Here is a 60,702-nt window from a genome sequence, read left to right on the forward strand (position 1 = left end):
CATAAAGTTGTGGGCTTAATGGGCCTTTTATCCCTGCATGTCCCTAAAGCTGTGTTGCCTCTGGATTAGGACTACACAATGGGGCCCCTTGTGCAGAGGGATCCGGGCCAGAGAGAGCGAGAGAGAGAGGAGAGAAGGCAAGGAAAAGAAATGAGACAGAAGGACACAGACAAGGGAGAAAAGAGGGCAAGAAGAAAGAGAGAAGGATGGAGAGAAAAAAGAGGGGGAATTATACAGCTTTTAGAGGAAACTGACAGGTTGAAAACTTTTAGAGGAGGGATTTGCAGAGGAGATCCTGAGATCTTGTCACCAATCGAAGGGATTTCAGGAGGATTCAGAGGCGTGGTGCTGACAATAAAGCAAAAAAACTGTTGCTGTCTTTTTAAATTCATTTATCTCACTGTTTTTTTTTAAAAATAAATAGGAAAGCGGGTCTTACTGTTGAAGTGCTGCTAATAACGTGTCTAAGAAGTGGCTTCTGGCAAATTGCTTTGTTATTCTTGTCAAAAAAGGTCTCCGCAAGAAGTCGATTTTAAACTACACATCAAAATGATTAATTGCCCTGGGATGAACAGATGCTGAAATACCCTTGAATGGTGCCAGGGAGGCTGAGGCTTGCTGGATTGCAGACCTAATGTATTCATGAAGTTGCAGAAATATCATTAAGAGTATTAATTAGCTATTAGTGAGCAGAATTCACCGGCATTAAAGATGGTTTTGGTTTTCATACATCTATCAAATACAGGCTGAGACAAGAGGAGAAAGTACACTTATCTGTATGAATTATTCAATATAGGTAAGAAAATGATTTCTAAAGGGTTAAACCTGACATGAGATCAATGCAGAAACAACAGAGATATATCCTGGACCAGACGTGTTAAGGCTTTACTCACTTTTCTGATGTTAAAAGATCCCAACAACTCAAGTTCCTTTGTCAAATTAACATTTTTCTCTTTTTTTTTAATTTAGGGTTGTTCGTCAACTGGAGGTCATTGTTTACCCACCTTATATTCAGCAGTGCATGGCTGGGTACAGGGGTAAGGGGAGCTGTTTTTTGGCGTTTAAGCCCTTCAGATGCGCTGGACAGCTCTAGTCGCACTAAGGAGCTTTAGGTGGAGAGGCGCTGAGAAGAAACTCTTTCTCGCTTTAATTGCTTTAGAGACGGTCCTCACAAAGAGACAGTGGCCAGATTTACCTCCCGTTTAAGTTCTTATTTCCATTGGTTCACAAGTTAATCCTCTTTCTTTCTCAGACCTCGGAGAAAAACCGAGTGAGCCTACCAAGGCGACAGAAACCAGAGAGGCACACGAGTTTTTCCAGACGATGGGAAAAGACTTTGAAGCACACATGAAAAAAGTTTGATGTGGTTAAAAACAAACAGATTTAGAAGGAAAGACGCACCAGGGAGATGATATTTCGATACATCAATTACACCAGGCAGTTCGGCCTAATAACAATAATAATAATAATAATAATAATAATGAAAATAATAATTATATTAATATTGTGTCACAATAAACCTACTTATTTTTTATGGCCCCCAAAAAAGTAAACAAACCCTATATATCACCACAGTTAAAAAAATATATTGTTATATTTGTGTAACGTTGGAGCAAATAAACATCGAATAATCCGTTTAGACTGTGATAACAGCGAAAGTCTCACGTTGTTGTTTGGTGGTTTCGTATCAAGAATGTACCGCAAGAGTGACAATAATGTTCATTTCCTTCTCTTCGTTTATTTCGTTAGCGTTTTGTATCTAATCAATGTAACGTAATAATTTAAACTACAATATTTGAGTGGTGTTAACTTGGATATTATATGAAATATAATATATATATTTTAAATAAAACAAAACAACACCTCTCCCCCCCACACACACACCTTCTTTCTCTCTCTCTCTCACAAACACAAACACAAACACAAACACACACACACACACACACACACACACACACACACACACACACACACACACACACACACACACACACACACACACATCCACACATATAACATTTAATGTCCACAAACCCCTGATTGTCTTTAAACAATGCGTCTGGGTGGAGTTTTAATGCGTAAAAACGCATGGACATAAATATTCTGTATTCCATGAAATCTTTTGTCTTCTGTTCAAATGTGTTCACAGGGAGAAACATGGTCAGAGATAAAACTGCGTTATAGGCCAAGCACTTTCCCAAAGAATCTCCCCCAAAAATATGCAAGCTTTACATTAAAAGGCTACTTTGCGCTGCCCTTAATTCCCTACCTAAACGGTTTTGCTCCGGGAGAAGAAATCGTCTCTAAAAACCCTTCAAGAAGAGAAGGGCATTATTGCCCTAATCCTCTTACCCGCAGTCATTTTAAGACAGGGGTTTTTGGAGGCTGAGATGGCGTCTTGTCTTCCCGATCCCATCCCAAATCCTTCCAGGCCGGGGGAGAGTCTAAAGGCAGCGCCCTGGCATCTATTAGCCATCTCTCTAAAGTCTCTCTCTCCTCCAGTGGCATGGAGCAAAAAGCCGAAAAGCAAACAAACTTAAGATTGGTCGCTTTTTCTCACAAAAACTAAGGATAGGCAATCGGATTCATGATACAAGTGCATACAAGCAGTTTGTAGTAGATTTGAAAAAAACAAAAATATATAAAATAATGTTATACACCTCATAGTTGTCAATGTTTAAAATGTGTTTTTCATTAGCTTATATTATAAAATCATTTAGAAACGCGTGCAGAACCAATTCCCCCACTTGTTTAAAGTTTGTATAACCTATAACATAATTCACAAAGTTGCGATTCGTAAAGAAATAAAATCAATCCTACATCATATCGATCCCATATCAATAGGCCTATATATGTTTTGCAAAAACGGAGCCATTAAAAAGCGTCAATCTTCACATATACAGGCGATGTTTATCGATGTCAATAAAAAAACATGTGGACAGACTCGGAGGGATTTAGCGGACATAATGTGCTTAAATTGATCATGTTTGAAAATAACACCAGAAGTCTGCCGCTGAACGATCCGCGATCTTATTTACTCGACTGACAGCACGGAGAGCCAATAGAAAGCCAGCATGACCCCCGCGAAGCTCTCCTTAAAGTCCCTCCACCGGGCTCTCGCACCAGCAGATGGCGGCTTCCCACTTCTGCGCGAGACGGGAGAATTCACAACTAGAGGAGCAGGTGGAGCGCGAGCGGACGGACTTGTAGTGAAGCAACAAACTGGATGACTTGTGTATCTTACTGTTGGACAAAAGGACGGGAAAAGTGGGCATTATAAAAAACAAAACAGCACAAGGCAGCAAGCAAGAGCAGAAGAGAAACCTGAAAGTTGAGGATTGTCTGCGTACGAAGTGACGGAAAAGACTACGGTCTCTACAAGAGGTAAACATTTTTGTCTATCTATTTATTCGATTAAACGCCTTTTTCACATGTTGCGTTAAAACCTGTGTTAAAAAATGCTTTAATGTTCATGTTGAACTATTTAGCATCTGTATCAGCCAGTCTCGGAAGTAAGTGCAGTGCCACTGAACCAGAATGACGTGTATTGTGTGTGTGTGTGTGTAAGTGGAAAAGAAATACAGTAGCCTGTATCCAATAGAGATGTTTAAAGATTAGCTTTTTACTTCGTTTCAGCGGAGATGATAGCAGTTCCGCCGGTGGAAATGTAGAAATATATGTATGATAAATCTGGTATTTTAAAGTTTCAGTACGCAACCCAAAATGTAACCTTGCGTGAGAACTACAATTCACAACGGACACACTGTTTATGATCCTCTTCTTTGGAGTTTACTATTTAAAAAAAATCTGAACTACCCTAAAGTGCTACACATTTACAGAAGCACACCCGAGGAATGTACTAACGATTTATTGAACCGGGAAGTCCGAATCTTTGGATATCTTTCCAACTTTACCTAACCAAGGAGTGTGAGGTTTTTCTCCTTTTTCCTCAAATGTTTCCGGTTATGTCTTGTATGCAGTCTTGTTACAGAATAAATATAATGTCGCAGTAACATTTGGATTTTAAAATGCTTTAACAGACAATTAAATGATATATATCGAATACCTTTAAATTTCAACCAGGCTTCTGCATAGCAAATATCCTCCAGCTCAGAGGAAATCAAAGACACGTCCCTCGCCCTCTGACAGTTTACACTGTGACACAGCAAAGAGCAGATTGTCAGGTCGGCTCATGCCCCTGAGGGCTGTTAGCAAATAACATTTTTCCTAATTTAGTCGGATCAAAGAGTTGCACTGTACACGCCAATTTACATAATGACGGTTTGATAATCGAAGCATTGCGCAGGGCTGCCAGGAGGGCCCAGTGCCTGGAGCAGAGAGAGGCTTATGAATGACAATAACAGCACTGACAGGCTCACAGCGATGAGCTATTGTGCTGAATTTGATATGGCCAGTAGGATACTATAACCAGAGGTGTAGTGGTAAATAGAAAAGGTGGGTAAAGCTTGTAATCACGAGCAGCAGGCATTAAAGCTAAAAAGTGTATACTTGCAGGCCAAACAGCCTAAAACAATGTTGCTGAGATCGAGATGTTTTTATTTGCAGATTATGGCATTTTGCAAAAAGTGAGACTCAAATCGATGGGAAACGATTTAGTCCCTTAAACGTTCTAGTATTTCCATCAAGGAAACTAATACAATTCTGTAGCTTTTGAGGAATGTTTGTGAAAACAGATATGCTGCATTTATTTCCCGTATACATGTTGTGTGATTTCAGGTGTAATCCAATTTGCATGGACACCTTCATTTTCAGAGAAAACAGAAATGGAAAAAAACTATTGAGAACACGCGCATACACACTTGCCCACGCGGGCACGCAAACGCACACGCGCAAACTCCAACCCAGAGCTAACCACCCAGTCCCGCTGTACGTCCGTCCGTGTCAGCGTTGATGATAAATGGAGGGCCTCACAGTCGAAACCTATTTGCACTTCCATTAGACGGGGAGCCAAATGGGGATCAACATGCATATTTTTACCCGCGGAGAGGCCATACATCTCAGCCAAAACGTTGCCCCGGGGCGATGGGATAAGAGGCCGCCAGAGAGGGGAAGGGGAGGGGGCGCGGAGGCGGGGAGGGGGGCCCATTCAACTCAAATACTTGGGGGAGTAAAGTAAATGTTTAGCGAAGCACCTTCTGTCCCGACGAATTAAACTATTCCCCACTGCCCTCTGATCACATTCATCAGCCGCCGCGGCCGCGGCCACTTAATAGGCTGGGAATGGGCACTGCGGGCATCACTCACGCACAGACACACGCACGCACAAGTGCACACACTCGCTCTCTCTCTGAAAAGACGAGAGATGGATACAAAATAATGGCTTTTCCAAAAATGACCATGCACCCGCGTCTTTTCTGTCTTATAAAATACGTTTACAACGGCTTAATTTGCCTATATACATTATTATAATTTCCAAAGTATTATTATTATTATTATTATTATTATTATTATTATTATCGACAGCATTGGTATTAGTAGTAGCATTAGTTATTATTAATGTATCATAATGTAGTGATTTATACTGGAATTTGCTTAAAATTGACATTTGATTGAATGAATTATCAAGTAGTCAAAAGATGTTAACTAATGAGGTTACGTAAAAGAGTATGACCTTGGTCAAATTAACATCAATTAAGTTTCAAATTACAACGAATATCCTGCATATTTTCAGATAATGGAGCAATCTAAACGTTCTTAAATATAAATATACGGACATTACAATTGTTGACATTTACTGCATAGACCTACACGACGAATGTGAATTAGTCCAATTAAATGGGCTAAAACAAAAACGAAATTAGGAAAATGATAACCTGGAAATTCAAAAGAATTGAGAGGCAGCCGGCCTAAACATAAGTTCAAGAACTTCAGCATTTCCCTGGATACCGTACCTGTCATATGGAGAAAGATTTATATCTTTTCCCTGTGGTCTCTCTGTAATAGTTATAATAACTGGTTGGGCCTCAGAGATATTCCCTTCTGTCAGCCTCCTCCGTACTAATACATATCTAATCGTGTCCTGAAGCGCTTCATCTAAATCTCGGTCGTGAAGGAGAACTACAAAATAGAGTTTGGGAAATAGCTGCCACGTGAAAGACTCTGATATGGATGTTTTACCTGAAGGAATGAATCTGTTAATATCAAAAGCTGCAAGTTTCTAGACTTAAATATAAATGATAAATAACATCAAATTACACAACATGATTTGCAAAGTTCAGAGTTAAATGTTGCAGGAAAGCTGAAAGTGAAAAAACCTGTCACTAAAACTGAACAGCACTTGAATAGCATTTCCGTAATAATGGCTATTAAAAAATAATCCTGCTTTCCAGTTTCAGGTTCTGCCACCGAGACCCGAAACAAATCTCTTTATTTCATTTTCCAACACATTTCATCAACGCCTTGATCTGTCAGTTTCCACTGGGGATTTGGCTTCTCCGGGATCACATGAGACGACGTGAATAAATTCACGACTAAGGCGTCCGTCACGGTTCATTATGGGCACGAGCGATAATTACCCCAATTAAAAGTCTTTTGTATAATTAATGGATTGAACACAGCGATAATTGGATGTTAATAGATAACACTTTTGTCTGAGTGCGCACATTAAAATCTATTGGCCCTCTAGCGCTCGGACCTGTCATTCGGGCTACAAAAAAAAAAAAAAAAGCCCGTGTGTGTCACAGCCTCTCAGTGCCTAAATATGTCATTTTGCTTCTCTTATCAAAACGGTGGCTTGGTTTGAGATCACATGTTCAGCGTGTCCATCAGCAGCCACGCGCCCGTAACGGCAACATGCTCTTGAGTGAAGTCCCCTTCCTTCTATTTGAAAATCACAACCTTTCTTCATTTCCGCAGGTAGCGACCTCTCACCATGCAGCACTACGGGGTGAACGGCTACTCTCTGCACGCCATGAACTCCCTCAGCGCCATGTACAACCTGCACCAGCAGGCAGCGCAACAGGCGCAGCACGCGCCCGACTACCGGCCGTCCGTGCACGCGCTCACACTGGCAGAGAGACTAGCTGGTAATTAAGTGCACGCTCACACACGTTTCTCTTTGGCTCTTATAATTAATAATGCATGAAGGTGTTATAGCAGCTGACATTCATGCAAATGAAGTGAGGTGTCATAGTCCCATCATGCACAGTTAAATAAACTTGCCGTGTGTGTGTTTCCTTTCCAACGGCTGCGCATTTCAAGACATCATCCTGGAGGCTCGCTACGGCTCTCAGCACCGCAAACAGCGCCGGAGTCGCACGGCCTTCACCGCACAGCAGCTGGAAGCGCTGGAGAAGACTTTCCAGAAGACCCACTACCCGGATGTGGTGATGAGGGAGCGGCTGGCCATGTGCACCAACCTGCCCGAGGCCCGTGTGCAGGTTTGTCTATAACTCAAGGAAAAACACTGTGAAGTGTACAAAACACCTACTGATGGACAAAAGTTGTATATGTAGTGTTTGTCCAGTATCAACCTAAATATGTGGGGGTGGACTAGCCCGTTATTTTGGGGAGGCAACTATTTTGTTGGATGTAAAGAATATAAAAGATAATCAGAATTTAAAAAAGAAAGACAGGCCTATAAATTATTGATTAATTAATCAAAACACACAGCTTGACTGTACATTATCATCAATACAGGAAAACATGAAAAGATATTTCTAGGGTTGAGCCTGGCTCACAGTGAAACTTTTCACTTATGCCTGCACAAAAAAAAAAAATACAATATATGCTAAAATACAGTGTCAATTAAACTACTATTGTTGAAACTGATTTAAATGTTAACTTGTTATTGCTGTTACTTATTGACTTTTTGGGAGTTTCATTTGCCGCTCAATCATTTGATGCTGACTGAAATTAATCATTTAGTGCGTGTTGGAGTCCAGCTTACATCCACTGTTGTACATCCCTTCTGCTTGTTCTCCATCTAACTTGTTCTCTTCTACCCCTCTGCCATCAGGTTTGGTTCAAAAACCGCAGGGCCAAATTCCGCAAGAAGCAGCGCAGCCTCCAGAAGGAGCAGCTTCAGAAGCAGAAGGAGGCTTCCGGGGAAGGAGGAAGCGAGAAGGAGGATGCACCTCCCTCCACAACAATCCTTACCGACACCCAGCTCCCTCCTTCATCGTCGTCCTCCACCTCTTCGTCTCTGGAGACAGAGGGTCCAGTAGTCCGTCCTGTGCCGCTGGACATGGAGCTGAACGTTACGTCAGCAGAACACTCTGGTAGCGAGTCGGCGACGGAGGACAATGCCACAGATAAGGAGGATGAGAGTAAACCTCAGAGAGAGGAGAGAAAGTGTGAGAGAGCAGTGACTCCTGAGGACATCTCTCCAGCTTGCAAAAGACTCAGCCCTAAACCAGGTAAGGACATGATCTCTCGTCTGGCAAGGTGCTTTATTCCTGTCTTTATCCTTCACAAACTTGTTTCATGGCATCTCTCTCCTGACTGAAATCATCAGCTGACTGTCCTAATTTAACTTTGTTATTCCCCTCTTCTCTCTGTCCAGACTCTCCCCTGGTATCTCCGTCCGTGACCCCCTCCTCCTCCAGCAGCGGCCTGGCCGGCAGTGGTCCTCTCTCTCAGAGCCATTCTTATTCTTCCTCCCCTCTCAGCCTGTTTCGTCTGCAGGAGCAGTTCCGCCAGCACATGGCCGCCACCAACAACCTGGTGCACTACCCTGCCTTTGACCTCTCGGCCCCATCTTCACTCCCCTACCTGGGGATGAATGTTAACATGCCCCCCGCGCCGCTGGGCTCTCTGCCCTGCCAATCCTACTACCAGTCCCTGTCCCATCACGCTCAGCAGGTGTGGAGCAGCCCGCTGCTGCAGGCGTCGGCTGCAGGCGGCCTCACCAGCCACAACAGCAAGACCACAAGCATCGAGAACCTCCGTCTGAGGGCCAAACAGCATGCCGCCTCGCTGGGACTGGACACAATGTCTAACTGAGAATCAGATTGTATGGACGACAATGTAAACTAGGCCAGAGCCTCGGCCTACACATCACCCCATCCCACTGCGTGTCTGTGATAGTTCTTTAGGAGTCGTATAGTGACCCCTTCACGAGTACATGGGCACAGGACATGCAGAGATGTCCAAAAATAAAACATGCCATCATGCACTGGACCTACAGAACGACATTTAACAGCTTTTTAAAGCCGACACACACTTCAACAGCTGGTTTGACTCCTCATAGCTTCAGTTGCAGCTCAAGGTCCAAAAGTATAACCCCGGGAAAAGAGAATCCATAAGATATAGAACAATGCTAGAACAATGAAATGGATCAAATTAATTTCCCAACTCAGAGGACAGTTAAAGTATTCCTGACTCTTATGATGATGTTTCAAACAGACACACAATGCTGCACCTTCTTAACATCAAAACAAAATTAAAACAATAATCACTGAAAATGATTTACACAGCTGATGATGGATGCACTCGGTTTGAAAGACAATGCAAATAATGTTTACAAGAGTAATGTGAATAAATGAGGCACTTTTGAAGGAATTGGAGAAAAAAAACCCGCCTGTGAAACAAAGAGACCATTTCTGTCACAGGACCCCCTGACATTTCAATTAAGCAACATGGTTATGTACATAGCATGTACTACATAGCAGCACATAAATAAAAAATAAACTTCAAGTCATGTTGTCCTCAACAGCATAATTAAATGTGACTAATTTACCAGTTTAATGGCCAGTAATATGCCACTTTGTACAGAAGGCTGGCTTGATAATGAGAAAATGATTTCAGTGACTAAATTCTCAAAGCCTTTAATTACATCTTGCCCTGGGCTGGGGGAGCTGGGGCAAATGCAATTATGAACATGCATACCATTTAAGACCACCGAAACAGCCAATTAAGGCAGCAACATGATTCACTTTACCATGAGTTGATCAATTTCATATGAAAACAAAATATGTTAAACAGATTTGGACGTTTGGATAAATGTCTGGACCCATATTTTGTCAGCATTTATTCTCGCCTTAATATTCTCTTGGGGAAACATGCAGCTTTTCACTGAAAGTCAGACTGGCTGATAGCACTTGATGACGAGAATCACACACGTCTCTGATGTTTTCTGTTAATGTGTTTTGGAAGCTAATGTCTTCACATGAAAAAAATGCACATTATTTTAATATGTAAAAAAACAAAAAAAGTCTATCTATTAATGTTTACTGGTAAGGTAATTGTAAAGTTCCTATTATGTTGTATAATTGATAACGGACTGTCTCAGATACAATTCCTTTAGCTGTCAAAATGTAAGATTGTATTTGCTGAGCTCACCGGCAGCCCCGTCTACCCCTCCTCCCTTGGTTGTCTGTGTAACGATCCTGGGTTAATTCAAATTTTAAATGTGTTCAGTTTCTGCACTTGCGAGAAAGAAACAATTGAGCAAATTTGGATTTCCGGTAATCTGTCACCTCCTGTCTGTTGCAATCCAGACAGAAAGTCAAAGAAAGTGAACAGATTTCAGTGAATTGACCTGAGTCCTCTGTGTACTGCTGTCTTGACTCTATTTGAGTTCTGTTGTTGCTATTACTCTAATGATGCCCCCCCCCCCCCCTCACTGTCTCTGTCAAACTACTTGGTCCAGTGATAGATAGATTTATAATGGTTGAGGAGAGAGTGAGTGGACCATCAGCAGTGTTGTTTCCTTTACCTCTCCCTAACGATGTAGACTTGAACTAGTGTTGTTGTAAAATAATCGCAAATAAAAACATTGCTTGGAGATCTTTATAATGAAGACTATCTGTGCTGCATATTTACACAGTGTGCGGGTGTTAATGGGCAAATACTGACATGGGTGGTGTGCTACATATCTGAAATAAAATGTAAAAACAACAGCATGAATTTAGAAATAGAAGTAACTATAAGCTTTAGGATCGTATGTTTCCATAAGTACACACACTGTGAAACCTACTGCTGGAGTGCAGGAACAAATTTCTACTTTGGCAAACGTAAAGTATACCTAAAAGCAAATCAAATATAGTTCAGGTTTTATATTGCAGGTTAAAAAATAGTATGAGTACGGGAGAGAAAAAAGAAGCAGCAACAAGAAGAAAAGCATCAAGACAAAAAGAGGGAAATTAGGAGACAAATAAAAAAAGAATACAGATAAAATGTATGAGATTTGCAGGGAGACAAAGTGTACGCGAGCAAAAGAGACCAAAAAAGAACAACGTAAACTGAAAAATAAAAACGCTGCATGGAGACATAAGCCATCCCCAATGAATAAGCAGGCCATTATCCTGAAGAATGACGGCCTGGGGCGGTGATTATGCTGCTATTATATCTTTAACAGCATGGTTTGTCAAAACGCACGGACCCCCACCCCAACCTTGCTCCTACACACACTCAAACACACACTCAAACACATGCGGGGCAATCAGGCTTCTCACATTCAAAAACTGTGCCCTTGCTCTTCCCACGGTAAACTTTACGTGGCTGTGTGACATTGCTCTGCTGTTAATTGAATCAGCCTTCAACATATATTTCCCCCCTCGGCGTGTGTAAATAACAAATGCACCTTTCCTGCTGCATTGAGCAATTTCTCAGACCGTTATGAACGTCCAACAAGCGGATAGATAGAGGATAATGATCTCGCCAGATTAGCAGCGTTAATGTGGATGTAACACCTCACCCTAACCTTTGTGTGTTTTATTACACCACACACATGTGTGTCCTCAGCCAAGGGCATCCTGGTCGTGTGACTGATAAGATTGTGGTGTGGTGCAGCAGAAGTGAATGTCCTTGTTATCCAGGCGTAGGAATCTGTTCAGGTACACGGCAGGATTTCCTCCCATGGGGCTCTGGAGCAGAGAAAATAACACAATTCTCTTGTTCCAAATGTTCTCTCTTTTCTTAACACCCAACCCCCAATCACACACACACACACACGCGCACACACACACGCCCTGGGGGTTGAACAGGGATTGCTAGATTGTACCGCTGCAGGGTCAAGTGTGTTGAGCCCTTGATGCTGGATCAGGTGCTTCCATCTCTAACACTCAGGGCTGTATATTCACCACTTCACCCCCATAACCACCTACTTATAGGCACAAACGTATCTCCATCTACTTTCCTTTAAGCAAGTGATGACATGTGTGTGAGTGTGTGAGGTCTGAAAAGAATTTGCCCAATACATTGTGGCAGCAATATGAAGATATCAACCCAATACTTTAATCATGTCAGACAGTTCTACTTTAAGATTTTATTTGTCCTAACTTCTCAAAAAATGATTTCATGAAAGTATACATGGTAATATTGCACACATTTGTGTTAGTGCCATAGAGTAAAGACTGCAGAAAGTTTTTACATAGTTTGAAACAAGAAAGGTCTGCATCTGATTTAAATAGGCCCACCAGTTTGCTGTATCTCCTGCTTTGACTCGCTTTCTCTCTCTCTCTCACACACACACACACACACACACACACACACACACACACACACACACACACACACACACACACACACACACACACACACACACACACACACACACACACACACACACACACACACACACACACACACACACACACACACACACACACACACACACACACACACACACACACACAGCCCCCTGGAGCAAGTCCCCCACACAGAAATCACAGTGTACCATTCAATCAGTGCTTTTTTTTCTCCCTCCTCTCCATGGTTCTCTTAAAGGTTTTAACCATGGAGAGAATGAAAAGTGCCAGCATTAGAAACCTCGGCCCATTCAGGAGGTGACAGGGTCTGCCAGAATATGATCCTAATCCTGTTTCCAGCATTCTTTTAGCCTACTGGCATTGCCATTTCGCTGCATATTCTCTAAGCTGTCAGGTCCAGGGAAATCCCTCTAATAGTGCATTACCCAGATACACATCAAAGCCCTCCTGGAAACCACCAGCAGCAACTTAAGGGAGAGGGAACCACAGTACAATGAGGCTCACAGCTGCATATTTACACGCAAAAAAAAAAAAAAGAAGAGCAACAACTTGCTTGAGAACTTAATGCTTAAATAAATAAAAATCATACATGATGCTTGAGGGTGAAATGCAAACAAGCCTGAGTTTTTTTACCTTTTAAACTTTGACATTAATTGTAATATGTTTAGTAATGGATAGGGCAGGACACAGAGATAGACGGCTATAAAGATAGAAACAACAAGAGGAGTTATATCAAGCGTCAGACAACAGGTGGCTAAACGGTGTATCCTGGGCCACCCTCCTTTAGTTCCACTTCATCTTCCATTTTCTTCTTGTCCTTTTTTTCTTAAACACTCTTACTGCCATCTCGCCCCTCCCTGGGTAATCTTCTTAGAGAGAAGAAAACCCCCATTCTCTTCTCTTCTTAATCTGACTGCTGCCTAAACCTATGGTTGCATTTCCAATGCGGGCTTCACTGAGCCAAACAGGAGTGCTCTCAGCCAGTTCATGGAGTACGGAGGCTATCGGAGAATGCTTAGATCACATATTGAGTTTTTGGCTCATATTCAAAGCTTGTTTAAAGTACCTTAAAGGACAGTCTGAAGTTATGAGAGGGCACTTTGAGCTATTGACTGCAGCCAAAAGTGTGAAAATATCTCACGTGAGATCATCAAATGTTACATAAAAGCAAGACTAGGCTACAATATGTGACGCACTGTATCTTCTCAGGCCGGTGTCCCCAGATTGTACTCTCCAGAACAGATTTGTAGTTAAAATTATAAAATAAAACACACAATCGGTAGGTAATATCATATCTCCATATCGATATGTAGCCACATAGACAGACAGGTAGACAAGCAAGTAGGTCGTCCGATCGTTACATTCAGGCTATTTCTTGTCAGAGATTCATTGATTGCTGTCGGGATGTAATGAGAATATCAGTAAATATAACAAAACATTTTTTGAAGAACATTGACATCCCTTGCTTTGCTACAAAAATCATATGAAGATCCATTATTCCAAAAAATAGTGCCTCCTGATTGATTTGCAACATTGTCCACAATTGCTTTAAACAAAGATGTGTAATGGTAAAAGATATGCTTATGTGCGTATAACGTTTAAACGTACAATGTAATCAGCTAGGCCCGTATAACAGAGTAAAGGAATGTTCGTGTGCTTAACATGAACTCACCATGACTTGTCCTTTCTAAGAAACATGACTCATCAGAAACATAACAGTTTGCAGAAGGCAAAAACGGAACCAGCGCCTTGTAGAAACAACACCTCGGTAAAACAAGAAATAACACCTTTGAGATGGAAGGTACCGAGATGCAGCGAAACGAGCTGGACATGGTCTCTAAGTGTATAAATACTCTGTACGTGAAACTGTTCTTTGAAATCACTTCCACAGACTCTGCAATACGTATCTGTGAAACTGTTCTCCGCTTGCGCAAGCTAATAAATTGACTCTTACTACTTTGAGTATTCATCAGACTCTGTTTATTGAACCAACTCTTATCCCGCATCTGCATAGAAATATTCCACAACAGATGTTAAAAAAGATTGTTGCCTCGATATGAATGCTACAGAAAAGTCTTGAGACATTAAACAAATTATATATGATTGTATAGCCAACCACATTATGTACAAAAGTACCGGAGTGATCATGACAGACTGTAAATGTATAGTATGAGATCCTGTAAGTCTGCAAATCTATTTATGTCGAGGTAGTAGATCTACTGCTTTAGTGCAGTTTCCTGAAAAAAATAAATAAAAGTAAACTGAATAGAATGAAGGGGAAGGGAAGACATCAACCTCTGCATGTCACCTGCACCTCCTCAGTCTTTCGACATACTGCAATAGTTTCAGTTAAATGTCATTCAAGTAATCTTTTCACTAAAAGACAACTGGATGCCTGTAAAAGGTAACTAGAAATTCAGAAATTGAAAAAAGATAAACAACTGTTATCTGAAAAATAAAAAGAAGACTAGACAGCATTTTCTATCTGCCCTGTGGCTGAGAGCAGGAGGGTCCTGCTGGGCTCAGTCTACTCAGTGCATCCGCGACAAAGACCCCCACCGGTGAAATCCCCTCTCCCACCGCCAACTGGGACACACGTCTGATCTTCACCTCTGGGCTGGAAAACACCACAGCAGGCCCAGCAGCATCTGCTTCAAATAGACAGACTACAACTGCCTCACAGAGGGTATCCTTAGTAAACAAAGACTCAATATTCACCTCTACATTGGCTGTGCTGAGGCCACTAAACTGAATCCTTAATTTCAGTTGTGGCAGGTAATCAACCCGTTTAGACAAAACAAAGATTAGTTTAGTTTATAGGTTAAAGTTTCAGTCGCTCTACTGTGCTGCTGTCATTTAACAACGTACTGTAGGTGCTTAGTTTGAATATATGGAGGTCATTACTAATGGGTAGATCATTCATTCAGTAGAAGCTTGTGTGGCATGATGTGAATATATAACACTATTACAGTGTTTTGCATGTCTATTACCAAAAAAAAGCAATGTTGAAATTGTATTTGAAAACACGAAAGCAGCATGGTTGTGTAGTTAAATCCATAATATTCATCTTTTTAATACACATAACACAGGCTTACACACAGGGACACAAATGCACAGCGGTTCATTGGCTAATTCAATAATAAAGCAGACAGCCAGTCGAGTCTATAGACAGGCAGAATAGAGAGTAACTCATCTCTAACAGTCGGCCGTCTCCCGAGTGTTAAAACATGTAAATTTATGTAAGAGCCCATAGGAAACACATATTTACAATACGTTTAGGTAATCACAAGATGTGCGAAGAGGCATTCAAGGCCCTGGAGACGAAAGCAGTCAACACAAAAAGAGTTTTTATGTGTCATTAATTCCCTCTGCATTCCCAGATACATCCCCCTTTTACCGCAGTAATACAGTAATCACTCACAATCGCACCGAAAATTATCTGCACTCATCTGTGGAACAAAAAAAGCGGAGGGGCAAAACAGGGCGAGATGTCCCATTTTAGCTCTCTGCTGCCTCTTTAATGTTCATCTGGGAGCCGCATGGCTGCCGTCCATCTCTGCACGGGGATGGGAGTCGGCTCCTGCACTTGGAGCAGCTTAATGACGGTGGGGTGTGGATGGTGGACTCGTTAGACACACACACACACACACACACACACACACACACACACACACACACACACCTTTTTCACGCTACATTGCCTGGCCAGGACAACATAAAGGGTCATCGGCGGTGTGATGGAAAAAGAGGCACCTCTCTGCTCACATCAGGCAGCGATAAGAGGAAACTCTCAGTGATGTCAATGCAAAACAGAGTCAATCCAGATATAATAATGAAAGTTTTACAGATTCAGATGTGACAAACCAAATGGTCAAAAAAGTCATTACCTGCGTGTTCATTATGCCCTCCTTCCATATACCCACATATCGCATTATTAGGCAAAGCCATCAAACCTGATGAATAACCACGGCACAAGCCAACCCCATTTTCATTTGAGGCTTAAAGAGAGCAGGTAATTCTGAGGGAAATGTGTGTTTGGGTAATGTGAACTCTAAGGATATGCATTCTGGATCTCCTGTCAACATATAACCTTAACAGACATATCCTTGGGGTCTCTAGTGGGCACGGGATACTTTTAATCTTGAGCTACTGTTGCCCCCTACAGGTAAAAGAGTAACACTACAATTAAAAAGAGACATTTCAAAGCTGGTTCACTCTGTTGTCAAATCAGAGTTTTAACTGACTCTAAAAAACAAAACAGGAATTCCGCAAATTTAATTTGTCTTTGCTGTTGGTTGAGTGAAGAAGTCTCCACAAAAGAAACTGCAGTTCAATGCTGTACACAATAATAATGTCCAGGTCCAACTGTAGTCCAGTGCTTCAACAGTCCACCACCATGATGAATAGTTCTCCTTCAACGGTGCTCCAACAGCCACAGTTTATACAGAAAGACGAGTCAAGAGGATCACCTCATTAGTCCACAAGCTTTTAGGCAAAGCGGTCAGCGGTCTATGTGAGCCTCCTTAGCTTGCACATGTAGATGGGGCCAAAGTTAGCAGCTACGTGTGGGATGACCATCTCACCCAGGTGGAGGTCGGGAGCGAAGTGAAAGGTTTTCCTAAACATGTGTGTGAGGGGTCGCAGATCAACAACCTGAATGTAGATTCGATGAGGACAAATGGGGGGAAAAAGGAAAATAAAAAGGTAAAATTAATAGTTGTAATTAGGTTACTGTGGTCTTAATCAGGACGTCCTGATATTCCAGAGGTCAGAACCTTATTGATAGTTTACAGTTTCTTGTTGACGGTGACAGTGTGTGTGTGTGTGTGTGTGTGTGTGTGTGTGTGTGTGTGTGTGACTGACCTGAAGTTGGATGCCGTGGTTCTCTCGAGCCAAGAAGATTGCCTGTTCCACCACACTCTGGTTCTGGATTTGAGAAAGTGTGCAGGTGGAGTAAAGGATCTCCCCACTTGGACAAGCTGCTTCGATTCCCGCCCTGCAGGATGGAGAAAGGGATTGTTCACTTCACATAAAATAATCATGTTAACTTGTAGCGTTACTATATATTGACTTGACAAAATGTAAACACATAAAAATAACCACACGATGTTCACCAAAACTTACATCAGTAGCTCCAGCTGTAGCTGCGGGAGCTTTCGTCTCTCACCGGTCCTGATCTTACTGAATATATTGTTGTCGTCCTCCATCAGTGAATGTCTGTCTGTGGTGCAGGGGACGTCAACAAGGACCTGAAGCCCGAATAGAAAAGAGGACGTGGACAAAGTGGTGGTATTTGGATAAATACTGCATTATTTCAGGCACCGGCCGTATATTTACATGACACTGGCTTACCCTGTCGAAAGTGTTCCTTTCGATATCCCCCCACTTGGTGCCATCAAAGGAGGTGATGCGTAGTTTCTCATCGGTTAAAAGCGGCTTAGGAACGTAGCTGTCGAGGACTTTTCTCAGTCGCAACGTCCGAGACACCGAGGCGTCATTTAGGCACAAAAAACCTTTAAAGCAGACGACGGAGGGTTAACTACAACCGACAGACAGAACAACAGCACTAAGGGAGGAAAACAAAAAGATGAGAGCGGTCCTCTTACCTATACACTGGGTCTGAAGTAAAGCCAGGGTCTTGCCTCCTGGAGCAGCACAGAGGTCAAGCACATTGTGACCTTCTTGGACATCCAGTGCGAGACAAGGCAGCAGAGACGCTGCGTCCATCAGGTAGTAACCCAGCAACCCACACATGTCTGGTCTTTAGAGGACAAGGAATTAGAATACACTTTGAGTAAAAAATTGAATAATTGCAACATTCTTGGTTCATCTGGAAGAGAACACGGTTCTTTAAATGTTCAACCACTTTGACTTATTAAATATATAAATAAACAGAATATGTGGTTATCATGTAACAAACTACCAGACTTGTAAACAACATTTAACTACATGTCACGCATGAAAATGTTCTTCTTTGAATCGATTTTAAATGTTTGTCTAATAAGTAACGGATGAACTCACCTAGCGGGCTTGAATCTTGTGATATCCCCTCTTGGAAACACTAAGCACTTGATGTGAGGACTGAGGTGTAGGGGAGATAGCTGCTGACCATCAATGTCAGACTTCTTAGATATGGAAGCACCACTGGCTTCATCATCGGCCGCAACCTCAGATTCTTGCTCCAAGCTTGGCTGAGCTGCAGAAACAATGAAGAATTTAGAATTGACCATCATGAAGAGAGATATTATGCTTTTCAATGATATAGCATTAGTAAGTACATTGAACCTTGGAGAATGCACACCTACCTTCTGTATCTGTGTCACGGAGGAAGTCTCTGCATCCCTGGGCTTCGAGGTTTGCCAGAACGGCATCATGGCAGAAGTTATTGAGCAGGGCTCCGTATTTCCTCTCTGACAGCAAGGCGGCTCTGACTGATGGCCACAGCTGGCACAGCTGGACGCCGTAGGTGGAATCAAAGTGCTGCAGAGCCAGACTGGTGGGCGGGTGCTTGGTGCGTGTGACAGCCTGTAAGAAAGCAGAGCGGTCAAAATACTGATTTAAAATGTTTACTTGCTTTGATGTTCTATTTTGTGAGTTTGATTATTTATGTTAAACATGTACAATTGGGGGGAGGATGTTAACTAGCATGACCATGGGTAACTGCCATGCTAGTGTACAATTGTATAATAAAAAACTAATACAATTATGTAGATTTCATTACACTGTATGAGAGAACAACAGACTCACTATAAAGTTAATTCATGTATGTCTTATACCTCACGATTTCATGAGTTTACTGTTTCATTGATTACACTTAACTACAGAAGTAATAATTAAAGATATTTTGTTTCCAGCTCTCATTGATTAAATTCGCCATGCTATAGATACCGATAGTTAAAGTCAAAATGTAATACTTTCTTTTTAATACATATTGTATGTTAGATATTCTGGACAGAACCAAACTGAATAAAAATTAACCTCTGAGGGAGGAAATCATTTTACAGGTAACGAACTGTATCAACTGCTTTGTCTATGTCTGCATTGATAACGTACCCATTTTTCCTTCACTCTGTTTCGTCTTGGCGTTAAACATCTTAAATCTTTAACTTTTCTCAGTAGAAGTCTGGTGTCCGAGAGCAGCGCCATCTTGTCGTGCAACAGCTTTTTTGGTCCGTCGTCGCTACGACAGCCAAAAGAAACGTTCCGCCGGCAGTTATTACGTGTATAGGCTGGTTTTACACAAAGCCGTCACTGATTGGACCAGAGCAACTTCAGTAACCACTTTCAACCAATAGGAAACGTTCTCAGGAAACATCCGGGGACGCTTCTCTTCGTTTCTTCCGTATGAACGACCTCACGTCCTCGACGAACAGCGGTGCAGCTGACGAGCTGGGATTTCTGTCCTCTGCCGGGATTTTTGGAGAATTTCAGTGTCGTAATCATGGTTTTTGAGAGGAAGATGATCTCGTACGACGACCCCGACGAGGAGGTACTGAAAAAAAGACCGATGTATTTGTATTTGTAGTCGCGTTGTGTATGTGTGTGTTTGGCCATGTTATGTTACACAACTCAGCGCTGTGACTCTGGTCAGTTTGTCGGTGTAACGAGTTCACTGTCATCTCTTTTGAAGACGTGTAGATATGAATGGTAGATGGAGCTTAAATTATAACACAAACTGTGCATGAGTTATAGTTTGAGATTTCTTGCTCGGCTTTATGATCGGTCCATTGTAAATGTTTGCTTGTAATTTGAGTTTTAATTGTATTATTTGTGGGTAGACGTAAGTAATACAGCCCATCTACAATTTCAAAACGTGTTCTGTCCAAACTAACTAAATGTCCTTTTTATTAATGTCCTTGACGAGGAGGAAGATGCGCCAGCTGAGGAAGAAGAGGCAGAGGAGGAAGAGGAGGAGGAGGAAGAGGAAGAAGACATGGTGGTAAGTTTGTTCTTCATAGAGCCCAATAAGATCTCACTTGCCACACACAGTTTTCTCAAACTAAATGTTGAAAGTTTGGACACTAGACATGTAAAATATCTTTAAAGGAATAAACCTGCACGGACAGAAATGCTGTGAGCAGAGTGATGTTTAGGTATACCACTATGTGACAGTACAGAATCAGTGATGGACAGAGTAACTAAGTACCTTTACCCGAGTACAATATCTGATGTACTTGTACTTCAGTATCTACATTTTCAGCTGCTTTATACTTGTACTCCACTACATTCAGTGACGAATATTGTACTTTTTGTAACCACTATTTATCTGGTTTGCTTTAGTTACTTTGCAGATTCATATTATACATTATAATAAACAAATTATGGTATATTATAGGAAAGATTAGATCAACTGTATTGACCCCCATGGGAAGTTCACAAGTTACCCATCAGTATATAAAGTAATTAAATTAGCCCCATCTTTACCTGCAGCATCAAAGTAATGTAGACATTAACGCACCAATCCAATAGTATCATTCACATTAGTGTGAAATGCACAGTTCTGCATGATTACTACTTTTAAGTATATTTTGACTCAATTTTCCATAATATACCACATTTGTCCTTCTCAGGATCCTCTAGAAACGATACGAACCAAGTGTGAGCAGACTGAACACTGTGTGCACTACAGGGAGCGTCTGGAGACCTGTGAAGCCAGAGTTGGCTCCAGATCCAGCACTGCTGAAGAATGCACAGAAGAACTTTTTGACTTCCTGCATGCACGGGATCATTGTGTAAGTGGCACAGAGGGTGGAAGTAGAGGAAAAATACCATGTGCCCCTCTTTTCCCATTTACTGCCCAGATGGCGTATAAGAAACCAGACTGCATGTGACTTGATTTTTTTAAAGCTAATTTGTTTACGTTTTTCTTCCAGTAGAGATGCTAATTATGTTCTCCTTTCTCTTTATAGGTGGCACACAAGCTGTTCCATAACGTGAAATAACCCTCCTGACCAGCTCCACAATTAATTTAACTGTAAAATACTCAAGATTCATACTTGTGTAGATGGGGTAAGAAGCAGTCTGTCACATGTGAGTCACTGCTTGTCAGTAATGAGGGCATCAAAGAAGGGCTCAGATCACTCTCACTGGTCAGTTCACTTGCAAAAGCAAACATGCTTCTCTGGCAATGCATATTTCTACTCAGGTTTGGCCATGGAGTCATTGTTCCAACTTAAATAAATGTTTTCTTTGGTATCCAGCATGCCTGAGTTGCATCATTGTAACACTTGATAAAAATGGAAGTGATGGCCTGACTGTTGACTCAGGGCACAATTTATTCAGCCCTAGAGGATGTCTTTGGTTGTGGGTTTGATACAAGAGAAAATGTGTCAGCTGTCAGGGAACACCGTTTGGCAATATGTGACAAAGGGAGATAATACTACTTATACATGCAGCATTAGATACTATGGTATCAGAACACTTGGGGCCTAGTTCAGGGTAATGATGCCCTGTAGGTTTGCTGCCTCTTACATTTCACATACAACTCAGGTTGGGGAGTTACTTTTATATTTTAAGTTATCTGTTGGATTGGTGTGTGCGTGTGGTAGTAATGGTCAGGCACACAGAAGGCTCTATAACAAAATAATGATCCATAGAGATAAATGTTGGCTAAAACTTTATTGGAATAAATACCAAAAATCATAATAAATTAAAAAAAATAAAAAGGCATAAAACCCCCCCAAAAATGACCAGAAGGTGGCAGTGTGACTTCAAGTGCTGTTTGTAGACAGTGATTGTAGATGTCTGGTTGCTTTCCTTTAAGAAAATCAAATTGTCCCAAGAGTAACACAAGAGGCTGATGACATGCGGATAATTCATGCACACAGTGCACAATGTCACAGCAGATGTAGATTCATTCACCTTCTCAACAAGAGTTCTTTGTTGCTGTAGCCAAGAAAGTCATCCATGGAGGCCTGTAGAGGGAAGAGGAGACAAGTCACGTTACAAGACTGAGTAGTGTTTGAGAAAATGCATCCTGAAAACAGGAACTTCTGCAGCTCTGGTGTGACGTCTCGAGTGTGTTTTTATGTGTCAATATTGTGATCCTACAGTAATTGTTTGTATCCAATGCACTCAATGGTTGAACTGTGACTGCATTTCATGAAAAGCTAAGTCATCAATCAACGCTATCCAGAGGTTGTGACAATGAGACGAGGAAAAGCTCTGCATTCACCTGCATGAGCAGCCTCTCTTTCCTCAGTTTCTTGTAGAAGACTAAAACGTCTGGATCTGCCCTGACCACACGGGGGTCAAAGTCCATCACACGCAAACCCTCCAGGCTCCGAGCCCGAGACAAGGCCACGTAGGCCTGACCGCTCTCAAACACCCGAGCGAGAGAGATCTCCACACAGTCGAGTGTCATTCCCTAAAAAAAAGAAAAACAAAGACACAGCAGGTCAGAAAAGCAATTGGACAACCCCATTTATTCTGTTATGTCCACTCATTTCCTGTGAAGGGCTGCAGGTGTTGGATTTCCTAATTATTTCCACGTGCTTTAGCTCCTCTGCTGTAGATCAAACATTGGTCATGACCAATGAACTCCATTACCCAGAGGAACACTTTTCCTCTAACCAATATCAGTCTGAGGTCAATTTGCTGACCTCAGGCTGATGGTGTCGAGGCAGCTGAGTGGTTCCGATTACATCGTTACAGCTCATTTGTGCGACGCTTTAATAGTGGGTTGGTGTGCAGAGCGTCTGACCGGGCCTCTAGCAATTTCCCACATCCAATAGCATTATTGTGCCTGTTCTCACTCACCTTGCCTGAGTTTCTCTCTGTCTGCTGTGTGATTTTGAAACTAAGTAGGAACCTTTGTCTTCTGATACAATTTTTCTTTCATACATTTCATCATCTGGGAACCAAAAATTGTCAGCTCTAAAATGTTGTGCCATTACATCCCGTAGATATGGAGATATTTCACAAGTGAAACCTCTGGCCTGCTGGAGGCGTCAGCGAAAAGGTTAGGGGACCTAAAATATTGAGGGTGTATCCTCTGTGGATCATGAATGTCTGTACAAGACACTGCAATTAAACCTGAAGCCATTTCTAGCCGTCGAGAGGAAAGTACAAATGCAATAAAGAAGAAAAATAAATTAGTTTCAGGCTAAGAAGAATTCTTGAATTGAAGCCATTCGTCATGCGCGTTAGCATTCAAGGCAACACAAAAACAAGTCCTCCACAAAGAGAGATGTCATCACAGTGGTTTGGTGGGGACCTGTAGTCAAATCACCGTGTGGCTGTGACTGAACCTGTTCTCACCTGGCTCTTGTGGATGGAGATGGCCCAGGCCAGTTGGAGTGGCAGCTGCTGTCGACTCAGGTGGATCCCACCGCTAGACTTGAACACCCAGCGCTCAGGCTTCAGCACCTCTGTGGCACCACACAGGAAATGCACACGTGGGAGTCCTGAGGGGAATGAGTCAGTACATGGATGGATGAGAATCTACTGCCACTGTTATTACTGAGAAGACTTGAACTGTATTTTCATTAAGGGCATTGGCCATTTTGTTTCTGCCTTAAACCGCTGATACAACATAAGTTCTTCTCCTTTGAAATATCCTCCAGTGACTATTCCTGAAAGTAATCCTATGCAATTAAGCGTATACGTTATTAAAACTAAATATATAACATCATCAATAAATTCTTGATTTTCTCAGAAAATATTTCAAGATAATAATAAATCAAATACCAACCATGTTTTCCAGACTCAAAAGCCACCACAACCCCTCGAGCTCCGTTCACCAGACCTCGAGCAACATCCATGTTCTTAGTCAGCATGACCTTAAAAAGAACAAGCGTTACATTTCAAACAGTGTCTTCGCTCGAACTGAACGCTCAACACATAAGAAAAGTGCGATGTTACATGTGCGCACACACACACACACAGGCTCACCTGAGCTCCAACTTTGAGTTGGATCAGTCTGCTGACGGGGCTGTGAGCGTCTATGGTCTTCACCAGAGCTGGGTCGCTGTCCAGTGCCTCAAACACACGCACGGACCCTGAGGGACAAGGAAAGATTCACTACATAGGCAACTTATATTTTCTAATAATAAAACGTAAACAGTCATGTAAAGAACCTAAAAGATATCAGAGTATGAAAAAAAAAAAAAAAAAAACATGAAACCTGTTGTTGGAAAACAACTTTTAAACTGTTGCCACAGGGGGACAAACACACTCCTTCCAATTTCCTGATGCGGCTATCGCTAACAAAATTAAAAAAAAGTTACAGGATACATCAGAAAATAACCGGAGACTGAAAATATCTTGTGGAAATAGGTTTTTAACAAGGCCTATATTTACAAGGCCTATATTTACAAGGCCTATATTTACAAGGCCTATATTTACTTGGATTCGAACCGGACAAAGCAACAACGCCTGTTCAAGTGGAAAAACACAACCTAATCAGACGGAACACTTCAGACCTGGCAGCTGCTGGAGTTTGTTCTCGTTTGTGAGCTCCACATCGTCCTTGTGTGTGCACAGCCTGGTCGCTAGAATGCCGTCCCTCTCAATGTGATGGTAGGCGCTGTCCATCAGCTTAGCGGTGACGTCCTCCGTCACCCTGAATGGCGACAACTTTTCCTTTAGAAAATGCTATGCCTGAAAGACCGGTAAGTGCCCTGAAAGCATTTATGTAATGCAAGTAAACACATTAACCACTACCTTCGGTCATAATGGGTGTGCACTGGAATCACATTAGCTGTACGAAAAAACCATTTTGGCAATTAAATTGATTGAAAAAAAAAAAAAAAAAATGGCAGTGCCCATTACGTCACCTGCCCACCCTCACTGCCTGCAGGAGGGAGATGAAGGACTGGTCAGTTTGCCTCCGCACTTCCATTAGCTCCATGTTGACCCGGATGACCTTACGCCAACTCCTGGCCTGGAAGAGGGAAAAATGTCTCTCATTATATGCTATAGACTAGAGCATTAATGCTCTTCAGGAAGTAAGCACATAGCGTGTAGGAGAGATGCCGGCTCATGGGAACAGCTATAGAACAAACGTTAATGACGTTGAACTGTACTGACTCGCAGGTACTTATATCAACCTCTCAGCAAATACACTGATGTAAACAGTCCCAATGCACAGCAGCTTTTTATACCCAGTTTTTATTTCCATTTAGTTGAGAAGCACACACGAAAATTATAATTCCCTTTAACAACTACATCTCATCGTTCTGATGAATTCATTATAATCTTTTTTAAAGCAGGATTTATTGCTTACTTGTTGTATTGAATCACAATAGATTATAAACAGGTTAAGAATGTAAACTATATTTATATTGTTGCATTCATGCATACATGATATTTGACCATTTAACCCATCCTTTCAGCTTACTGACCACAGTGTTACTAAATCAATGACAAACAGAAGTAGAGCTCCACGGTGGTCTGACCTGGAAGCAGAAGCTGGCCTTTTCCTTTCCCTTAGAAACCGGAGGCAGCTGGAGGAAGTCGCCACATACGATCAGCTGGATGCCCCCAAACGGCTCAGTGGACCTTCTCACCGACCTACAAGAGTGCAGCGAGAAGACGCCAGTCACTAAAGACGAATATATAGTTATAAAACTTCAATATCGCTGCTTAACATAGCTCCGAATCAGAGCACTGCCGAGCTTCTATAAAACCCAATAAATTATCTATTTTAACTGGAACCATGAATTGTAACAAAAAGCAAATTGGAATTAATATCGCCACTGTTGAAGTGTTAAAGTCTTCATGCTGGAAGTCACTAAACAGGAAAAGGAAAATCACATCATAATGTAAACAGATATTGAAGAGATGATTTAACTCTCTGAAAGGTGTGTGTAAAATCTCAAGTGTCCCAAACTGAATTTAACATTTTGCTTCACAAGTGTATTTCTTTTTGAATGAACATTTACAACTTTCAATACACAGTTCAAACCTCAAATCTTACTTTACCATTCAAAAGAGTGAGTGTGTGCATGCATGCATATATATATATATATATATATATATAAAATAAATGTTTACCCAACACTAGCTGTCTGAAAGAGCTTTAATGAAGTGAGTCATAACCAGAGAGGCATGTATTTGTGGTATCATTAGCACGGTATCCTAAACATAATATCAAATCAAATACTTTCAGGAAAGCTTTGCATATAAAACACTCAATGTAAATCTCATTTTAATAGAAATATGCAAATGTAGTTTCATAGCTAGAGCCACTTAAAATATGCACCCGTCTTTAGCAATAAATAAATAATGACACACAGACGGTAGCCAAACACATCTCTCAAATAGAAAACATCTCTTACTTCATTAAAGACTTCTATTATGATACACTGTAGCATCACAAGGTGATTTCTTAGACCGTTGTCTCACCTTGCCACTGCCTCAAGCTTATCAAAGAACTGGGCCTCCACCATGGAGACCTCGTCGATGATGAGGTGTCGACAGCTGGTCCAGTGCTGCAGCACCCTGGGCCTCTGGGCCAGCTCGATGCACTGCTCCAGCGGGGCAGAGCCGGAGCCAATACCTGGAAAAACAGATACTCAAATCACACCTTCTCCTGTATATTGAGATTTAATTAAACACATTTGTTAATATGGAGAGACACCCAACACCACCTCCTCCATTATAATAAAGATTCATAATCAGAAATATGACAGACATTGTAACAAAGGCTGCGGCTCAACTTTAAGAAAGATTAACACAAAAAATGTTAAGTTCACTTTTCTGTTACTTGATTCAGACATTTTTCAAGGAAGCATTCACTGGTTCCAGAGACACATCTGTGTAAGTTTTTCTTAAAGTCTCCTCAGAGACAACGACTCACCAGCAAAGTTGTGTAACGTCGTTCCTCCGATGTGACATGCAGCCACTCCTGTGCTGGCTGTGGCAAATGTGCTTTTTGGAGGAAGAGATCCCATGATTCTCTTCAGTAAGAAGGACTTTCCTGTACCTGAAAAACACACATTCAAAAAAGGAGCTTAAAACTGACAATTCCACTTGTTTATCGCCAGAGGCAAAACTCCATAAATCTATCATCAAAGGAGATCTACATCAGAATTTCTTGTGGAAATAATGATAGTGACAAGCATCATGAATGCATAACATAATTCAGTAAAACAGTTCTGCAGAATGTATCAGCAAGCTTTTTAGACATCTAGTTACTACCAACTTTTTGTGAAAATGTAGTTTTAATTTATTGTCATAGATTTACCTGCACTTCCAGTGAAGAAGACGTTCTTGCCACTCAACACAGCAGTGAGAACAGCGGCCTGGTCTTTATTCAGCTTACGTGATGGCAGAGACAGGATGGGCTTTTTGCTTGGGTTGGATTTCACCTGAAACAATCAACACAATCAACTTAGATACAAAAGACAGAGTATGTAATGGATGCAGGAGGGACATGTTGGGGCAGTAGTCTGCTGCAGACTAACACACTGTGATGAGGGGACAAAAGGTATTGTGTGTGTGTGTGTGTGTGTGTGTGTGTGTGTGTGTGTGTGTGTGTGTGTGTGTGTGTGTGTGTGTGTGTGTGTGTGTGTGTGTGTGTGTGTGTGTGTGTGTGTGTGTGTGTGTGTGCGTGTTTGTTCCACTCACTGGGCTGAAGTTAGTGTCACTTCTCGACCTTTTGACCTGCTGTCCTGTTCCTGCAACAGTCGTCCTATTAGTGCGGTCTGTCAGGCCTTTGGGCGCCCCTTTACCCCTCAGCTCATTGACCGTCTGTATATCCTTTTGCTGCAGGGGGCTGATGGCCTCGAAGCTGCGGGGCAGACCGGCTTTGAGCTTCTCTCGGTCGGTCATAGGCTTGCTGCTCAGCCGGGCCTGGTGTTTGATGCTCAGGGTTTTGAGGAAGAGGTTCAGCCGGTCAGGGGGGCAGTTGGAGATGAGCACCTGGATGTTTTCAGGGAGCAGTTTCACGGTGCACTTCCCTTCTCTGGCGAACTTTGTAAAAAGTTTGAATTCTTTGAGATGGTAAGTCTGCGGGACTTTTCCGTCGTGGACCCGGAGGAGGATCTCCTGGAACTCATTCCGGCCCAGAATAACAGAGGCTTTACGGATGACCTGCCTCCGGGTGGCCTGACCGGAGGCGTTCAGCTGCTCCACCGCCACACAGCACTGCAGCTGGGCACCGTCCTCCCCGTCGAACATAGCACACACTTTCTGCCAAATACAAGAGTTCACATTGAATCAACAGTGAATCAGTTTGCGCAGGCGGTTTCAGACAGAGATTTAAACAATGTGCATGAAACGGTAAACACAGCGGTTTTTTAAAACTCCCTGAACTGCAGCGACGTCACGTCACCGCAGCTGTGCTTCATTTAATCAACACAATCATCTGCTACTGCTAGATCATAATGAAACAATGAAACATAACTGCGTGAGCGAAATACACTTTAAATGTAGTGACTGGAACACTTTTATTCAGCTCATACCTTTGTTTTTAAACAGATTACGTCCCAATCTTTGTCTCTCTCTTCCTTTCTCCGTGCAGCTCTCACTCTGTGAACGTGAACACGGATTTTCAAATTTTCGTTGCGTAAATTCAGCCAATAGCTGAGCGACGCTCCGGGCCAATCAGGTAGAGGGGGTTTAATAACGTAGCCAATGAAAGAACGAGATGGGCCGTCCCCCGTGGCTGCGCCGACCAATCGCTGGTGTTATAACTGACGACGTCATATTTCTGTGAAATACACATGGCTATCCGGAAATAGCAAATCTCTTCACAATAACGGCTCCCAAGATTCATTTAACATGAAATCTATTTTTGTTTTCTCTATTGGCAGAACTAATGTTTTTTTAATTAGTATTTTACCCTCACTGTGAAACTCCAGTATGCCTCTTGTAATTTCAACGACAACGATATGTTGTGTACAAAACACATGAAGAGTTTTATTGATTTTCCTAATGTTTGCTCTCTCTGAGAGGTCACAGTGATAATCTACTGCTTGTTTTCTGGCCATATGGAGAGAATGAAAGGATGAAAGAGAGAAGGGGTGCTACAGTTTAATGTATTTGCAAAAAGAAACAAGCTCTGGGATCATCAATAATTTATAATTAGAGGTGTGCAGTTGCAGTAAATCCTTAAAAATGCTGAACAAAAAGGAAAGGAACTGTCTGATTCTTCCTCATTATTTATTTTCTTACTCCAGTCAAACTCTGGATTAAATGATTTATGATTAAATATGCAAAGTGTGTCGACTACAAGGTCATTTTGGTACTGTACATTTAACACGGTCAAAAGGGGAACGGTTTTTTTCTTTTAAGTCTCAAGTCATCAGTCCAATGGTTTGCATTGGGGGGCATCATCCTTCATAGCCACAAACCATTCATCATCTTGACAAAGCTGTACTCCCTGTTCAACTGAGTGAAGCTTCCGAGAACCTGATGAGAGGTTCACAGTCATACCGGTTATTAGACAAGGTTGACTAAAGCAATACATTTTAAGGTGACTAACACCCTGATCTTTCAGTTGGGGGAGGAGGGTGCAATAAACTGTGACAGGTAGGGTGAGGACTAATCAACAGAGTGAGTCTGGTTCCGGTGAATGTCAGAGTACACACGTACACTGACAATCAGCTGGGATCTAGTAAATGTCTCCGGAAACCAAAAATGATGAGGAAGAAAAATAAATGGGGCACGAAAGCAAAACATGATCACAACCTTCCATAAACCTTTATACGCTTTAAAATATCGCCACTGCTTTGAAAGTTTTCAGTGGGTGACATGCAGACAAGCTTTTTGCAATGAAATTGTCGGTGTAAGTACAAAGCACAAGCAGTCAAGCTTAATATTCCACCGTTTTTTTATTATCTTTGAGTCATTTGCTAATTAGACTACACATCATGAGTCCGTCACCTTAAGCAGCCATTTCAAACAGAAAAATGTGGATTTGTTTTTGTGATTTGGAGCACTGGAGATGGTCTATTCTCAGATGGGATTATGTCCATTGAAATCTATGACAATCTTACTGCAGGCAAAATGTTGATCAGTGTTCTTTTAGGGCAGACCTTGAACCTTGCTTATAAACTTTCCAGTGGATTGAAAATGTACTCAGCAGAACGAGAGGGAATTTTTTTAAAGAAAGCATTAAAAAAAGTTTCCAAAAGATGATTCATGAGGATTCCTGTTATGAAAAGCAACACATTCTGCGTCAGGCCATCCTCACCTACAGCTCAATTGGTTAACATTTGACTTGTAATCCGAGGTGGTTTGTTCCCCTGCGGGCTGCGGATTCCAACATGTGGGTTTTAAGTTCACTGTGCTTTCATGATGTGAACAGACGGTAAATTTATAGTAAACACTAGCCTCTGATGTTACTGCAGATACTCCGGTCCATGCCGTAAATGTGAGCACAACACATCACATGGCTCTGTCTAAACCACAACAACTTTTAATGCTCTGTATTCCAAATAAACACAAAATGAACAGCAGCAATGTTGATTTCCAAGCATTATGTGCAAATGGAAAGGTCCATCTAATGTGCACAGGAAAGGATTTTTAAAAGCTCTAAGTAATAAATGCACTATGTTCTTAGAAATGTATTTGGAGCCCACAGAGACTCTCAGCAATTATATCCATTAGAAAACATTTTCATTAGAGTTGAGTGTTTCTCTACAGCGAGAGGACACAGGACAATATTTGCATGTTTTACCTGACCTTTAATACTCTCAACCTTAGGTGGACAAATGATGAATGTTGGTGCCTCTCACCTCCATCCTGCAGTGACCTTATTGGTGACCTGAGAGTGATGTGTTGATATCACCTTATGAAGCAAATAACAATGGTTCACAAGATAAATATGCATCGTTTCTATTGAGTATTGTGGGTGTTGATGTTGTGCTCTTGACATACTTCTGAGGCAGAACAATGTTCCCTTTCAGTGTATTGAGTTTCTCTGTTGGCCCATCATAAAGGTTTTATTCTGTCCATGAACACAAAAACACAGAGCAAGGGTGCTGAAATTGTGTTATATGAGAGCAACATTCGCTTAAGTTCTTTCTTCATTTTCTTTTTTCTTCTTTGCTTACGTCTTTCCTTTCTCTGCTGTCGTCTCGCAGTGCCTTTGCCATGACGTGTTTCCTGCAGTGGAGCTACAGATCTTTCTTGTACCCTGTCAAAGTAAAGGGCACATCCACCCACTCATTCACATCCACCCATCCACCTACGCCCTCTGACTAATGTCCACAGAGCTACTTCCAAGCTAATTATGTGTGTCGCTCTTTAATATGAACTCTAAGGTGGGAAAGAGCCGCTGCAAACCAAGCACTGTAGCCATTCGTATATTCATTCATTAATTTTGAATTACTCATGCACAAATACGTTCCCTCATTCATGCTCTGTAAATGCATTTTAATATGTATATAATGAGCAGCTTTCCTCAAGTTCCAAAATCTCTATTTATTCTTTTTGTTTAGAGTGAGAACAAGTTAGTGGATGCAAGTGGTTCAGTACGACTCACACACACACTTCCCACATGTCATGCAGAGAATACAACAAATGATCACTCCATGGTGTAAAGCCTGCAGGGCGTTTTGTAGGCGCTAGTAAAGCAGTAACTGTGAAATTAATAGTTAAATATTATTTGATAATTTACTTTAAATTTAGATGTTCTATAAGTGATCACAAATGCAAGAACATACTGTTTTGTGCCTGAGAAGCAACTTGTTATATGTTTTTTTATGTTGTCTGCTTTTACTGAAGGAGTTTCATTTTTTTGTGCATAAGGCAAAGAATAATAATAACACTCTACTTATTTTAATGAATGTTCTGAGTATCATATAGAGACCTTTAAGTAAAGGATCTGAGTACTTCTTGTCAGGATTCCTGTCTGAACCATTGTGTGTTAACCTCTGTTTTCCCCCAATATCCTCTCCTCATGTGTCTGTCATTCCCCTGTTTGTTATTGTACGTCATGTGCTCGGTGTTTGTTTTCTTGGACCTGCCTCCAGACAATTTCCATGGCCACACCCCTGATTGGCACCCAGCTGCGGACAATCTGGATCGTTACCAGCTGATCCTGATTCCACTGATCACCGCCTGGCTGCTTATCAACCCTGGCCCTGCAGGCCTGGGTTGTCAGTCCGTTTCGTCTTCTGCCTCGGTAGTCTTACCTCTGTTCCGTGATTTATCTGTTGATGTTTCCCTGGACTAACTTCCTTCCTCTCCACTACGTTGTAGAATATTCGCTGTTCTGCCTGGCCTCCGGTGTCGAACCACGGGACCTCACACCATCGATCTGCCTGCCTCCGGTGTCGAACCACGGGATCTCACACGTCGATCTGCCTGCCCTCCGGTGTCGTGCCACGGGACACACATCGTCGATTTGGCTACCTGTGTCGGACCACGGGCTCCACACATCCTCCTTTAAATACTGGTGAAATAAAATCTGTTTAAAATCGTGATAAAATCGTACTACATAAACTCAGCATAATGTAAATGAAACGTAATGTGACATGGGCTTTGCATATGCATTTTCAAATCAGCAGTCAAAATCTGTTAACCTAGAAAATGGGTTTTGCATATTTAATAAAGCCGGTCCTGGACGTCCACAGTGCATATGCATGCAAGACTTTGCTATGTCTGAACGTAAAGCAGGATCTTCATCTGTATGCAGTAAAATCCTACATATCAATTTGACATTCAATAATAATGAAGTGTTCGTAGCTTATGGACAATATCCCAGATAGAATATATTGATACAGTAAACATAAATATGAGTAAAATATCTTAGTTTTTACAATATGAATGTTGCTCCTGCATGCTACAATATATGAAAGCATATAGTACCATGAAGAAGATCCCTCAGAAGAATAGTGGCTCATTATTTCAGATCAGCAACAACATGGATTATGACTCACTCTGCCGAGTACGCATTGAGCCCCGGTACAGTAATAAACCATATCCTTTATATACAGCGTAGACCATCTCTGGAAATTGGACCCTCTGAGTGGAGGGATGTGTCTTGAAAGGAAGCTACGTTAATTAGGATGGATAGAGATATTAAGGATGAGAGGCCACCAGAAAGACAACGTGACGTCATTGTAAGTGCAAAAATCGTGATCCTTAACATTTGATATACCAACTGTGCTTTAGAAGAATAGGCTGCATGGTGACCAAACCCACACAGACCTACATGACTTGACCACATGTTAAAGATCAATGTCACTGGCAAACACTGGAATCAAAAAGCACACAGTGATCTCAAACTCAATTCCTTTCCTGAAAGAGACAGAATGTAAGCTGCTGAATCCCGTGAAACCATAAAAAAAACACAGAGACAGGTATTGATATTTCCCTCTGGTGCAAAGCATTGTGGGAGGACGGTGACCTGGACAGTTAAGCTTTGACATAAAACTACTGAAGAAAGTGGGACAAAAAAAATATTAGCAGCCCCTTTATTACAGCTAGCTTTCAATGTGTTTTCTCACCTGATGAATAATTTGGCATTTTGGAAATGAAGCTCTAGCGTAAGTTCAGACAGGGAGACTATACTCTTGCATGCCTAAACCCAGAGCTTATTTACCATACATCTGCCATCACTCCTCATGCAGGCACACTCATTATTTCCTTGTTGTTATTGTTCAGGGCTGTCAATCAGCTGTCTAGATCAGCTGGTCTCTCTAGCCAATAGCACAACGACACAAGGACATCGTTAGCCTATCATCTTGCAGCTGTCTTTCTTTAAATATGATTGTCTCTCTACCTTCAGTTCATTCAAGCTGCTTTTTACGCAACCCTCTACATCCCCATCTCCGCCCAATCTTCGCAGATTCATCAACTTCATCAACTCATCATTCTATTAACCTCATCAGCCACCATCACCACCAGTGTCTGGACTCCACGGGGGGATTTATACTGTTGCCGCTCAGGGCAATCACAACTCGATCACAAATCTCCTCGTTGAGCTCAAGCGCCAAAGAATTTCTGTGTAACTCATTAACGCAGCATCTGTCATAATAAATGTGAACTACTAATCATTCACTTTTCTCTCCTGATTGAAATGAACGTGTTCTCTATCTTGCAGAGGGTTAGAGGAGAAGAACCAGCAATTCCTCTTTAAAAGTTAGGAAACAGCTCTGTTCTTCCAGTCCTCCAGAGACTCCTCTGAGTGAACTTACATCCCTTTTACTTTTGAGCAGTGCTGTGAAAAATATTTATCGATTTTGGGATTCGCATAATTTGAAAAGATGGTCTCTGCCATTTGGGGCTGCCATCATTATATGCAGCTTCTGTGGTGACAACCACTGTAGTTGGTCACTCCCCCCTATTGTTATTCAGGTCTCACAATAAGTCCAACCATCGACAGGTCACTCTGAATGGATTGCCATTGAGGAAAAATCCTCCGGAGAGTCATATTCTTATGCACTTTTTCCCTCCTATACTGACACCGAGGTCCCCCTGCAGAATGCCAGCAGGGTCCTTCAAGTGGTGTCATGGAAAGCATCACCCTGGCAGACAGAGAGCCTGGTGGGACACACTGTAGGAAGGCATCTCATTAATTCTGTGAAGCTGCTGGAGGTTCAAAGGTGTGAGCAAAAATGAGGCGCCAGAGGTATTCATTCAAGTCTAAAAGTTATAGTACAACAGACTGTAATTTCAAAGCTTACATTTTACATTATTATATTTTCAGAGCACTGACCATAGCACACAACCCTCTTCCCATGCTTCACCTTCCTCCCCTCTGCAAATAAATAACGTTTTTCACAATTTCATGACCTCAGTCATTACGGCCTTAATCAGTCTGTAACAGACTTGTGATGTTCTTGTTCTTGTTTGTGGGTGTTTGATTGTGTTCAGACTTTTGAAAGCAAATTTCTTCTATTGAGGTCAAAAGAGAATTAATCTGAATTTACGTCCTTTATTTGAACTTGACTGATGTTCTCCTTACCAGCTACTAAAGACCCTAATGCCCATCTGAAAAATGTCTTTCTTTCTTCTTGTTAAATGGACATTTTGAAAATGTATTTGTTGATCAAACCATCAGGCCGTTGCCATGGAAACGTTACATCTACTGTGATGAAAGCCTGCTCTTTTCATTTGTCAATTCAAGCTGGTTATGCTTGACACAAAAAATCTGAATCAAAATCTGATAAAGCAGTACTGATGGCTGAGAAACAACGCAACAGAAGAAAACAATAATAATAAGTTCTTTACGATCCATATCTTAGAACTATGACGTATTCAGTTGAATAAAACACAGTTTCAAATGGAAATTCAGGGATATACTTTTGAGAATAAATTGAAGTACCAGTTTAGTTCTCTTGTTTTGCACCATGTTCGTTATCTCAAAACGTCAGACTTCAGATCAGTTTATCTGAGTCTTGTGACAGCACATGGTTATTTATTTTCTCTTGATGAAGTACTGATGGCAGATGGGAGAAACATTTCATATTTATCAGCTTTTAAGGTGTCAGGTAATTACAAACATTGCAGAACAAATGTGAGATAACAGTTTTATGAAAAGAAAAGCAAGATAATCTATTCAGAAAAGTCAACAATGGCAGCAACATCTGTGGTTTGTGTCATAGATGTTTTTCACAGTTCAAATGTTTCAATTAGTCGGATAAAGTGACTATTTCGGTGGCGAAGATAACGATGAAGGTTAAGCGACATACTCTTTTCTAAATTAATTAGTTTGCCCGTATCACCATATCGCTGTTGCTGTGCACTCTGTTTAACAGATGTCTAACTGTTTTTAATTGCCTTTGAAAGTGATCCAGCTCACATCCCATATTTCCAATTAGGAAGTCAGTTTAATACCTTCAGGACGTATCTACTCAAAGCTGTAGGTGGGAGAAGAGTCCGTCTGTCAGTCTATAGATAAAGTAGTTTGGCCAAATCCTTCAGATGAAGATTGACACCACGTCTTTTCTTTCTACTGTATCATTTTTGAAAAGCATGATTGCTTGGGCTTGCAGATGTGCTCAGTCTTGACAGATTTTGCACCTAAACTAGCCACCGTATATTGTATCGTCTCGTCACATGATTAAATAAAGAGACCAACCCTCTCTACAACCCCCCTCCCTTAACCCCACGGGCCCCACCTCAGCTGCAAAGCCTGCATTGTATATATTTACATTTATGCCCCTGTTGTGTTACGAATGTGCTCGTATAATGCCCTTTCTGCAGACTCATCCTCCCACAGAATTTGTGAGTGTTAAACCCAGAGGGTGAAGCACACACACACTCACCTCGAAGTCAATAGTCACTCGTCTTTTGTTCCAAAGTTCAGCTCTTGTAGCCTCCAACTCTGCATGTTGTTGTTCATTAAATGTTGGATGTTGTACCTTTCAATGCCGACATCCCACACACTGCCCACTGTCTGTGTAACTTCACCTTCTTTAATCTGCGGCTATGTGTGTGTGTGTGTGTGTGTCTTTGGTTTGTGCAGATATTTCATTTATTACCTCCATAGTGCTGATATGCCCCGACACAAATCATAATATTGTTTCCATTACACACAGCGATAGATAACGTTAGAGCGGTATGAAAGCTATCCCTCATGTGCCACATTTTTAGTTTAATTAACCCCTCTAGTTTCATTGAACTGGAGATGATGTGGATAATGTGATTTCTTCCTCTCACTGGCTCACTTGTATGAAACGGATGCTTTGAGGACACCCTGATGGGATTAACATTAAATGCTTGAGAATGGCAGACTAGACTGTGGAGGTGGTAGTTAATGTTGTTTAGTGATTCCACTGGATGAAAGAGGAGGTGGGATAACTGCTAATAATAGTAATGATTGTCACACTAACATCAGCTGACTGAGCAGAGGGCGGTCCGAGCCGTGTGAATGAGGGGAAAATCTGCAGTCAACCTACTTTTGTTTCACAGAACTCACTTATCATTAATATTACTGAAGGAACAGATTTACTGAAGACAGATTTTAAACTTTTGTATTCTGCATTTTCTGTCTTTGTCTCTCAACTCCAACTCCAGACTCGCATCTCAAGTTGCTAATCAAACTTTAAACAATAGGCAGCCCACAGAAAAGAAGGTTTTGGCCCGGAGGTCCGCTGGCTACACCGGAGGCCAATTAGTTCAAAGCCTGTCACTTCACTGTCTTAAGTTATCACTCTGCCAATCTAAATCCCCAAGACTGGTGAGGTGTGACCTTCTTTTTCGATTCTTCATGCCAACCTTGAGGCCACAGAGCGCCACAGATTTTTGATTAGATATTCAGGAGTTTATTGCATAGATACAGCTGCAGCAGCAGAATGGGTTGAGCGTCAAACAAACACATTTCAATCTTTGTTTCAAGGTGGTACTGAGTCACAGTCTTTGTCTGAAATGAAAACTATAAGCCCACCACTGATATACACAATTACTCATTCTTGCTATTGAGGCAGCTATGAATCATTGTCTGTCTTCACATTAATACAAAGTCTAACAGATGAAAAATAATAAAACGTGATGAGAATTTCAAATTAACATAAAAACACTGGTAGTGTTTTGAATTTGAATACCGACTGTGCACTCATGCACTTTTGTGTCCTTTTATATTCTCTCTCTCTCTCTCTCTCTCTCTCTCTCTCATACACACACGCGCACACGCACACACACACACACACACACACACACACACACACACACACCCCAGAAGAGTATTTCAACACCTCACAAGACACATCAGGATATTAAACATCTGTTATTGAAAAAGTTGGCACAGATCTGTCAGTAGTGTGTTTTTTTTATGTTGCAAGTATGTTCAGCTGTGTGTTTGTATTAGCAGTAGCTCACATGATAAAAATGTTTAATATCCACCAGCCACCTGACACATGATGTAAAAACACTGTGTGGAGGACCATTAGTGCTGATGGCTGCAATCTGTCTGAGCGGGCCGAGTCAGTTATCGCCTACTCTCAGAGGGAGACGGTGAAATGATGAAATTTCTCTTGTTACAAAAACCCATTTGAGTTTATATGGAACTGGATTATATGGAAATATTACTTTTATGTAAATTTCCCTGCTAAATCCTACTAAACTGCCTTAACTGCCAGTCCATACAAAGTTTTTGAGTTTAGGTTTGATGTATTTTTCGCATTCTATATAAAGTAAAACACCAGAACAATCTTCAGTAATATCATATGGCATTTATACACTCAAACAGTAAAGAGGCGTCCAATGAGTTCACTACTTACACTGTACTGTGAGCTCCAGGCTCCAGAACATGAGGCAACCTGAAACATGGAGATGTGTGGGACGCACATGTTGACCTACACTGACATTTGGGCATGTGTGGGATGTTAGCATTTAAACTAAACGACAAGATAATTGTCAAGTAATAGCGTATTTGCGCACTAATGTACAATAGACCGTATAGTAGGCAGACATACAGAAGATTGTCAAATCAACAAGCATCTTTCCATAACATACCAGTAGGTAAAAATAAACAACAGCTCAATTAACAAACTGATAACACTATGGAAGTAAGGTAAAACAATGAAAAAATGGAAATTCTAAGATTCTAAGAGGGAGCAGTGTGGAGAGACTAAATGAGCCTTAGCTCCACCGTGTAATGAGCTTGGCAGGCTGCAGCAGAGGCAGCAGTGTGATTGAATGCCTGTGTGGAGAGGCAGCAGTGGTCGAAGAAGACTAATCAAATGAAGCTGGGTGACGACATCGCGGCAGTGCATGGTCACGGCCAGCACCGAGCGGTGTGACGGCATAGAGACAGTAAAGCATCACCATCAAATTGCAGCGCAGACATCACCGACGTAGAGCCATCTAACCGAGCTCATTCTTTCAATTTGCCCAGAAAGGAAACTTGTCGTCACTATGGATCCCTCGGGAGATGTTACTAAACGATGGGGAGAAACAAAAAGGGTCCACCTTTTTTAATCTGTGTTCTCTCTCTTTCTGTTCTCCTTGTGCACACTCTTTTTTATCGTTTTAGCTGTTGCAGAACTGAAGTCCTTCCTCCATATATTCTTGTTTGTGAACTGGAGGCAAATCTCCTACGCAGAAATAAATTGGCAGCGTTGTGAACCATTAATCCTCCAACAGCTCACATACGTCTGAGAAAAAAACAACGCAAATGCGCTTCTGCTTCAGATTCCAATATTTGTGAACATATGGTCACTTCCTCTCACCTGTACAGACACACTAAAAGAGCATCGGTGTCCAAGGAGCATGGATCAAGCTGCCTTATTAGTGTTTTTGTAATGTTTGGACAGATCTAGACTAGCTGTTTAGGCTTTATACTAAGCTAAGCTAACCATCTTCTGGCTGTAGCTTCATATTTACTGTGCAGATAAGAGAATATCGAACTTTTCATTTAACTCTTGGCAAGAAGCCAGATAAGCTCATTTCCCAAAACTACCCCTTTAGACCAGTCAGCCGAACGATTAAACTCAAAATAAGGTGTTTGGGGAGCCACACAGAAACCGAACCTGTTGATTATTATTTTCCAGTTTCAGCTGAAAAGGTCACGGGGGATATCATTTACATTCTAACACAGACAGCAGATCATATCATATCAAATAAACCTGAAACAAAGGAGTGTTTTTCTTGCATGTCAGCTGTAAGCCCGTAATGCTCTGTGACCTTTTGATTGAAAATGCGTCACACGGGGATCAATACCTAACTGAAGACAGAAGATCGATTATATTGTTTTGTACGTAATAAGTAGTGAAAATCTTCCGAAGTTCTTGTTATTGCTCAGTGACAACTGAGATGCCCACTCAAACCATTAACACCATTAAACCCCCCTGTGTGGTTTCCTTTTCACAGCCAGCCTAATGAATGTGTGAATCAACGTCTCAGCATCCTTTCTTACTGCACATACCCTCCAGGGACTTCATTAGGGGCTCTGAAAAGAGATTTAAGTCCTGTCGTTTGAAACGGGGAATCCCCAAAGAGCAAATATCCCGGGCAAGAAGACCAATGACATACACACATATACGTACAACACACACACACACACACACACACACACACACACACACACACACACACACTCCTCTCAACCTTATTAAACCCATTCCATGTCTGCCCAGTGTGTGGGTCATGAGTCCCTCAGGGTGTGTGTGTGTGTGCAGAGAGAGAGAGAGAGAGAGAGAGAGTATGATAGGCATCAGAGCCACTGACGTCTGAAAGCTTGGGGTTATTACAACACACACACACAGCGGCAGCAGAAGCAGCATCAGATCATCTAATCCGTGGAAATGAAAGAATTCATCATATACAATGAGAAAAAGGTCTTTCTAACGGTAGATTGTGGTGGATGTTGTGGCTCTCTGTCTCTGTCAGTGTTGGTGAATTATTTTCCTCCTCTTATGAACCGATTGCTCCCGGGTGTTAGTGTGTGTGTGTGTGTGTGTGTATAAGCTGTGGAATAAACTGTATTGTAGTAGGCCTGTACCATTAAGGAAGACACTATTCCACTATTATTTATTGTAGTACCTATTACAGAATATTTATTGATTTATTTGCTCGACATCATATAACTTAATACCAGGTGTGGCCTTGTGTGTAACATGTTACAGCAGTATAGAGAATGGCACTGTATTCTACGTACTTACAAAACACTTATTGGTAAACTACCTGCGTATCTTACATGTCTTTTTAGCTATCGATCAAATTCACAAGACACAAATCATCATGTTAATATATACTGACATTGAGAAACTGGCTCTTAAATACTTACATTCATGTGCTTTTTATGAATTGATGTTGTCCATAATGTCTCCGTCTCTGGCCCGTCTGTTGTATAACTACCTGCTATCCATTTACAGCAGCAGAACCAAAACCCCCAGCGGAACTGCAACTTGCCAACGTGTGTTTCAGTACAGTGACTCACATCGACTCAAAGTGATGGTATCAAAACACCTGCGGACAGATTATCACAGCGCAAATATGAGGTATCTCAAACCTTCCATTTAGTTTCAAAATCTCTGCTTAAGAAGCGCCTGTTTTGGGGCATTGATGCCCTGCAGGTGCAGTCTGAGGGCTCAGCTCGGGAGGTGCAGTTGGTGGGATTTGATCAGTTTTAAGGAGGTGCACCCTAGGGGACCCATTGCACAGTGCAGCTTCATCTGAGAATTACTGAATTATTAATTATGATTACTCATGAAATTATAATATAGTCTATGAGCCGTAGACATTTTCATAATGTATGATTCATTAAACAAACTCCAAAGGAATTGAAAAAGAGAAAAGATGGCATTATAAAAATTTTAAAAAGCGTAGAGCTTATGAAAAATATATAGGAAAGACAAACAGCAAATGGAACTACTCTCTTCCCCAACACAACCTGTAAATGAAAGTTACGCAAGACTCGATGCCCTGAAATAAACCTGCTGGTGCTGAGATTCATTGGTGGAAAACCCAAATACTTCCAACGATGAAAAGAAAGCATGGCACTTTTGTGGTGTTTTGTCCTTGTTAAACGTCGCCGTTTGTTTGGGCTGTCAGCAGTGTTTTGTTCTGTGGGTGGATGGATGTTTTAGAAAGACCACACGTACACGGGCAGCCTTTAAATTCAAACTCCCTCTATACTTTCTGCTCTACTTTGCTGTTGAGTTTGACTTATTTGAAATAGCCTAAGAAAATGGATCACATCACCATCATTGATGTTTCCTTCTCTTAGGCTTGCTGAAACTGTGCTATAGTCTCAAAAAAGATTTATGCATGTGACAAAAAACCTGGAGGTCAAAACCAGCCAAGAGATAAAGACGTGGGATTGTGACGTAAATACATTTAATTAGTTTCCCTTTGTTTGTCCCCAAGATCCCTCTTCTGCAAAAGAGGCACGTGGAGCTTAGTGATCGATGTGATTCATTAAGCAACGCGTGCACCCGCCAAGTGTGCTCAGCTTCAACACAGTCTCATGGCAGTTTGTGAATCACTCACAACCGGCAATCTATTGGGTTGGCGTTCAGGGACTCACATGGTTAATTTTTTTGTTGTCGCTTGCAACGACATTACAAAACTAAATTGAGGTTTAGGCATCAAAACCAGTTAGGTTTAGCAAAAACAGAACAGCTGGGCTCAAAATAACTACGATACAACAAAATGAATGTGAGGGTGAGGCAACAAAACCTTTTTTCTCGTGGTTGGTTGTCCTCTGTCTATGTTTGTGTCTATGTACACAAAAGCAGTAGATTACATCATGTGCCAATTTCACACCCTGCCATGATACTGGGCTGTCTGTTTTGACATCATATACAAACAGTATAGCGACCACATCAAAAAATAGCACTAGAAATACATTTGGTGGTGCATTGTAAACATTTCTGAAGGTATGTATATTATTTACTGATGATACTAAAACACTTTGAAATGGATCGTTTCATGCTTTTTCAAACTATTTTGTCTGTGTTGTGCCACAACTTTAACAGGCCTACAGCATTGAATAATGGTTGAATAAATGTTGAGTGTGTGGTTTTAAACAGCAGTAGGGTGATGACTGTCCTTGTTCGTGGTGCTGATTGTGTTGAAGGCGCTGACCTTGGTGCTGAAGTTTGGGATTTATGACATGCTGTCTTTACTTGTAATACTGGACAATATATGGTTACACGGACTAGTGCTTTTTGTTTTAGTTAACCTGCCCAGCCTATTGAATTACAGGTAGTTATACTATTGTACATTCTAACAGCATATCACATTATTAGTAGAACATTGAGACCATCCATAGCCTATAAATCCCAAATACATGTTGTTGTTGTTTTTTTATGGACGGACGTTTAATGGTGAAGATAGAGCTAATTTAGCGGATTTTCTTCTTCTTTTATCTTTTTTTTTTTTTTTAACAAATGCAGGTGTTTAAAGTTGTCTGATCGGATGCTGACATTTGGGTCCTGTGTTTATTGAGTTAAGGCTGATATGGCGAGCAATGAAAAGTATTGGATATTGATTCTTTGGCAGTAATGTGATACAGCCCTGGGTCTCTGCGCTCACAGCACGCGCGTCACTCTCCTGACATCAGCACACAGCTTAAAACCCGCAGCACCAACGGTGTCAACACAACCAGGCACACCTTCATGAGGGCTCAACGGGAGACAAACACACTGCTGCCAACTAAACAGAAGAAGCACTTCAATGTAATGCACGTCATGCTCTCACAGGATAATTCGGGATGTAATGTTACAGCTAATAATTTATTTTGATAAGCGCTCTATAGTTACACAGGAAGTGTTGAAACATCGCGGAAAGTCCACTTAAACCCTTGTGCAGTGTTGGTTTAAATGATGATCAACGACACTCTTGCGTTTGGAGAACTGGACACGAATGTTTCTGAGTCCCTGACGCCTCTCTCTCTCAGCCACAACCAAAGCGTGTTCCCTGCGCTCCGGCTGGAGTCCAAGTCTCTGGTCACTTCAGCCACGATGTTCTCCGTGGGTGTCCTGGGGAACATCATCGCCATCGTCGTGCTGTGTATCTCCAAAAAGCAGCAGAAAGAAACCACTTTCTACACTCTGGTCTGCGGGATGGCCATCACGGATCTGTTGGGAACATGCTTCACCAGCCCGGTGGTGATCGCCACATATGTGGCCAACCGCTGGCCAGGAGGAGTGCTGCTCTGCCACTTCTTCTCCTTCTCCATGCTCTTCTTCGGTTCAGCCGGGATGTCAATCCTGTGCGCCATGGCCGTGGAACGATACTTGGCCATAAACCAAGCGTATTTCTACTCCCAGCACATAGACCGGACAATGGCGCGCTTTGCACTACTGGTCACCTACCTGGCTAACATTTTACTTTGCATTATGCCCAGTTTTGGCTTCGGACAGCACGTCAGGCACTTTCCCGGGACTTGGTGCTTTCTGGACTGGAGGGCGATGGATCCACTTGGAGCCTGCTACTCCTTCTTGTACGGCGGCGTGATGCTGGTGCTGATCGCAGTGACAGTTTTGTGTAATGTGGCGGTGTGCAGGTCGCTGGTGGGGATGAACCAGACGACAGGGATAGTCAGGACGGGGTCCTGTGAGCAGGGAGGATCACGTCGCCGCTTCCCCCGGCTGGCGTCGGTCACCTCAGCGGCGGAGATTCAAATGTTCTGGCTTCTGATCTTAATGACCATCGTTTTCCTGGTCTGCTCCATCCCTTTAGTGGTAAGGACAACCGGTTATTTGATTACAACTGCCTTTTCTATTACGATACTTGCGCAATGTGCGTGCCAAATACTTTTTATTATTGTTCTCTATTTTATTTGTTATCAAAACACCTTTCTTAGACATTCTCTGTCCATGTTTCTATCCAACAGGTGCGAATCTTCGTCAACCAGCTGTACGACCCTGCTTACATCTCTGCTGGGGGGAAGCCTGACTACCGGGGCGACATGTTGGCGATCCGCTTCGCCTCATTCAACCCCATTTTAGACCCCTGGGTGTACATTTTGTGCCGGAAGAACCTGCTGCTAAAAGGCTGCGAGAAGCTGAAGAGGACAGTGGCCCGCGTTAAAGACGGCCGTGGTGACAACATCGGTTGGGCAGGAGGTCAACACTCCCCTCCGTCTCTAAACAGTAATGACACCAGCTACGCGTCATTACGCACAGCCTGCTACAGGAACGACGTGGAACTCCGGGTGTCCATCAAAAATAAATCGTTTACAGACTTTGCGAGGAGGCAAGCATGGGAGTACGACACCGCCCGGGTCAACTTCCACCCGTTCAGCGTCGAGTCCACCGCCATCCTCGGGTGTGAAGAGGAAGCAGCAGCTAGTTCCAAACAGGAGGTGGCGCTCAAGTCGTCTCCAGGACGCAGCGCAACACCGCTGCTGTCCGCACATGTTAGAAAAGTGGACATTGTCACCTGCACGTTCAGCACACCGAGTTCATGTCAGTCAGCGAAATGCCTTTGATAAACAAGTGTTAGCTGCCAACATCTGTTTACAATGTCTTCAGAGTCGGGCAGCTGTTTCATCTGCACAGAAAACGTTTTAATTCAACTGTGAGCAAAACGGTGGTTTTTAACCACCTAAGGGCCATGTCAGCTTTACAAAAAACAATACCCAACATATCAATAAGAATACTCACCGACTGTTATTTTGAATCTTGAAGAAAACTTTGTTTTCCTCGCATGCCTCCGTGATGAACGGAGAATCAAAAACGGGAGAGAAGTCTTGGTGATTTGAAGCAAATGGAGACCAGGTTTAAGAACTGCAAAACAATCTCAAACAATCGTTTACAAACTCACACACAACTTGTGCAGTATGATCCAAGTCTCCTTTATTTAGTCGGAGGCTCGCTAACTACTTCCCAAACACACGCATCTTCGCGAAAACCTTACTTTTTGAAACACTTCCGCATGAACAGTTTCACGCGGAGGCGTGCTACTGCTCCGTGCAAGTCCGGGGTCTTTTCTCCGTATTATGAGTATCTGTTCACCGTGGAGGTATGCAAGGAAAAGCATAAATTCAAGGTAACGCGTGGTGAGTAATTGACTATTACAAATGGTCATTTTGTGGCTTAAGTATTCCTTTAAATGAAACAGTACTTTTCAGTCAACATCAGCGGTCATCATGCATCCCTCTTAAATGATTTAAACTGCCGCACAAAGCTCTCTAAATTGAAGCTTTGTTTTAAGGTTAAGTGATCCATTTGAGGATGTGCATCTCCAGCATCTTTTTCATATCAACCAGAATATGTCTCCATTCAGGTGAGTTGCAGAAAAACACATGACCCCAACCTACTACAGCTTTAAACTGTATGTACAATTGTATGTACAGTGAACTTAAATCTGACCTTTAGCCACATTTTTAGTGGAGTCTGGTTTGCTTTATAATAAGACTTCTGCTGAAAGGACACAGAGAATTGTGATAATTTCCAAACATGGAAATATAAATAGAATCATACCCCATGGGTACAATTAAAGGGTGTGACACTCGGAAAAGTTTGATACACTGTATGAATCCATATGTGCTATTCACTATATATATATATATATATATATATATATATATATATATATATATATATATATATACATATATATATATTCATCATGTGTTGTTGTTATTTGATTTGATACTTTAAACAAATCTAAGTGCTGCTAATTTACTCTGTGTTGCATGATGCAGAGAAAACTGAATGTAGACCTTTTGAAACTAATTAAATCTTGTTTTATATTGCACAATGTATAGTATAATGTTTTGATTACAGCCATTGTGAACATATCACCCTTTTTAAAGAAAGAAAAAGAGACACTGTTGCTGTAAGCTATATGACCTTTGGTGTTTGCTTCATGTGTTCGTGGATCCGTGCAGAAAAATAAAAAAAACACAGAAGACAGCACACCGCTGAATTTGACCTGTTCTGCTGGTTCAAAAGCAGGAAATGATCTTTAAAGCAGACATTCTCGGTTGAGCAGACAGGCGGCAGGCGAACGACGCCACCCAGGGCACAGGTTCACATTTTTATGTTTATTTTAGACCAGCAGGTGGCTCTATGACATAATAAGTCCCCTTTAAATTGAACTGAAAAAGGTAGTGGTGTTGATCCTGCTCACATGAAAAAGTCATTATGGCAGTTCAAAGTGTTCAAGTAAAGCAAACAGTGGTAACAAGACGTATATTAAAAAACTTTATTCTCTTAGAGGATAATGCCATACAAAAATAAAGAAAACTTTTTATAATAATAATAATAATAATAATAATGCGTTTAACTGAATGGAAATCACCACTTTAAGATGAGAAACAATGAGGTCCTGCAGTGTAAATGTTTTTTCTTGTTTGCTGTACATCCACTCTGAACATTGAGACTGACTGATGGGGAGAAGGTGATATCATTACCCTGCTGTCAGACTTAAGTATGTGAGGTGCTCTTGAGACAACAACATGTATTACATATATACCAGATTATTTCAATGTCGGTGAATTTGTTTCTGGTGATCTGTTATAAGGATTTTTTTTAAGTGTCTGTGATCGCATGTAAGACAGAATTTAAGCTTTTGGATTGTTGTTGTTTTTTTATCTTTTATAAAATCACAAGTGTATTGCATCCAATCTAATTCTGCCCAGAATCATCTGTCCAGTCCAGGTTTATGAGGTGTTGGATAAATGTGGAAATGCACCTTTAAAAAACACACGTACTGTATCCAAGCAGAAGTAACACGAAATGTAAATTGGCAATAAATAGATATTTATCTACAATATAGAGTTAATAAAACAGCTCTCATATGAAGCTATAATAAATAAATAATTTATCGGAAATAAATACATGTTACTTTTATACAGTAATACATGAAGATGCATGGCATCCATTTGGCTGAGTTCACCTGAACATAGAAACGATATAATATAATGTCCCTGTTTTTATGTGAAAAAGATGATATACTTTTGGGAGGAGCTGACGTCACTGTGAGTAAGTAGTGAACATCATATCAGTCTTTTCTTTTGTCTGAATATAAAGGCAGTGACAGTCCTTTAATTGCGTCTTCCCCTTTATAACTCCGGCGATCGAGGGAGCGGCGTGGGTGAAGGATTGAGAGGATTAGGGTCGAATAATGGGATTCCGAAATCGGGACCCCCCCCCCCCCCCCACCGGGCTGTTGGGAGGCGGGGGAAGACAGCTTCGGAGTTGACGGAGGAAGGTTATCGAGAGCTGCGGGGAATGTGGATGGCGAAACGCAGCCGAAGTTGCTAGCGACGAAGCGTGGTGAGAAAAGGAAGGAGCTTCGGGATATTGCTGGTCGTCCGGAAGGTTTGAGGAGAGCCTTTGTGAAAGGTAAGCGGTTTTAAGATGTTGCTCGTCTGTCGTACATCGCGTTGGAGTTGAGTCGAAGTTTGTTGTTTGTTTGTCTGTCGTGCCTCGTGTTGAAGCGTAAGAAAGCTGAGTCAGAGAGCGAAGCTCGTCTGTTTAGCGTCGTATGAAAGCTTGAAGCTGAGTCGGAGAGCGTTGCTCGAAGGGGTCGAGGTAGAGGGGATGTGGGGTAGGGATGGAGCGTCTGTCGTACGTCATGAGAGCACAGATCCGAAGAGGAAGTGAACGGGTTAGTAGAGCTTAAATACTTGTCCGGGGGAAATGAGCCGTGTTCTGGGCGTGGTCCCGTTCCTGAACATAGTTTATAAAACAACATGTATTTTGATAAGCGCTCCATAGTTACACAGGAAGTGTTGAAACATCGAGGAAAGTCCAGTTAAACCCTTGTGCAGTGTTGGTTTAAATGATGATCAACGACACTCTTGCGTTTGGAGAACTGGACATGAATGTTTCTGAGTCCCTGACGCCTCTCTCTCTCAGCCACAACCAAAGCGTGTTCCCTGCGCTCCGGCTGGATCCCAAGTCTCTGGTCACTTCAGCCACGATGTTCTCCGTGGGTGTCCTGGGGAACATCATCGCCATCGTCGTGCTGTGTATCTCCAAAAAGGAGCAGAAAGAAACCACTTTCTACACTCTGGTCTGCGGGTTGGCCATCACGGATCTGTTGGGAACATGCATCGTCAGCCCGGTGGCGATCGCCACATATGTGGCCAACCGCTGGCCAGGAGGAGTGCTGCTCTGCCACGTCTTCTCCTTCTCCATGCTCTTCTTCGGTTCAGCCGGGATGTCAATCCTGTGCGCCATGGCCGTGGAACGATACTTGGCCATAAACCACTCGTATTTCTACTCCCAGCACATAGACCGGACAAAGGCGCGCTTTGCACTGCTGGTTATCTACCTGGCTAACATTTTACTTTGCATTATGCCCAGTTTTGGCTTTGGACAGCACGTCAGGCATTTTCCCGGGACTTGGTGCTTTCTGGACTGGAGGGCGATGGATCCACTTGGAGCCTGCTACTCCTTCTTGTACGGCGGCGTGATGCTGGTGCTGATCGCAGTGACAGTTTTGTGTAATGTGGCGGTGTGCAGGTCGCTGGTGGGGATGAACCAGACGACAGGGATAGTCAGGACGGGGTCCGGTGAGCAGGAAGGATCACGTCGCCGCTTCCCCGGGCTGGCGTCGGTCACCTCAGCGGCGGAGATTCAAATGTTCTGGCTTCTGATCTTAATGACCATCGTTTTCCTGGTCTGCTCCATCCCTTTAGTGGTAAGGACAACCGGTTATTTGATTACAACTGCCTTTTCTATTACGATACTTGCGCAATGTGCGTGCCAAATACTTTTTATTATTGTTCTCTAGTTTATTTGTTATCAAAACACCTTTCTTAGACATTCTCTGTCCATGTTTCTATCCAACAGGTGCGAATCTTCGTCAACCAGCTGTACGACCCTGCTTACATCTCTGCTGGGGGTAAGCCTGACTACCGGGGCGACATATTGGCGATCCGCTTCGCCTCATTCAACCCCATTTTAAACCCCTGGGTGTACATTTTGTGCCGGAAGAACCTGCTGCTAAAAGGCTGCGAGAAGCTGAAGAGGATAGTGGCCCGCGTTAAAGACGGCCGTGGTGACAACATCGGTTGGGCAGGAGGTCAACACTCCCCTCCGTCTCTAAACCGTAATGACACCAGCTACGCGTCATTACGCACAGCCTGCTACAGGAACTCCGAGTACGACACCGCCCGGGTCAACTTCCACCCGTTCAGCGTCGAGTCCACCGCCCTCCTCGGGTGTGAAGAGGAAGCAGCAGCTAGTTCCAAACAGGAGGTGGCGCTCAAGTCGTCTCCAGGACGCAGCGCAACGCCGCTGCTGTCCGCGAAATGCCTTTAATAAACAAGTGTTAGCTGCCAACATCTGTTTAAAATGTCTTCAGAGTCGGGCAGCTGTTTCATCTGCACAGAAAACGTTTTAATTCAACTGTGAGCAAAACCAACGCTGCTAGTGATACGATCCACACTGGATCTCTTTAGATGTTTTTTAACCACCTAAGGGCCATGTCAGCTTTACAAAAAAGAATACCCACCATATCAATAAGAATACTCACCGACTGTTACTTTGAATCTTGAAGAAAACTTTGTTTTCCTCGCATGCCTCCGCCATGAACGGAGAATCAAAAACGGGAGAGAAGTCTTGGTGATTTGAAGCAAATGGAGACCAGGTTTAAGAACTGCAAAACAATCTCAAACAATCGTTTACAAACTCACACACAACTTGTGCAGTATAATCCAAGTCTCCTTAATTTAGTCGGAGGCTCGCTAACTACTTCCCAAACACACGCATCTTCGCGAAAACCTTACTTTTTGAAACACTTCCGCATGAACAGTTTCACGCGGAGGCGTGCTACTGCTCCGTGCAAGTCCGGGGTCTTTTCTCCGTATTATGAGTATCTGTTCACCGTGGAGGTATGCAAGGAAAAGCATAAATTCAAGGTAACGCGTGGTGAGTAATTGACTATTACAAATGGTCATTTTGTGGCTGAAGTATTCCTTTAAATGAAACAGTACTTTTCAGTCAACATCGGCGGTCATCATGCATCCCTCTTACATGATTTAAACTGCCGCACAAAGCTCTCTAAATTGAAGCTTTGTTTTAAGGTTAAGTGATCCATTTGAGGATGTGCATCTCCAGCATCTTTTTCATATCAACCAGAATATGTCTCCATTCAGGTGAGTTGCAGAAAAACACATGACCCCAACCTACTACAGCTTTAAACTGTATGTACAATTGTATGTACAGTGAACTTAAATCTGACCTTTAGCCACATTTTTAGTGGAGTCTGGTTTGCTTTATAATAAGACTTCTGCTGAAAGGACACAGAGAATTGTGATAATTTCCAAACATGGAAATATAAATAGAATTAAAGCTGCAAGCAGCGATGTACGGGCCCTCGCACGTTCACGCACGTCGAGGGTACTGGCAGGACTCTGGTTGACGCGGCCGCGCGTTTCCGTGACCATCATACACTGCGCGCACGAGTTAGATGATATTTCCTGCGTCGGCCAGCAGATCGTGGCAAGATCGTGTTGCCTGGTCTCAAGCCTCAAATGTGTTGAGGGTACCTCCAATACAATCATAAATGTAAGCCTGTTTAGATCATCAAGAAAATGAATGTGCATGAAGTGTTAGTAACATAACAGACTGTCAGTTTACTGGGATGGGGTTCAACTCCCTGCAGTGTCCTGCTGATTGGATTTGGACTTATATGAAAGTTAAGAAAACAGTAGAATCATTTGCTTTCACTTGAACACTTTAATTTAACACTGTTTTCATTTTAAGCTCTTCTGTAACTTTAGATTGTAGTGTAAAGCATTCAATGTAATATTTAACCTGATTCTCGTGTAGAAGCTCTGGACAGATCATTTATACTAATGCCCACCGACAGTGGCTTGACAACCACTTTTATCTAATTTCTGCTCTGCAAACATCTTACTATGCACACATTTAGTTCAGAGAAGTCATTATTTTCTGGTAGTTTGCCCACAAACCCTTTTAATAAGTTCAGTGTTTGGTCCGCTGTAATTATAGAATCCTAATTACGTCCGTGCTTATCAGTAGGTGGCGCTATGACTGTGAGTTAATATTGGCATGCAGAAGTCCTAAAGTCATGACAGTCAACAGGGCTGAATCGTCTAAATATTGTAGGGGGCGCCATTGAGATGACTTGCCACTCTGAAACATTAAAGTCAGATCAGATAACTACATTCGGGATTTTAAATGTGTTTGACAAGTTTCGTTATGTTTTGAGCATTTTTTGCCTCTCAAAAAACACTTTCATTTTTCATGGCGAAGAATGCGTCGCCACGGCAACAGCTTTTCACGAAACAACAAGCTTTGAGTAACTTTTCATCACAAAGGTCTTTAGATTGTACTGACGAACTTTGAAGTTGATTCGATTAGTTCCCTAGGAGGAGTTTGTTAAAAGTGCAGCGCCTGGAAATGACGAAAACGACACTAGAAAGTCATAAAAAATTCAAAATGTCTGACTTCCGGTTGGGTTTAGAGCATGGTCCCAAGAGACTTTATTTTAAGTCCATTATTTTAAGTGAACTCACGGTAAGTAGTTGACAGGCCTGTATCAGTGACTTGGTTTTGGGGTGATCTGTTTTTTGGAATTTGGATGGGGAGGAAAAGGCCATCGCTGTAAAACACACGAGAAACGGTTTATTCAATATGAGAGTGTACATATTAAGGCACACTTTTATGGTATGCTAATAATAAACAGGAGTTTTGTTTTTTTGACAAAAAGGTGTGTTTGTAGGTGAACGTGGAAGTAACAGTTCTGCGTAGCCTGTTTGCATTGTGGTTTACAGGGTATTTATGCTGCCCTCTACTGGTGGAAAGAATGAACACTTTCAGTGTTAGTGTCATTAAGGAATAAGACAGAAGGCAATATTTAATATTTAATACTAATATTTTTAGTCTGTAGCGTCTCTATGTGGTTAACAACTAACAGATTAAACAAAGACAAATACGCACTATTTATATGTCTACGGGTATTTTTCTCAGTTTGCCAACGTGTTTCTTTCCGAAATTACTGACTATTCCCTCAGACGCTTCTTATTTAAGAAGAGTTCCTTCCTGCTACATGATAAAAATCTGTGTGTGTCGCTCGCGACTCGCTTTCTAGTTTTTTGCTGGAAGGCTTGTTTTGCTGTTATCAGAAGCCCGCTGGATCACATCTTTGAAGACCCGAAAGGACTCTACGAAGTTTGATCTCCAAACGACTTTTTCTCTCTGCTAAGGTGAGTTTTCTGTGTGTGAGGAAATGTGATGTAACGTTGAAATAGTCACGTCTGTAGCGTTCTTGTGTCGGGGTTTCACGAGAGCGTTTGTTATGATGGCACATGTGTACAACAGTCTTGTTAGATACGATGTTTGCTAGTACATTGAGATGTGTGGAAATCTGCATCTTAAATCTGACCTTTAGCCACATTTTTAGTGGAGTCTGGTTTGCTTTATAATAAGACTTCTGCTGAAAGGACACAGAGAATTGTGATAATTTCCAAACATGGAAATATAAATAGAATCATACCCCATGGGTACAATTAAAGGGTGTGACACTCGGAAGAGTTTGATACACTGTATGAATCCATATGTGCTATTCACTATATATATATATATATATATATTCATCATGTGTTGTTATTTGATTTGATACTTTAAACAAATCTAAGTGCTGCTCATTTACTCTGTGTTGCATGATGCAGAGAAAACTGAATGTAGACCTTTTGAAACTAATTAAATCTTGTTTTATATTGCACAATGTATAGTATAATGTTTTGATTACAGCCATTGTGAACATATCACCCTTTTTAAAGAAAGAAAAAGAGACACTGTTGCTGTAAGCTATATGACCTTTGGTGTTTGCTTCATGTGTTCGTGGATCCGTGCAGAAAAATAAAAAAAACACAGAAGACAGCACACCGCTGAATTTGACCTGTTCTGCTGGTTCAAAAGCAGGAAATGATCTTTAAAGCAGACATTCTCGGTTGAGCAGACAGGCGGCAGGCGAACGACGCCACCCAGGGCACAGGTTCACATTTTAATGTTTATTTTAGACCAGCAGGTGGCTCTATGACATAATAAGTCCCCTTTAAATTGAACTGAAAAAGGTAGTGGTGTTGATCCTGCTCACATGAAAAAGTCATTATGGCAGTTCAAAGTGTTCAAGTAAAGCAAACAGTGGTAACAAGACGTATATTAAAAAACTTTATTCTCTTAGAGGATAATGCCATACAAAAATAAAGAAAACTTTTTATAATAATAATAATAATAATAATAATGCGTTTAACTGAATGGAAATCACCACTTTAAGATGAGAAACAATGAGGTCCTGCAGTGTAAATGTTTTTTCTTGTTTGCTGTACATCCACTCTGAACATTGAGACTGACTGATGGGGAGAAGGTGATATCATTACCCTGCTGTCAGACTTAAGTATGTGAGGTGCTCTTGAGACAACAACATGTATTATATATACCACATCATTTCAATGTCGGTGAATTTGTTTCTGGTGATCTGTTATAAGGATTTTTTTAAAGTGTCTGTGATCGCATGTAAGACAGAATTTAAGCTTTTGGATTGTTGTTGTTTTTTTTATCTTTTATAAAATCACAAGTGTATTGCATCCAATCTAATTCTGCCCAGAATCATCTGTCCAGTCCAGGTTTATGAGGTGTTGGATAAATGTGGAAATGCACCTTTAAAAAACACACGTACTGTATCCAAGCAGAAGTAACACGAAATGTAAATTGGCAATAAATAGATATTTATCTACAATATAGAGTTCATAAAACAGCTCTCAAATGAAGCTATAATAAATAAATAATTTATCAGAAATAAATATGTTACTTTTATACAGTAATACATGAAGATGCATGGCATCCATTTGGCTGAGTTCACCTGAACATAGAAACGATATAATGTAATGTCCCTGTTTTTATGTGAAAAAGATGATATACTTTTGGGAGGAGCTGACGTCACTGTGAGTAAGTAGTGAACATCATATCAGTCTTTTCTTTTGTCAGAATATAAAGGCAGTGACAGTCCTTTAATTGCGTCTTCCCCTTTATATCGCTTGAGCTTCATTCTTCAGGCCTCGTCCATTTAAAAGCAGAACAGTCGTGTTAACTGGTCTGGAGTGTCCTGCGTTCGGCTGAAAACAATCAACTCTTGGAAGACGCAACAATAAATCCAGGCTGTGATTCCCTGATGACTTCCCCCTCACTCTCTGATTTTGACCTTTGACATCAATCGTCCAGCTGCACCCAGACCCTCGTCCTCATCAACAGGAGATACGCCACAGGAAGCCAACGAGTGGCCTCCGTCACTTCCTTGCTCTGTGTGTGTAACAGCGGCGCCCTCTGGCTTTTCCCTGTACCCAGGCCGTCCACACCCTGAGCCTCTTGACTCCTCTCTGTTCAGGATGTGTGACACCCCTCCCAGTCACCTTCTCTCTCGTTCATCTCTTCAGCCCATACACATGCAGCTGGCTGCTGATAACGACTGGATAGTCCTCCACGTGGTCCGGGCGTCCATGAAGGAAACCGGCTCGTACCGGTCGGGCCGGCAGCAGGGGTGGCTGGTGACCTTGCGGGCGGTGCGCCGGGGCAGCGAGCCGTTCTCCAGCAACGCCTTCAGTGCCAGGTCGTAGTTTGTTCTTGAAGACTGGCAGGAGCCAACGCAAAACTTGAAGAGGACAATCTCATCCGAGTCAAACCCCAGGCCCAGGTCCCGAACCTTCATCTCTTTCTTCTCCACACGGCAGTCCCTGCTGCTTTGCTTCGGCTGTCTGCTCTTACCTTTGCCCTTTCTATCTACTCTCCCTGTCTCTTCCTCTTCCTCCTTTTCTTTCTTCTTCCTCTTCTTCTTTTTCTTTGGTGATCCCTTGGGTTGAGGTTCTGAGGGGTCAGAGGAGCGGGGAGAGCGCCCCGCCCAGCGACTACTGGGATGGTCATCCACCTCGTCTATTACAAAGGGGTCTAACATGGAGAAAAAAGAGGAGTGGTAGGCAAAGAGAGAGAGTTACATGAAAAGTAATACTTATACAGGAAATTATGAGCAATAACATGCAAATGATCCTGCTAAATCTAAAATTTCACTTCTACCTTTTGACTTCAAAAGACTTGTCGCCCTTTAAATCTCATGCAAATATATTTTAATGATTGAAATACAGAGCAGATCCAGGGACTCATGCCCTCTTTCCACTCTAATACTCTCTGGTGAAGCAGATGTGCTGTAAATTACACTTCCACAAGAGCATTAGTACCATGTAGAGTGTGCCAAGTAGAGTAAGGTTCACTGTCGTCTTCCTGGTCCTCGTCCTCCACCACCTCTGGCAGCGTCACAGGAAGCTCTCTCTCCTCCTGGCCTGCCAGCAGACCCACAGCAGGGCCCGAGTCTGATCCCACACCAGCAGAACCAGCTTTCATATGAGCTCCTTCCACAAGAGGCAGCAGAGAGAGCAGCACCCAGAGCAGCACCTACAGGAGACAGAAGTCACATGTTAGCGGACAAAAGGAGGGATTTGTTTCACTGGCTTTCTTGAGTGAATAAAGCCAAAGGATTGCCACCATGGCATGGAAAGTGACTAATAACGGGTACTCTCACTGCTGTAATTGAGAAGCTTTAACATTCATTGTTTTAGTACTTTATAAAATTGATAATTCTTTCATCTGTAATAATTGATTTTTAGGGCGACAATTTGTAAACATGATATATTCTCACCTTATAAAGCTGACATGATGAAACTGTTTAGCAATTGAGTGTTTACATGTCCAGCAGGCACAGAGCCACATTTTCTTTCTTTTCTAACGTTTAATACAGAAATCTTGATTTGTGCCGCTTTAAATGGATTTATAAAGACACATCGTACTAAAATACTTACGTTATAACGGTTCTGCTGTCTAGATTGTCATATTTAGCAAACAAGATATAACGTGTTAACTACAGAGCTTTAGAGGTGCTGGTAGTTGTATTTGTATCTGCATTTGAACAGAGCTAGACTAGCTGTGGTTTTGCTGAGCTAAGCACCTGCTGACTGACATGACAGTGATATCTCTCTCATCTAGGTCAGCAACAAAGCGAAAAAACGTGATTGCCAAAATGTAAAAAGTATTCTTTTGAAATAGATTTTTGGGGACGCATTGTTCTCCGCTGTTTCTAGAAAGTTAAGAATCACAGAGTGGTGTACGGTTCTGCTGTCGGCTTTGAGCTCCCTTCTGTTTCTTTCAAAGAAAAGATGAATCGTCTGTTTGGTCTTCTGCTTTCGTGGTAACCATGTACTTAATAACAAAACTAAATTGACAGAGTGCGTTACAGATATAAAAACAAATAATACTTATATGAGAACATACGAGCTGCAGCAGTACTTTGTGTGAGGCCTATGTCATCAAAGGAGATCTCACTTACTCTTCCATAGTACTAAAGTCAAATAATTGTCTTTCTGCCCCGGATCAATCTTCGTCTACTGGCTTAGAATTTAGCAATGAAGCTTCGACGATGACATGGTTTTATGGAAAGCTTAGTTCTGAGCCTTTGTGGGGATGGATCTCATTAACAATGTATACCTACACATAACTGGTATAGTGGTCTCAGTGGAAATAAAAAATTATAAAGGCGAGGTTATTTGCAGCGATGGTGATTTCATTATGAGGCAGAACGACAAATACGAAGAGTGAGAGAAAGATGGAGATGAGGAAGAGATGGAAAGTACAGAAAGTGACAGAAGAAAAAGCAAAGGAGGAAGAAGAAGAAGGATAGGAAATGTTCAGGTTACTTTTTCGACGTCTGTTTCTGACAAACCTTGGCCTTGGCTGACATTACAGAGGTAATCTCCTGTCTATCCTTCCTCCGAACTCTCCATCTGGTCCCACCTGTAGAAAGAGAGAAAGAGAGGAATGTAAGAACAAGAACAAGGCTTCACTCTGTCGTCTTCGCTCCTCCCAGAACTTCCCTTGAAAAGGTTAACATAAACTAAAGGCACAACATGCGGGCAATATGATGTCTTCACATTCACAATAATCCAGATACTGTAAAAAAACAAAACAAAAACAGCCCAGTGGGCCCCAGAGCGAGCCGACATGTCACATAAATCACGTCCTCAATGCACGAGGCCGCCGTGTTTGTTGCTGCTTCAGTAAAAGATCAGTGTTTGCTGCCAGCTAGCGTGGCTAGTGTCGGCTTGTCGGTTCATACAACCATGCATACGGCCCTGGTCCGGCAACAAAAGGCAGCATCTGCGATATACACTTGTCAAAGGCATTCTTCAGGGTTATTCCTGTGGCAGAGGTACAAGCAGGGGGAACCAGGCATAGCGAGAGCACTTCGCGGAGGTCCCAGACAAAAAAACCACACCGATGCAGGACAGGTGATAAGAAGTGTCACGGAGGTAGATGTTTATATATAGTACGTGCAGTTTTCAGGGTTGTGCTGGCTGCAGAGCAACCACACATCCCATAACATGAGGTCATGAGGGTGTTTTGTGGCCCCCAAAATGCTCAGCTCAGCTCAGAAGCAGTAACTTTATACGTTTCTCATCTATCCATCAGCTCGACAGAAAAGTATTACGACAGGAAAAGTCACAGGATCGCGAAGTTATTAGGATACATCCTCGCACAATGAACATCCGTACAAAATTACAGGGCAATCGATCCAAAGTGTGTTGAGATATTTCAGTCTGGACCACTGTGACGGTGATGCAGCCAATACACGGCCAGTGCTGGCTATATTTCAGTGAATCATTTGTTTCAGTGAATTTTCTTTCTCCTGTAAAGTGCTTCTGTTTTGAAAAATGCGACACAAATTAACTTAGCATGCTTGCTCACCAATCAACTCACCAATTCTGCAATAATGTCTTTAAATCTGCCATGAACCATTTTTTTGGAAACAACCATCTGTCAACCACAGATCCTTCCACCATCTTTGAAACCACATCTGTCATCTCTAAGATGCTTTGTATAACCTTCGCGCTGAACTACAGCAACACTGTGCGGCCGTAGTAACGTATTCAAGCATGTATTTGTAGATCTCGCCGATATGTAGTGTACCATGTTTATATAACAGTCAAAAACAATCGTAGCAGTTCTGTCTGTGCAATGAGATGGAAGACTGACAAAAGGTTACAGATCACAGGTCACGATAAGACCTGTTGCAATCCTGCGTGTTGCAGCTGAAGCGATCCAGTCGAGGTTGAACAAAGTTACAGACACTGAGGAGGGGGAGAGGGAGGGGAGAAAAAGGTATAAATCAGCCTAACAGACAGAGTGCACGCCACCGCTGCAACCTAAAACCAAACTGTGCCGAATCCTCCATCTCCCTTCATCTCTGAGCTGATTTAAAACCTATCAGCAATGCGAAGCGCGACAGAAGAATAAAGGTCCTGGCTGGGTCGAAGGAGAGGTGCCATTCTGAGTCCCTAACACCACAGCTGGGAGTGTTTAGCCCCTTTTAGATCAGCGAGCCGGGAGTCTACGTGGGCCCGTCTGCTGGTTCATTTCACTCCGGCACTCTGGAGCTGTTTACAGCCTGACGCCTCCAGCCTTTTCTGGGATGAGGTGGGTGGGGAAGTCGAGGGCTGGAGAGAAGGAGCGGGACACCGGTCCTGAAGAGCTCCAGACTGACACGAGACAACTGATGGTGTGTACACAGTTTCAGATCCAACGGCGTGCATGCGTGCGTTTCTATGTGTTTAGAAAGCTGAGCACGTGTTTCTTCCTTGTTTGGCTGATTAAAGCCTTTGGTTTGTCCATCAGGCTGGATGTCTGCAGCAGGGAGAGTTCTTGTCTCCTTCCATTTGCATTGTTGGTCTTCTGCGCTCCAGTTGTTGTTCACAGTCAGTTAAGTGGGAAAGCCCTCCCGAAGCAACTACAGCCCATAAAGCAGCTACTATTTCACCATACGGTGACCAGTCGTCATGGTTTGTCCTGGATTGTACCTGTTTCAAGCTGGGTGTCCCGAGTCCCTACAAGTGTCCCGGTTTTCAACATTCACTACTAATTAGTCACGGTTTTCACCACAATTGATATGATAAGTTTTCAGCGTTTGCATAGACGTTCATCATGCTGTGTCCCACTCATTGTTACCGAATAAAGAAAATCAATGCACCACGCGTCTGAATTGAACACTGATTTGTCAGCTGTCCACGTCCTTCCGCGGGGCAAACACTGATGACATCTGAAACGGGCGACTCAGGAGGAGAAGTCTTTATTATATCCTATTAATTCATTTATAGACCACAGAGAGATCTGTGCTGATTTTAAAAAATAATAGCTGACAGAGAATTAGTCACAGTCGGCTATTTAGCCAGCAGCCTGTGCTTGGGCACACTGACAAATACTTTGGTACCTGACACTCTATAATTATTTTACAGCAATGCAATCCTTTTGTTTTGGGTTCAATAATGTACCATACAGTTTTAAACTAAACTATGTGTTGGAGGATTCTGGGAGACAAAGCTTAAATTTTCATCTGCTGAGTTAAAAGTTGCGATCTGTAAGTCAGGCGAGTTTAGCGCTGAAATAATTGTCCCCCATTCAGATGAAAATGCTGTTGGTGCGTGAATAAGCGCATACGTGTGCACAAAAGTGTGGTAAACATAGGGTCCCGGTTTAGGGGTTAGAAAATATGACATTGACCTGACCTGAGGTAGATTTGAATCATTGCAAAATTGTGGCATGCAATAGTGTGCTGGCGTTCCCTTTTTATTTATCAGCCAAGAAAAACACCACAGAGGTACAAACCAAATAACTGCTAGCTGATAAACGACTAGCTGATGAGTTAGCCTTAGCTAAAGCTAATTCACCCACAATTTCAGGCTTCCCGTAAGAAAAAAAAGATGCTTCAAGTTTTTTGGATCACATTTTATAATCTAATGGAGAAAAAAGTAACTAAACCAGCTGAAAACTAGCAGCAGTCTCTGCAGTGATATTCATGATTTGTTGTGGTTATGCTTTATCACAAGTCAAAATGTATTTCATTTAAGATTAATTTATTAAACTAGCTTATTAGTTTAAAAACA

General features: G+C 42.0%; 7 protein-coding genes across 9 annotated transcripts in view; 4 read left to right on the forward strand and 3 right to left on the reverse strand.

Annotated features, from left to right (window-relative positions):
* Positions 1-6,892: 6,892 nt before the first annotated feature.
* Positions 6,893-8,964, forward strand: dmbx1a (diencephalon/mesencephalon homeobox 1a; the record flags this gene model as incomplete). The annotated part of the gene is made up of 4 exons (XM_079173624.1): positions 6,893-7,046; positions 7,222-7,400; positions 7,979-8,378; positions 8,525-8,964. 4 exons carry the CDS (start codon positions 6,893-6,895, stop codon positions 8,962-8,964), a joined length of 1,173 nt encoding a protein of 390 aa, XP_079029750.1.
* Positions 8,965-15,576: 6,612 nt separating this feature from the next.
* Positions 15,577-19,599, reverse strand: nsun4 (NOP2/Sun RNA methyltransferase 4). The gene is made up of 8 exons (XM_079173620.1): positions 19,506-19,599; positions 18,758-18,977; positions 18,474-18,648; positions 18,059-18,213; positions 17,805-17,965; positions 17,577-17,701; positions 17,316-17,448; positions 15,577-17,105 (listed from the first exon to the last, which is right to left on the reverse strand). Exons 1-8 carry the CDS (start codon positions 19,596-19,598, stop codon positions 16,962-16,964), a joined length of 1,206 nt encoding a protein of 401 aa, XP_079029746.1. The 5' UTR covers position 19,599; the 3' UTR covers positions 15,577-16,961.
* Positions 19,600-19,804: 205 nt separating this feature from the next.
* Positions 19,805-21,652, forward strand: LOC306705724 (cytochrome b-c1 complex subunit 6, mitochondrial-like). Of its 2 annotated transcripts, none has more exons than XM_079172552.1 (4): positions 19,805-19,941; positions 20,317-20,391; positions 21,023-21,184; positions 21,362-21,652. In XM_079172552.1, exons 1-4 carry the CDS (start codon positions 19,894-19,896, stop codon positions 21,392-21,394), a joined length of 318 nt encoding a protein of 105 aa, XP_079028678.1. In that variant the 5' UTR covers positions 19,805-19,893; the 3' UTR covers positions 21,395-21,652. The 2 variants fall into 2 exon arrangements, with proteins under 2 accessions (XP_079028678.1, XP_079028679.1); XM_079172553.1 differs by having other exon boundaries at positions 20,320-20,391.
* A 415-nt stretch (positions 21,653-22,067) lies between these two features.
* On the reverse strand, positions 22,068-28,574 carry pif1 (PIF1 5'-to-3' DNA helicase homolog; the record flags this gene model as incomplete). Its single annotated transcript, XM_079172549.1, has 12 exons — positions 22,068-22,366; positions 22,627-22,818; positions 23,712-23,857; positions 24,145-24,232; positions 24,345-24,451; positions 24,875-25,014; positions 25,229-25,335; positions 25,850-25,964; positions 26,799-26,952; positions 27,253-27,378; positions 27,640-27,763; positions 28,023-28,574. 12 exons carry the CDS (start codon positions 28,572-28,574, stop codon positions 22,310-22,312), a joined length of 1,908 nt encoding a protein of 635 aa, XP_079028675.1. The 3' UTR covers positions 22,068-22,309.
* Positions 28,575-43,615: 15,041 nt separating this feature from the next.
* ptger4c (prostaglandin E receptor 4 (subtype EP4) c) lies at positions 43,616-45,228 on the forward strand (the record flags this gene model as incomplete). The annotated part of the gene is made up of 2 exons (XM_079172681.1): positions 43,616-44,479; positions 44,632-45,228. The coding sequence occupies 2 exons, from the start codon at positions 43,616-43,618 to the stop codon at positions 45,226-45,228; spliced, it is 1,461 nt and encodes a 486-aa protein (XP_079028807.1).
* A 3,302-nt stretch (positions 45,229-48,530) lies between these two features.
* On the forward strand, positions 48,531-50,017 carry LOC306706073 (prostaglandin E2 receptor EP4 subtype-like; the record flags this gene model as incomplete). The annotated part of the gene is made up of 2 exons (XM_079172983.1): positions 48,531-49,394; positions 49,547-50,017. The coding sequence occupies 2 exons, from the start codon at positions 48,531-48,533 to the stop codon at positions 50,015-50,017; spliced, it is 1,335 nt and encodes a 444-aa protein (XP_079029109.1).
* A 5,118-nt stretch (positions 50,018-55,135) lies between these two features.
* Positions 55,136-60,702, reverse strand: part of LOC306706664 (uncharacterized protein) — a 16,056-nt gene continuing 10,489 nt past the window's right edge. Inside the window, exons 3-5 of one of the 2 annotated variants that reach the window (XM_079173815.1) lie at positions 57,489-57,559; positions 55,987-56,167; positions 55,136-55,666 (exon numbers count right to left, since the gene is read on the reverse strand). In XM_079173815.1, the coding sequence (XP_079029941.1) occupies positions 55,155-55,666; positions 55,987-56,167; positions 57,489-57,559 (764 nt within the window). In that variant the 3' untranslated portion in view covers positions 55,136-55,154. Of the gene's footprint in view, positions 55,667-55,953; positions 56,168-57,488; positions 57,560-60,702 lie in introns of both variants that reach the window. The other variant, XM_079173814.1, reaches the window with a different exon arrangement.

The sequence above is a fragment of the Pholis gunnellus genome (assembly GCF_910591455.1).
Source record: "Pholis gunnellus genome assembly, chromosome: 14".
NCBI lineage: Eukaryota > Metazoa > Chordata > Actinopteri > Perciformes > Pholidae > Pholis > Pholis gunnellus.

Excerpts from the sequence above, each read along its gene's own strand:
- nsun4 (XM_079173620.1), bottom strand. The coding sequence starts at position 19,598 with ATGGCGCTGCTCTCGGACACCAGACTTCTACTGAGAAAAGTTAAAGAT. Across the intron at positions 18,214-18,473 it reads ACAAGATTCAAGCCCGCTAG|ACCAGACATGTGTGGGTTGC; the intron begins GTGAGTTCATCC and ends TGTCCTCTAAAG. Across the intron at positions 17,106-17,315 it reads ACCACGGCATCCAACTTCAG|GTTGTTGATCTGCGACCCCT; the intron begins GTCAGTCACACA and ends ATCTACATTCAG.
- LOC306705724 (XM_079172552.1), top strand. The coding sequence starts at position 19,894 with ATGGTTTTTGAGAGGAAGATGATCTCGTACGACGACCCCGACGAGGAG. Across the intron at positions 19,942-20,316 it reads ACGACGACCCCGACGAGGAG|GAGGAAGATGCGCCAGCTGA; the intron begins GTACTGAAAAAA and ends GTCCTTGACGAG. Across the intron at positions 21,185-21,361 it reads TGCATGCACGGGATCATTGT|GTGGCACACAAGCTGTTCCA; the intron begins GTAAGTGGCACA and ends TTCTCTTTATAG.